General features: G+C 37.4%; 1 protein-coding gene across 1 annotated transcript; it reads right to left on the reverse strand.

The window, feature by feature from the left end:
- Positions 1 to 1,931: 1,931 nt before the first annotated feature.
- Positions 1,932 to 52,544, reverse strand: LOC145680684 (recQ-mediated genome instability protein 1-like). Its single transcript, XM_081751577.1, has 8 exons — positions 52,204 to 52,544; positions 33,957 to 34,094; positions 26,580 to 26,804; positions 24,762 to 24,895; positions 22,387 to 22,627; positions 14,133 to 15,221; positions 5,747 to 5,842; positions 1,932 to 2,249 (listed from the first exon to the last, which is right to left on the reverse strand). The coding sequence occupies exons 1-8, from the start codon at positions 52,315 to 52,317 to the stop codon at positions 2,088 to 2,090; spliced, it is 2,199 nt and encodes a 732-aa protein (XP_081607703.1). The 5' UTR covers positions 52,318 to 52,544; the 3' UTR covers positions 1,932 to 2,087.
- Positions 52,545 to 72,089: the final 19,545 nt, after the last annotated feature.

Here is a 72,089-nt window from a genome sequence, read left to right on the forward strand (position 1 = left end):
TTTCCCCCTTAAAACCACGGCGCAGTAAGTGATGATCGCGGAGAACGGTTTCATCAGGACATCGCCACATTTGAAAAGTGTTACAATGGAAAATGGACTGAAAGTATGCTTGCTGAGTATTCTGGTCTATTAGTCTATTACCAGAGAGATTCTAGATGATGTCGACCAAAGAAAGTATTTTAAAGGGTACATCAACAAAATTTAATATTAGTATAATCCTCCTTCCTAGCCTACATTAGATAGTAAATAGGTACATTTCGTATGATATGTTATGGTCTGCCCAACAGAAACGTGACGTGATGGTACATTTTGGTTTCCACCAATGATTTCAGCACCTGTCATTTAGTTAAAATCACATAATTTCATTTGGAGGACAGAAAAAAAAGTTTAAATTTGTTGCACAGTGTAATAATCCTATCTATTATAATAGTGAAACCAATTAGTTTTTATAGTGACTATATAGCACTAAGCATCATTGCTACCGCTGGAGGTGTAGACTGGTACAGTCTGTTTCGGTTTTAACTAATTATTATTAAATTCTTCATGATTTTTAGATTCTAAAATTTCGCGAAACACCTTAGCGGGACTCTGACACATCGGTTGAAAACCACTGGATCAGAGGGTAAGGTGCTGTAATTTACTCCACCACAAGAACTTAGTTGCAATTTAGACAAAAAGCAGGTATGGAAGCTAGTCATATAACTTTTAATAATAACTTTGGACATCAACCTTCACTTGATTCACGAAAGGTGAACTTTTTTTTAGTAGTCTGGTACATCACTTTATGTGATCGGAAGAATAAACACGTTACTAAACCTAGGGACTTATAAAGCGGCCATTTTATTTTAGATTATATTATGATTATAGAATATACAAATTTCTATCAATATTCCGACACTGGTATCGAGGATAGATAAACTGAATAATTCGGATATGATTATTTCTATTATATGGATATAGGCATTCCTGATCAACTCTTTGCGGTCACATGTCCAGTTCATTAGATATTCATTCCAGTGAAGAATTACATTTAGTATCATTCTGGAGATGGTAAACATTGAAATCACTAGCGACATTTCTTCAGTTCTCTTTAAACTGATTTTCAACTTTTGGTCAATAGGTAGAAATGGAAGGATTAAATATATCGGAGAGTTGTTGGATTGATGTTTAGCGTTCCTTCCAGCACCGAGGCGAGCCTACAGGTTCCGAACGTGGGATCTGAACGACGAAAGCTCCTACTGGAAATCGAACCCGGGTCTCCCAAGCCGAAGACGTGTACGCTAACCATATAGCTAGGAAAGAGCTCGGCAAAGAGTTATTGTAGCAATACAGAATGCTTGAAGACTTTCCTTTTTTCGTGATAGCAGCTTACTAATGTATGAAGAGAAAAATCGAGAAAAAAAAAAGTATCCATTTCACCCTACATTCTTAAGACTACAAAACCTAAAACCATAATAGCTAGAGCTAATGTAAACCACTTAAAACCCCCCTGTATGGGTAAATCCAAAAACTTCTTTCTTTGTTGTTCTCTACTGTATTACGAATTTATTAATCACTGGCAGCACTATTAAGATTTAAAACCCACAGTAACACACACACACACACACACACATCTTCTGACTTTCTGTGAATGCAAAGCACCCTTGTTTGATCCAATCATATGATCTGAATAACATGTTAGTTATTTTTCTGCTTTGTCCAGCTTTTTCCCCCCGCAATACACATTTCATTTTTTTTTTTCGTATAGTTCACTGGAATGTATAATCCATTGATCTAGAAGTTATGATATCAGTATGTCTAAGATTAAGCTGAGTACGTTTTTTGGCTTTTTAAATATGAAATCAATAATATTTCTCTTACTGACAACTCAGATTTGCTGTGCAAAAAAGAGCACAATAAGATCTCAAAGATAGGAAGACAAAAATATTAAGTTTACACTGCAGTAAGAATTATTTATTATGCATTTACACTAATATAAACAGGGCGCATACAAAAATATGATTATCAAAGGACGCTTCTCATACTTACGTAAAACATTTACAATAAAATCTATACAGCTGTACAAACTCATTCACACTAAAATGTGATTATGAACGATTTGCTTGCTGGATTCTTGTATCTAATTGTTCTTTATGTATTCGAGTTATTTCAGTCAAATGAACCACAACTGGTCTTTCCTGTCCAGGTGACAGCTTAATATGGAACAAACAATTCAAGTTAATGAGCTTCTTCTTTGCTTGATTAAAACCCTGAAAAGAAAAAGAATACTAGTTACTGTATGTCGACAAGTAATGCGCATCTAAAGTTATAGTATACTAATAATATACTTTAAATTTACTTAAGAAAATCAACTAACGAAAGGTTACTAATTTAATTTCCGGACGTGGATAACCTATGACACTTGCTACGCAATTTCTAGCGAAATTTTGCAAAAGCATGCTGCTTAGTAATGACACAAAAAGACAGTACTACCTCTGCATTTATATACAAGTAATTATGGTGCGAAAAGTGACATGACCATAACTGGCAACTAACATCAAATAATAGAGCTGGTACGAGAGTATTTTCATTTGATTTTAATAGTAGTTGATTACAGGAAATCTCTGGAGTGTTTCAGGGAACATTTCCAAACATTGCTCCATCATGAACAAAGAAGTACTGGTAGTTCGGAAAATTACGGCGCAGCAGGATATCTTTGAATAACAAAGCAAGATTCTGCCAGCCCGTCATGGCCATGGCTGATAACAATGTGCGGGACTGTTAACACCTTTAAATGGATTCTAGGCATCATATTACATCAGTGCACATCTTGTACCAATATATCCATACGAAAAGTTCGTTCTCTTCAAATACCAGTAGCAAGCTCGTGTTGAATGGCAAGGTTAATGATCCAAAGGTTTGAAAATGCCGTGTAGCAGAAATAGTAACGTATAACAAGAGTTGGACTTGACATTATGATTCCGCAAAGGAATCATTAGTCGGAATTTTGGATCATCTTAGACAAGATACTATGTAAAAAGCATGCACACAGCATCAGCAGACGAATGGTGATCACTTTCTTCCAGAAAAGCGGACGGTAGCCACCGTTTTAAGTGTTCTCCACTATCATGACAACGCTCCTGCATAACCTGCAATGCAAATAATCGAATTTTGAATACTCACGTGTCTAATTTCGCCTGTCCAGATCCAGATCTGGCGTAATATGACTTTTTTTTCTCGAAAATGAAAAAGAACATTCGGGAAGAATAGTTAAACAGAGCAGAACAGTAAGTTTAAGGTACTAACAAGAAGTGAATGGCGTGGGTGCTTCCAGGCATGGTTTTAAAAAGTACATAGCTGCATACATCATAAAGAGAGGTAATTTGAGAAGGTGTGTTATTTGGAAGTTTCCGTTCTTAGTTCTTCCATATCAGGAAATCAAATTTAGTAATACTCGTATCCCGAGAAATTCTTATAATTAGTTACACTAAAATTACAAATCGCTGGGCAAAGCAACCTTTATTTATAAAATAATAAATGTGTAACAGCTTCGCCAACTAACAGATCATATTGGCTTCATCATTATCATACAGGAAAAACGGTAACAAATATCAAGATTTTTTTTTTCATTGATTAAACGTCCCAAGAATAGGTTCCCTCTCCCCATTAACCCTCTTTCAAATCGGAAGTGGTTAAAATAAATTTTTCCCGGTTTCAACATTTATCGCCATACAACTTCTGTCCAGAAAGTTTGGTGAATGAAGACATACTGCTTATGGTTGCAAGACTGCACCACAGTCGCATCCCACGCCAGACAGAGCAAGACATGTCTCAACAAGTTTCCGAGCGGTGGCGCTGCAAGTGTTCTTATCGTGTGTAAACAGCACATTGTAGAGTGAAGGTGTAGTGCACGCGATCGAAACCAAAACTGGATACCAAAATGGAGCACCGAACGAATGTGCTGTTCTGTTTTAAACTTGAAAAATTAGCGAAAAAGACTCATGAAATGCCGACGACAGTTTACGAAGAACGTACTGTCACCTTGAAATATGAACCGTTTCCCAGAAGGGCGAGGCAGCATCAAGACGCCCTTGAAATGGCCGACATGCAACTGCACGCATCCCGTACAACGTACAGAAAGTAAGGAACTTTTGGCCCAAGACCGTCGTGTGACAGTGCGAACGATAGCGGATACATAAATTATTTAAAATAACATGAGCAATCGGAAGACAGGTTGGAGACCGGACAAGATAGATGGGAGGTATCTTCATTCAGCAGTTGATATTAATTGACTTTATATATCGAGAAAGACCAGAATATACATGAAGTTTCACAATTACTGTTAAGATTTTGTTCACAAAGACAATCCAAAAGGCATTTCGAAGGAAAGACGAAATCGTCCTCATTGCAAGTTACGAGCTTCGCAGTATGTAGAAAAAGGAACTTATGATCACATAGCACACAAAATCTATTCGCTTTAGAGCAGTGGTTCCCAAACTGGGAAGAGACGGTTCGCCCTTGAAGTGGCGTGGGAAGCGAACAAGGGAGACGCAAGGTACTGATAAACTACATTCTTAATTATAAATATTAAGGATGTTGTAACAAAAGACGTTAAATTAAATATCGCACAAACACGAACTAACTATTGAGTAAGAACTCTAGTTTTATGAAGAACAAAGCTGGTAGAAAATAGTACTCCACTACGATAGTATGCAAAAGTCTTGCTGGAAATAAAGAAAAATTGGTGAGAATATTATTATTATTATTATTATTATTATTATTGAAGATTTGGGGATCCAATACTGAATCTCAAATTGCAGAAGGGGTCAGACAAAATGCACGTATTACCAACAAGGAAGAAGGAGGGAGGCGTGAAGTATGCCCTGTTTACGAAGAGGGCTCCAGGTAAACAGGCTGGGAACTATTGCTTTACCAGAAAACGTCTAATGTCTTGCTGGACATCCTGGAGACATCTGAACGAATGAATAATATCGTAATTCAAAACGTTAAAAATCTTTGAAAGAAATGTGTCACATTGGTGTAACTTTGCTAGGGAGATAACTGAAGATTATCTGCTTGTGATGAAAAACTACTTCCGCGATATCCCTAAGCCCTAAATTAGGTGTTATTGTTTTCACGTATGAATTTGTCTAAAGTTTCTACACTGTCTCTTGGAAAGCAAATTATTTTTAGGCTACATAGTCTAAAATGTCATTTTTTCTACTTATTGCAAAACTTATAACTCAGAAACAAAGCAGATTCCGAGTTCCGTTCACACAGACCTTTTGGTTATCGGAAAGAGAAGAATTATTTCACAAACATTGTAACTGAAATTATGGACACGTGTATACGATATATTTTTTCGTTTGTTGGAGTTTATTCGAGTTTACCATCTCTTTTAAGTGCCGAGGCTATATGAAACATGGACCTGCACTTTAAGGTGGAATATGAACCATTGTACTTCCTTAAATGCTCTCCCAACGAGAATCGAACCCGGGACCCTACGCACCAAAAGCGCATGCGCTAGCCACTAAACCAGCAGGAAGACCTCATTGGTAGCTCTATTGTGTACTTTACGGTAGCAGTCCCATTATATTGATCTACTTCAACAACATACCAGTACGACGGCACTGCTTAAGACAAAAATTATAAATGTTAGATGTCTCTCTTCGTTCATCTGCAGTATTTGACAATGTTTATTCAACATAATGCTATTATCTTTAATTTTGACTAAATATCTCCTTCTTCTATAAAGTGAAATACGTACGTTCATTATCTTCTCTTTAAAAATTGGATTTCCTGACATCCTCTCTCGCATCATCTGCAGTTCTGGCACACTGAAACCTACGATGTCCTGCAACACCTGAAAAAAGAATACAATACTGTTCCATGTTATCTTTGCTTTACTTTTAGTAACATCACAAAAGAAAATAAAAATCTAAAAAAGCAAGTTCTGGTTAAATGTGTCTGATGAAGCCAAGGTGTTTAGTTAGTTGGCGAAACTATTACACAATTTTTAATTTTAATCAAAACTTGCTTTGTTCAGATATTTTTATTTCTTTTGTGAAGTTACAATCTTCTAGCAAACTGGAAATACCTATTATAGTTTCTTTACCAACACAGCTCCAGTTTCAACACAGATCGTAAGCATTCTTTACCAAAAGTTTCATTTCCTGCATATTTGTTGAATTTTAAGCTATATGAATCTATGAATATTTCCGTGTAGTTTAATACACGAAAATAGGCATATTATTAAAACAAATACTCAAAAATTTTAACTTATTTATATATATATTTCATAATTAGGGACATAAGTATCTAGGTCCCGATTTGGAATATTTGTTAGTTTGGGTACAGATAATTCAAATTTAAAAATTTCTTTAATACACACTAAGGAAGGAAAGAAAAGTATAGACAAATATGAGAACGTTGTACACCATCAGTAATAACAGGAAAGTATAGCTTCAGTCTGGCTGCAGATTCAGCATGAAAAAGAGTAATAATCAGGATGGAGAAAAATCATTTTTGTTGATATTTTTTTTTTTTTTTTTTAATTTAAATCGATTTAAACCAAATCTTTCTCTTCGTATAATACAAGTCGCGAACTGAAGAAGAAAATTAAGAATTAGTATTAAATGTTAATTTTGCCATTTAAGTGAAAGTATTGGGGTTGAATTTTGAATTAATCCCCAATCGTTAACCTATTTTAATCCCAAACAATGTTTCTTCAGCATTAAGGGAAATGTACAGCAACATTTATCAACATGACACTTTTCTTTTCCCGAAAGTTACTGATATATATATTTCGCAGGGGCATATTTAAAAAAATCGGAACTAGCTAGCGACACGAAATACATATAAAATACATAAATTTCGCCTAAAATTAAGTAACTAACTCTATGGCCTACGGAACCCGGAGCTTCAATGCCACGTTTACAAAAGCTCTCCATTGACTTCTATCCTTAGCCAATTGGATCCAGTTTTTACTTTGTATTCCTATTTCTGGGAGATGTATCTTAATATTGTCCTCCCATCTGCGCCTAGGTCTTCCTAATGATCTTTTTCCGATTGGTTTTCCAGTTAAGACTTTGAACGCGTTCCTACTTCCTTCCATCCTGGCTATATGACCTGCCCACCTGAATCTCCTAGGCTTGATGACCTTAACAATGTTTGGTAAACCGTATAAATTATGTAGTTCCTCGTTATGAAGTTTCCGCCATTCCCCATTCCCGTTCCTCTTGGGTCCGAATATTCGTCTCAGGATCTTGCTCTCAAATACTTTCAGTCTATGCTCTTCCCTCATAGTAAGCGACCATGTTTCGCAACCATACAGAGCAACAGGCATGATTATCATTTTATATATTTTAAGCTTCAAATTTCTCGACAAAATTCGCGACGACAAAAGATTTTGAACTGATTAATAACAAGTATTCCCTGCTTTTAGTCGACATTTAAGTTCTTCGTGAATATGGTTTAGGTTTGTTAATATTGGACCTAGATATCTGGAAGTATCCACTTTATCAAAAGTATTATTCGATATTTTAACGCATCCAAAATTTGCCGTATTATGATCCCGAGGAACTTCTATGTATTTAGTACATAAATTTCGCTTAGTTTTAATTTTTTTCGAGAGGGGATCGGACCCCTCTAATTGCGCTTCTATTATCTGGAAACAAACAAATAGACGTGGACACAAGAAAATTTTCGCCTTAAATGTCCATGGTGATTTCTCCGTTAGAATAGTTAACGATTTAAAAACCTTATGTTACGAAGAGAAGAAAGCAGAATTCACCCGTTATCCGTTCAAAATGGGATTTTCCCTAGTTATCCTTTGCATGATACTCGTTTTCTTACTGTGCTTGCATACATTTGCGTCTCATTGTATTATGATTATTAAGAGCTTGGAATTTTTTTTTCTTCTGAAAAGCTGTGGTTTTAACACAACGGTTCTTCGAGGTATATTGAGTTTGTTCGATCAAGTTTTCATAAAATCCCTACAATGATGCGCACCATGTTGGTATTGGTAGCGATGTTCCGATAAGCGGGATCAGTGCTGTATCAGCGCAAAAGCCACTGTAAACGAGTACAATCGAACTATGGACAATCAATATGTAGAAATAATACGAAAGTAGATTTTCCGATCATCGAGAAAAAGTCAGCGACGCATTGTTAAGAACTGAGTGCGTAGAAAAGTATGTGCAGACATTTGTCCATGAATTGGCAGAATTTTCATGCAGGTACATCAACAGTTGCGTGACACACACTTATTGTGCCCGCACATTGGTTATTGTATACAAAGACGAATACTTCCTTGCCAACACGCTGGCATGTGTTACACGGTCAGGTGAATACAAAAGAAGATTTTTGGGATTTCAGTGATTTATTGAGGTGATAACACGTCCTTTACGCCCGCGGAAAGGTTACTGTTCGGAACAAAAGTTCCCTACTTTATTGAGAATGATCATGGGACATGGATTGACTTACTGTTCATCAGCGAAGATACAGAGAACTGTCTAAAGTTTTGTCTGTGATCTTTTCGGGCTCGGAATCTGTGTTTCAATGAAAACGAAATGAAATCTTTAAGCTTTACGTCCCACGATTATGCCGGCTAGGCTAAAGGAGTCTGTGATGATGAGAAATGACTGAAATGGTGGAATGAAAGTGGAAGGAAGCGGGAGAACCTCGAGAAAATCCACGCACACGGTGTTTGTCTACCACAAAGCTCAAGTGTTTTAATAGAGAACGTTTTAGCAACACGGACCAATATCGCACACAAGCAGAAAAACCTTACACATTCTGCAAGATCACTTTGACAATACTCGCATCGCCCGATAGTTATTTACAGGGAATTCTAAAGAAGCGCGTCTTGTCTCTTGGTACTGATCAACTCAAAATAACGTATACGTGTATCGCTCTGAATTAAATGAAACACACCTGACTGACTATCAATTTACTGGGACGCTATGGAAAGTGGTTGGATAGAGATAATTTGGAACACGTGATGAAGACTTTATGTTTTATGTGATGATAGGTGATAGTTTTCATTATACCTCACTACAACTTATGTAAGTAAATAAAACAGTACATATTCTGTCTTTCGATACACTTTATTTCCGGCCACACTATATAATGGTATCTAACTACTAACTCTATGGCCTATGAAACCCGGGATTCAATACCGTGTTCATGAAAGATCTCCCTGTCTTTAGCCAACTGAATCCAGTTTCTATTCTGCATTCCTATTTCTGTGAGATCAATCTTAATATTGTTCTTCCATGTGAGCCTAGGTCTTCCTAATGGCCCTTTTCCGATTGGATTTCCAGTTAAAACTTTGAAAGCGTTACTATTTTCTTCCATTCTGGCTACATGACCTGACCTCTTAGACTTGATGTCACATCAAATTTTCAAAATTTGCATTCTGAACTTGGAATGTATTAAATTGAAACAGTACTATCTCGAGATCTACCTAGGATTTGGCTTAGTCGCAGGATGATCCTTTTTTTTTTTTTTTTTTTGTTTGTTTGTTTTTTTGTTTACGTCCCACAATTATGAAGCGAGGCTAAGGGAGACGGTGGTGATAAAAGTGAAAGGAGGAAACTGAAGAGCCCCGAGAAAACCCACGAACATTATGTTTTTCTATTACAAAGCATGAAGTATTAAGAAATTGTCAAAATAGCGAGTCTCACTGTGCAACAATCGTCGTATACCATGACTCTACACGTTGCATGAGAATCACTGTTAGTAGCAGATAATAGTTAACTGTATTTTTCTTATATTTATGATATAATAAATAATTTATTCCAGCGGAATAAAAACTATCAATTATTATTGCGAACAAGCGACACACTCTTCAGCGCCATAAAAGTTAGTTTTTCTCGACAACTACGCATGAGAGTTTACCCTCAAGCATGTCACTTTGTTCAGCTAAAAGCCATCCAGCGATCGATGTCTCATCTATGCACAATATTACAGCTATAGTCCGCGTCACCCGAATTGGTGTCACTGGAATCAGCCGATAAGCTCACAGTGCGCTGTTACGAAACCTTCGGTGATGAATTTAATCATTCATAACTGTCCACAAATGCGAACAAAATCAATTTCAAATCATTAGATTCCTCTCTGAAGATTTAGTAATAGTACACTGCGAGCTTATTGACTGATGCCAAACGCCAACTCGGGTGATGCGGACTATAACACAAAAAAAAAAAAAAAAAAAAAAAAAAAAGATGATTTTGAAAATGAAATCCTTAAGTTTTATGTCCCACAATTGTGCCGGCTAGGGTAAAGGGGACGGTGATGAAGGGTAATTAATAAAGTGGGAGGAAACGGCAGAACCGCGAGAAAACCCACGCACACGGTGTTTGAAATGAAATGAAAACTTTCAGTTTACGTCCCACATTTATGCCCGTTAAGCTAAAGGAGACGGCGATGATGAGAAGTGAATGAAATGGTGGAATGAAGAACAGTGGAAGGACGATGTTTGTCCACCACAAAGCTCACTTGGCGCGAACTGGGATCGAACCAAGGACCCCATGCACCAGAGGTGAACGCTCTACCACTGAGCCACCCGCGGCCCCAATCATAATTTTGGGCTCGCTCGTCTTACTAGTACAATAATGAAAAGCCTGATAAGGGCATGCTTTAGGATCAGTATCATTTTAATGGATGTCTTGGTTATCGTACAGGATTGATTAAAAAAATAATAATAATAATAATAATAATTATTATTATTATCATCTTATTCTTCTCGAAGATTTTAACTGAATTCCTACAATTAGTTAATAATTTTAAGGAACACATATTACATAACTTGAAGCTTATTTTACTCTCTCTATATTTTCTTCTGATATATTTCGAAATATAAACGTACCTCATTCTCAGACTGGTTCAGTTATATACTTTTAATGTTGTACATCCCTAAAATTTCTATCGTGTAAACTTCCAAAAACTAGTATATTTGAGAATATATGATTATTCTGCACAAAAGATAGTGAAATGTTTATAGTTGGTTGTATAGACATTCCACTATCTATTGTACATTATAATAATATATTCTCAGTTCTACGAGTATATACATATTTACATGATGGAAATTTCTCTGATCTACGATGTACGTAAAAAAAAACTATATATGTGAAGCAACCAGTATCGTCTGAGAATAGAGTCTACTTTTAATTCGAAATATCAGAAAAAAATAGAGAAAACATAAAATATAGGATAGGATGCATGCATTTTAGCTGACTTTACAATCGAATGGACAGAGGTTGATTCATTTATATTAAGCCGAAGTCAATGTGCTCCTGTACCGAGCAACAACAGTATCTCGTTAGCTACGCAGTAGAGCGATGTCGTCGAGCGTAGTGTGATGCCCCAAAACTGAACAGATTCTGGGAGGGTTTCATTGTGGCACTTTGCGTCGCTCAACATAGAAATGTGTCAAGTATGTAATTTTAGTGTAGGTCGTGCCACTGTGAATCGTATTATACGGAAATATGTGGCACAGAGTCTTGGCCCAACACACCGATGCGAGCAGCTAGAAACCAGCCTCTCCTCAAGAGGACTCCGGTGACCTCCGACAATCCTCCAACACAACGTGCGATGGCCAGCAAATGCCGCACATTACAGGCGACAATCAACCGCGCCATTCCCAGGGATTTGCGCCTTATGATCATTCGCAAGAGCAGTGTGCACGCCCTGAAATCATGTAATGTGGTAGAGCGAAAAAGGAACTGCAGTAAAGTGTACGAACATCATATCGTGGGTGATCGGTGCAAGGTTGTTGTTACCTTTCATGAGGCGTGGATTTATCTCACAGACTGTGATATAAAGTTCGTACCATTACATACAGACCTGTTGACATTAAAGGGCCGAAGCACGTTCTTCCCCTAGTGCGCAATTTCTCAAAAGGATTCACATGACTGTGGTCGGTTTATCGTACAGGGTCAAACGGCATCTCCGAAGAATGGAGTGAAACTTCAAACTGAATGCTGCGTACTACCAAACTAATGTCCTGTAAATTGAAATGTACCAGCATGAAATCCCAGCATTGTACGGACAAACGTGAACCAGGTTGAACTGAACAAAGACGAGGCATCTAGCCACATGGCAAAAACACAGCTGGAATTCTATCGCCGTATGGAACAGGAAACTGGAATTGCGGCAATTCCCTTCTTTGACATCACTGTCAAGAGTCCAGGTACAGCCCAATGAACTATTGTGTTTTAGGACTCCTGAAGTAGCTACCTTTTCCATTGTCAAGTCAGCACCGTCTCCGGCCTATGGAAAACCTATAAAGAGGGGTGGGATGCAATACCCATGGTCTAGCTGCAATGGAAACTCCGACACCAGGCCTAGTCAGTAGAAGTGGCCTTCAGATCGCGCACAACCGGTGGTGGAAACAAGTCATATTCGAGGTAAGTGGCACGAATTCCGTTCAATATAAATGAATCAACTTCTGTATAAAGGTTTGCAGTAGTTCGGTCACTTACTTTAAGCGTAAATTTACAACAAAATCTACTTAGTATTCGAACCTTAGTTCCTAGTTCTAGTACTTAGTATCTAAAATAAAATAAATATTTCAGTTTTACGTCCCTAGGTTATACCCTGTAGACTAAAGGAGACGCTGATGATGATAAGAATGAAATGGTGGAAGAAAGTGGGAAGAAACGAGAGAACCCAGAGAAAATCTACGCACAAGGCGATTTCCCCCCATAAAGTCCACTTGGCGCGAGCTGGATCGAACGAGGAACCCCACACACTAGAAGTGAGCATTCCACCACTGAGCCACCGCGCTCCTCAGAGTTAATCGTCTTGCACCGTATAAAGCTACTTTTCGGCCAGTCCTTCCGATGTCAGTTATTTTCTTGTGACAACTCTTGGTTGTCGATGCATAGTAAACGAAGGAAGTAAGTTATGGATCTGAACAGCAATAATTAAAGAGTGCGTGGTCCAGACTATATGATGGGTATGACATCAGTTCAACGCCTTCAACTTAATAGATTGGTCAACGTCATTTTTAGTACCCAGACTATAAGAAACGTGGATCTACAGTTTAATGTGGGATCCGAACTACCATAATCCATCAAATTTCAAGGCTCTTCCTCCCTCCCCCGGGAATCGAACCTGGAATTCCGTGCACCAAATACGTGCACGCTAGTCAGTAGACCAGCGAGGAGGACTCAAATTCCTGAAGTTTATATTCTCGGAGACATGCAATGTTGTTTTGCGTTGTCGTGCTGCAGAAAGATTCGGTTTCTGCTCACCAATGCAGAGTATTTTTGGTGTACAATGGTATTCATCCGCTCCAACTGTTCGGAGAATAGGCTGGCACTGAAAGTTCCACCGTTTGGAATGAACTCGTACTGAAATATCCCCTCAAAATTACAACAGATACAGAGCACCACCTTATGCTAGAAACGCCCGTATTTGGCGATAGGTTCTGGCACATGATTATTCATTCCACTGTTATGTATATCAGGATTTCGGAAAATATCAAGTTTTCGTCGATCATTTTTTCTTAGGAAACGCAGATAACGTAGGTTTTTCACGAAATTCTTGTACACATCTAGTCGCCTGTATTTGAGCAAGTGTTATTTCGTAAGCCACAATTAGGCAGCTTGTAAAAATAACGAACCATAATGTACTGTGAGATACCGAACTCACCTCAATCTGCGAGTAATAATAGTAATCGGATTTGCCTTTATGACCTGACGCACGACCTAGGAATCCACGATTTTCTCCCTACCTGACATTGGCTGATCGGCAAGATACTTGCAACCCGAGCGAAATGTCTTGAACCAAGGTTGTGCTGTGATGAACTACCTCTTCATTTTCCGTACGCTTCGGGTTGCTCTAGCGGCGCTATGACTCAGTTCGAACTCTTTAAAGTTTCCGAATTAGATTTTGCTACACCTTCATTTTCGCTTCTGTCAAATCACAGCACTACACAACCTTTCAGGGATCAAACTACCACTAACTATGCCCGGATAGCAAGCACCTCCGACTGCCTGCACTGCTTTGGCCATGTGACATGTAAGCCGTAAGCGATACATGTATGTCAACATTACACAACTTATCCTTAAATTATTTTCTTCAGCCCACACACTTTCGCTATACAGACTACCAATAATCAATGAAGTAACATACACACTTACATTTTCTGAGAAGCTGACCTCCATCAAACCAGAACCATCATTGATCTTGGCAACTAAGTCCCATTTATCATTTTTCACTTGTAGTTTAGATTTTAGCGTGAAAACAAACCCTTTAACAATATATTCACTCTCAGGAGTTGTAGGTGGTAAGCACAACAACTGAGATATATAAACAAAAGGACTTTGAGGAACTGTAACACACACTGACGTATCGTTAGATAATCTGCTAGTATTGTCCAAATCATTTCTTTGGTCCACAGAATTAGTTTCTTTTCTCATAAAAGATGTTATTTTGCTTTGTGTAGAAGGTACATTGGATGTAGTTTTAGCAGATAGTTTCTTCTGACCAGCACCAGACACTGTAGTTTGGGTTTCTGTTCTGAATATGTTTTGCTTAGGAGCTACACCTTTTACCGCGACAACTGGTTTAGAAGCAGTCCGATTAGTTATGGACAAATTCGTTTGACACAAGTTACCCGAATCTGTTTTTAGCTTCTTCGAGGCTGATAAACTTAAAACGTTTTTCTGTTTGAGATGATTTTTTATACTGTTTTGCTTTACATTATTTTCTGTTGTATTCTTCGACTGCTGTTGTACTTGTTCCATAAACGAGCTGTTACCGTCTCCTAATTCGTCAAAAGATAACTGCATTAAAAGACTATCTTCGTCATCTGAATCCACTGTAGCAGTATACCCAACACTAGTTGCTGATGAACTAGGAATGGATTTATTAACAGATGGAAACTGTTTCGCAAAACTTGGCACTTTATTATTTCTAACACTGTCACCACTAGTAGCTCGTGCATTAGTACTAGTACATTCTGTGACAGACGGAAGTTGTTTAGCAAAACTTGGCACTTTATTATTTCTAACACTGTCACCACTAGTAGTTCGTGTATTAGTAGTAGTAGATTCTGTGACAGACGGAAGTTGTTTAGCAAAACTTGGCGTTTTATTGTTTTTAATTAAGCTCGATAAAGTTTGATTCTCTAAAGCTGTCACATGTGCATCCAGTTCAAATTCCAACATCTCATCATCATCTGGAAAATCATTCCCTACGCTTCCCTGAGGCTGAGGTTGTTGTCTCCCCTGAAAAACAACGAACTATTTGGGTATATTGTAAATTCCAAAAACACATTTCTGTACGAAGCATAAGATGTTATCCATTATTGTTATTATTGAAATCAGAATGCAAGGGCACGTAAGTACTAAATAATGACAAGACATTTACCTCTTTAAGCCTTAATTGTACTTCTCAACAAAATTTGTACTACGTATTTCTTGTTTACATATAAGACCTGTACAATCGTAAGCAAAAGTGTGTACTCTTCTCATCATGTCAATAATTTTGCAATGAACAGCCGTATCTGAGTAGTGTTCCACTGTGCTCAAACTGAACCACTTCTTACTAAGTTATGATAAAGGATACGTGATGTGATTGGAAACTTTCAAGACAGTTGGCAACACTGCTCAGGAAGAGTAGATATAATCGCCCGTTAGCATGGAAGCGGTGGCTTGGTGTGTCCTTGAGACATGCTGAAACATAAACCGAGATATATATTTTCGGTTTATGTTTTATGTTTACGGTTTATGTTATGTTTATGTTCGGTTTATGTTATGTTTATGTTCTATCCGAGATTCAGCACGACGTAGCAACCAGTTGAGTGCGGGCGTGTGTGTGTGTGTGTTGGCGGATTTTTAAGTGCACAAAATGGATGAAAAATTGGAACAACGCGTTTGTGTGAAATTTTGTTTTAAAACTGGGAAATCTGCTTCGGAGACTTACGAACTCTTAAAAACAGCTTTTGGAGATAAACGTCTGAGCCGGTCAAACATGTTTATCTGATTTCACAGATTCAAAGATGGCCGCGAGTCAGTCTGGTCGGCCTTTAACATCAAAAACTAACGAAAACATTGCGAAAGTTGGCGATTTAGTGCGCTCAAACCGTAGATTTACAATTAGGGAGATGGCTGAAGACCTGAATTTAAATTTCTATGCGGTTCATTCAATTTTAACTGATGATTTGAACATGCGTCGAGTGCCCGCGAAATTAATTTCAAAAGTGTTGTCACACGAGCAGAAACAACACAAACTTGAAGTGTTCCAAGAACTGTTTAATCGAGCAGAAATGGACTCAGATTTCTTGAATTGGGTAATAACAGATGGTGAATCATGGGTTTATGGGTATGACCCACAAAGGCCCAATCTTCTCAGTGGAAGAGCCCAGATTCACCAAGACCAAAGAAAGCGCAATTCACGTCGGTCGAATGTGAAGACAATGTTGGTGTTTTTTTTCGATTCTAAGAGTACCGTGCATCATGAATTTGCCCCTAGGGGGCAGACAGTTAACCAGGAATACTGCAAAAGCGTCCTTTAGCGTCTGCGCGAAAATGTGCGGCGGAAAATGCCTGCCCTCTGGAAAGAAAAGAATTGGATTCTCACCACGACAATGCACCAGCACATTGTGCGTTCTCGATCTAGGGATTTTTGGGCAAATTCAACATTCTTGTACTTCCGCAACCCTCGTATTTCCCAGATTTGGCCCCGGCCGACTTCTACCTCTTTCCTAAATTAAAATTGTCATTGAAAGGGAAAAGATTTGAGGACATTCAAGCAAATACGGAGAGAGTGCTTCACACCATCACGGAAAATAATTTTCAGGAATGCTTCCAGAAGTGGAAACACCGTTGGAATCAGTGTGTTCATTCAGCAGGAGACTATTTTGAAGAAGATCCATCACAATAGCCTGTAAGTACTGCCATTTTTAAATTAGAAGCCCAGTCTTAAAATCCAATCGCATCTCGTATGTATGGAAAAAGAATGCATTTTTTGAGGGACTATACTATATTATCATCTACGGAGATGGGGAAGAACAAATAAATTTGGTTGCTGCAATCTCTAATTAGGATTAGTTAATGTAACCAGCTATCTTTTTCTTCCGTTTTTAATTAATATTTCACATATCTGTATTATAAATTAGTGGGAAATATACCGAATATCAGACTTCTGACGAATTTAAAACCGTCAAAAAACTCTTTACGTGATATGGGTTCTTTATTAGTCATTCTGTAAGATCAGTACACAGGGATAATATTTCAAATGGCATAAATAGATTTCAATAAATAAATCAATGATTTAACTAACCATGTTGTGCCTATGTGTTTATCCAAGTGAAAACATTTCAAAAGTTATTCCTGTTTTCTTCGTTAGTCATTTCATGTACGATGAACACCAAATTTCAAAATCTCACACACGTAGTTGTTCTACATTTCAACTCAACTCCTGACGCAACACCCTATAGGGAGGCAGAGGCTACCAGCTGGCTTGTGGCATTAATGCTTTTGGAGTGATGTGTGGTCAGCACATCGGTTCCCATCATCATTAATACTGGCTTTCTAGAGTTCGCTACTTCTTTCTTTCTAGAAGCTACTGAATTGTCCTCACAACGTTGGATGCATGCCGCAATGCCAACACCATCTACTTTGGGTACAAATTGCCAGCCATCTTTCCTCTGAACAGGGAGCTTATTTCCTGTGTCAGTCGTTACGTGAGCAGGCTATCGAAATGTGACGTCAGTCAGTCGAAAGCGCTATGTTTCGAATTCTCTGTACCTTTTTTTCATTTTTTACTTTTTAATTTGTTTATTTTTTGTTTAGGTAAGTGACGAAAAGCGACTTTGTTCAAGTCGACAGTAGAGAGGCAGGAGAGATCGCTAGTTGCAACCGACTAAACGATGAATATTCTATACTCTTGCTGCTTGCATTTTAATTAATTAGATTGAAAAGTCAATATAAAAATTAGTAGCCTTTTTCATTGTACAAAGCTCTGGGCCCTTGCGGAGAATTATCTGATAAAATAATTCACATTTCTAAAAATCTCTCGAATAAACCAACACATCAAGTTGAATGCAATGTACAATTTAAGAACTCGGGTGCCAATATTTTGAAAATCCATGGGTGAAAATCTATTAGTTTAGAAATAAAGAGTAAAATTTAAGGTTAGTGTCTAAGAACACGCGGATCAACATTTAAAAAGTTTGCAAAAGAAATGTGTTACATAAGAAGAAATTATTATTGCTAAATTAGGTAAATTACAAATACGATACACCTGTAACCTAACAAATAGCGAGGAATTTCAGAGGATAAAAATCATCACCTACAAAGTTCCAATTTTCCATACAAACGCATTATGTGCTCTCAACGATGAAGATGTGTTTCTTCCTTCTGTTTGGAAGTGTAATTTATCTTGAAATATTCACGCAAAATCCCCGTGAAATCTGATAGCTGTTGCGAAATGAGAGTTGATGCTTAGCGTTCTACTGTCGGAGGTCATGAAATAAACTACGTAAGGTGTATCAATAAAATGTGCAAAAGCAAGTACAGGCAAAACTCATGCAAACACAAAGTAAGTAAATACATATAGTATATCGAAGTAAAATAACTACTCTAGCGCTCGGTCCAGCTCCCAATCCTCTGTATTACTCGTCTGTCTTTGCTCACTCAGGCTCCTACAATCCTCATTTCGTAACCAAATTTGTAGAAGCAACCTAGTAGGAGATAACTGCTTTTTAATCACTTTGAGTCGAATTTGCTCCAGAAAATGCTGAATTCGTGGCCATAATGATTATACTCTCCCAAAGCAAGCCTATTCAACATTGTTTATGAATACTATTTTACAATACAAAACCACTTAGTATAAAGTACAAAGTGTTGATTTTATTCACAAAGTATAATACATGTATAGTAATTTTCTGTTGGTGCTTCTTAATCTGAACTATTTAAGAAACTTCTTCATATAGATCCTCAACCACGTGAGGTATTAACCTACAAGCAATATTAAGACTTTCCGTCATATGATTCACTTGTGATTGGGTTTCTATTTGTGAAGCGTTTTTAAATAGAATGATTGTAAATAGCGTCCACTTCTCCAACTTCGGCGTCCTGCTCTTCGGTGTTACTCGCTTGTATGCTATCTTCGGCTTACATTTCGTGGAGGGTTACAAAACAAATCCCCTTATGCCAGTACGCCTAGTGAACGGTAGTTATAGTAATCATTTTATTCAGATTTATTTTCTTTTCATATTTGCACCCATACTGTAAATTTGTAATACATGGTAGGCAGGAGAAAAAAATAAGTTTGCTTAATCGCTGATAAAAAACAAACCAACTATTATTATAAAACTGATATTTTGTGACAGTTTCACCAACTAATTACCTGGCTTCATCAGACACCTCTGATGAAGCGAAGTAGTTAGTTGGCGAAATTGTCACAAGATATTAGTTTATTTTTAATTATAGTATATAATGACAAATGTGTTTGCAAATTATTCTGACTAAGGAAAGTGACTTAATTGTTATTATATGAAAGCACCCGTATTTTTAATCTAGACGTCTTTCTTGTTTTTGAGCATTCTTCGTTTATCTTGAACTAATTTGTGCTCATATTTATTCGTAAAGGATCCTTAGATACTTTACCCTTATCTAATTCGGGTCTACCTTAAATGAAGTTGACAGTAGCATCCTTTTGTTTACTACTACTACTACTACTACTACTACTACTACTACTACTACTACTACTACTACTACTACTACTACTACTACTACTACTACTACTACTACTACTACTACTACTACTACTACTACTACTACTACTACTACTACTACTACTACTACTACTACTACTACTACTACTACTACTACTACTACTACTACTACTACTACTACTACTACTACTACTACTACTACTACTACTACTACTACTACTACTACTACTACTACTACTACTACTACTACTACTACTACTGACTGTAGTCTGACTTGTTTTCATATTGGTAAACGATTATCAAAGTCGAATGTCTTGCATTCAACATGATTGATCGAACGGCGACTACCCTCTACAGAAGCCGCCGATCTGAATGTTTAACGCGAACAAGAAACTTAGTCTCCTCGATAGCGGCACAGAATAAGGTTTTAACACCGCTCACGAAACGACCTGTAAGGAGGAAGTCAGTGTCCAGCAGGAGTTGGCTTTAGTTGTCCACATCTAACACTAGATTATAATACAAATCATGACAAGAAATATACTTAGCCAAGTAAATACTGTCCTACCACTCTTGTATTATAATGTAGTGTTAGATGTGGACAATTAGATACTATGTGAGTTATTGAACTTCGATGTTCATCAAGTGACTGACGAAGAGAGCAGGAGCGGCTATTGAAATGATGTCGCTCGGATAAACATAAAAACAATAAGGTAAGTTACGAAAAATGTAACAGAAGACAAAATAAATAATAAATTTCCGTACATTTAAACATGAGTCAGCACAATGTGTAAATAAGAATATCCACAGCACCACGAACAGGAAGCATGAAGTAAAGTGACAAATAGAAAAATGGAACAAGAAACTTTTTTTTTTTTTTAATCTTCACTATATCAAGTTAAAAGACCTTTTCACTACGTGTTGTTTTGGGTTTGAGATTATGTCAACATACGAGGGAGCATCGTAAAGTTCTGAAATTTTGTCAGTGTTATGTTTGGTTCTTATGTCCATGATGATAAGGAGCTAATTTCAGCTAATGATTTTTTTTTAAGTGTGTGCCAAAAGTGACAAAGTGCAAGATGGATAAGATTGAGGCTTGCAGTGTAATAAAGTTCCTGCATTTGAAGGGTAATAATGACGATTCATGACGAGATGACGGCTGTGTATGGCGATGATTGTCCATCTTATGACACCCTTGTAAAGTGAAAAAAGAAATTCCGAACTGGTCATATGTCCCTCACAGACGACCCACGACTTGGAAGACCATATCTGCGGACAATGCGGCCACTGTGAAGAAAGTGGAGTGTTTAATCCTCGAAGACAGACATACAACCATCCAAACGATTATGAATAAGACTTGGTCCCAGTTATGGTAGTGTCTGGAAAATTATCCATGACGAACTTCAGATGTCTAAGGTATCTGCGCGCTGGGTTCCTCGTTTGCTGACACCTTTTCAGAAGCAAACACGGCCTTTCCCAACAGATGTTGACGCTGTTAGAAAAGAAAAAAAGAGGATTTTTCGGACGTCTGGTAACCAAGGATGAAACGTAGATATATTAGTATGACCCAGAGACCAAAATTATGAGCATGCAGTGAAAGCATGTCAATCCCCCCCTCCCCCTCCTAACAAAAGACAAAGATGTAAAAGTCAGGGAGGAAGATCATGCTGTCCGTTTTTTGGGATTCTCGTGGGGTAATCGTCGCAGATTACCTTGCAAAAGAACAAACCGTCACTAGAAAATACTACAGCGCCTCCTGGACAAATTGCGCGATGCTCTGAAAACGAAATACCGCGACATGCTCTCGAAAGGCGTCCTTCTCCTAGCTGACAATGCACCAGCTCATTCATCTCAAGTTGCTGTCGACAAAGCAAGGGTGTATGACTTCCAGGTATTGTAACATTCGCCTTATTCTCCCGACCTTGCACTCAGTGATGTTTTCTTCTTCCCCAATGAAGAATCCGTTGCGTAGTCGCCATTTTGACAACAGATGACGTCATTCATGAAGTAGAAGAGTGGTTTAAAGCACAATGTGTAGACTTCTACAATGACGGTATTCGTAAAGTGAAGAAATGCTGGGAGAAAAGTGTAAATATGGGTGGTGACTACATAGAGAGGGGTTAACAACTACAAATTACAATAATCCCTGTATCCTGATTATTTTACTATGATAATTAAAACTTTACGATACCACCTCGTAGGTAATTTTAATATTTTTGTTATCACAAACAGGCTTTTAAAACCTAAATTTGCTATTTATTTACTTACATTAGTGGTTATTTTAAATGCTGTTTTAAACAAAATAAATTTGATTTAAATGACTAATTATTTTAAAACATAAAAATCATCCGATTTAAATCAATCAGCCCTGGTGGTTAAATCTATAACTTCCTGTTTTGGCATTGGATTTCCATACAACAAAAGTGACGATATATATATATATATATATATATATATATTTAAAATTATATGTATGGATTCTTTTTCCGTTTTCACAGATCGAAAATTCCAGATTAAGAACATTCGCTCAGTAGCAAAAGTTGCTGTTTACTATCAACAAATAATGCAGTCTTCACGATAATGAAACACACAACATTATCTACTCAGTACGACCCTAATAAAGTTTTTATTACGACCACCTTATCTCACGTCATGTTACCAAAATAAAACACAGCAGTTAATATGTCGACATTGGTGTCACAATTAATACATACCTTAGAACCAAGAGCAGATCCTTGATGCCCTCCTATGTGGTTAGAAACGGGTAAGCTGTTTCTACATTGCTGACGATTACTTGCTGGGAATTGATTTACATTTTGCTGATATCCTGGGTGCTGCACAATGTTACTGTTTGCACACTGGGTAGGTTTTTCTGCAGCCACCTGATCATCAGGTGCAGTTACGTCAACTCCAATGTTTGGATTTGGGTTTTCTTCCAAATGTTCTTCCAAATGGCTGAAATAATAATAAAATATAAAATAGTTGTACTGAGCCAAATCAATATATGCAAGTTCTTTCTGAAGCAGTCCTTTTTACACCTCAGAATTTATACACTCTTTTCTACCTAATTAAGCATCTAGCTAAATGAAATTATGCCAAATTAGTTTATTACTTTTAAATTAACCTGGTACTCAAATTTTACCCTCTGTAAGATAAATGAAGTAACATGTCAGAGCAAGCATATTCCAGAACTGATCTGGAAGAACGAAACCTCATCAAAGTTCTATTGAAAACAGAATTGTAGGATTTTGTGGCACAAACGAAAATCCAGCAAGAGATCTATTAAGATGCCTGAGTGACAAAGCTTGTTGTTCAGTTTTTCTATCGACAGTTCAAACATAATGCTGTATGAGCATTTTACTAATATCGAATAAATTGCTTGTTTTCTGCAATTAGATTAATTTTTCAGTACATTTAATAATAAGAGTCAAAGGTTACAAGCAAGTTTTTGTTCATTCGAATATATATGTGCGTGTTTCAAAAATCCCATTACAATGTTTTAAAAGTGTTTTTCTTCTCACGACAAAAAGCTAAATAATCTACGTGAATAAAATTCTACATTGTCTTTGGTTCTGAGCTATGAGTTTCGTACTAAGTGGCAAAATAAACTTCCAGGTCACACGGCACAAATGCTATTGGCATTATAGTTGTGGGCAATTTTACCGAAAGTCACATTTAAATTTGACAGTACCATCTAATTTAAAATGTTAAAAGTGATGCAACTAATCTTTACTGGGATCACTTCAAGATCCTCCACTTCTTTTTTAATGGAAACTTTCTTCCACGATGCCATGATTTTTTAAAGAAAGTTTAACGTCCCACGATTATGCTCGGAAGCTAAGGGAGACGGTGAATGAAGAAAGTGGGAAGAAACGGGAGAACCCTGAGTAGACTCACGCATATTGTGTCCTCTGTATCTTCAACTGGATACTATTAGTTAGTTCACACATGCCTATCTCTACAATTATGAATACAGTTTCCTATAAATCCAGTAGTGTTTGTACCATGTAATCTTAAAAGTTTATATTTCCCACAGTTGCGATCTTTGTAACTCAGAACCTAAATCGATTTGGACTTTTTCGACATAAATTTTTAACTTATTTTCTGCGAATAGAATTACTCCCAAACATTATAATAGAAATTCAGAAACATACTATGTAATAAACTTTGTCTTCGCGTTTTGAAAGAAATAGAATTAGAAAATTAACCAGTATAATAAAAGTCCAACACTTACTTAAAGCATCAGAATGAAAAACATTTGCAGTTTCAGCTGTTACCTTACGGCTGATGGCTATTACCTTATGATCAAGATAACTATAAACCACAAGTTTAAAAAAGCTACCACAGTTACAAATACGCCTTTCAGGAATAAGTAGTGTGGAACGGTTCAGTGTGTTTATCACTGGTAAACAGAGCGTTTTGACATTTTTACGTCAAATAATATATGGAAAAATTAAGACACTCAGCAGCTGACAGATAACGAAGCATCAACTAATTTTCCAAAATAACCAATCATTATTATGTTATTGTTTCACAAGTGGTGGTGTCAGTTTTCATTGAAGATTAAATGATGTGGAATTATTTATTGCTTCAGTGCACAGGTGAGTAATCTGTTAACGTTTATGTACTGTAAGCCTATGTACGGGAACAAGAAGGAAATTTTCATTATAAAGTAAGGAACCTTAAGGAAAACTCTATCAATTCACAATCATTATTCCTACAGGAAGATTTGTCAAGAAGTAGTTCTTTGAGCAACGTTAATAAGTAAATAAATAATAATTTAAAAAAAAGATGATGATGATTAGCAGAATTTATCGCTGAAACTGTTAGCGAATAGTTTTCAATCGGATGTTTTAGGTGAGTGTTACGAGTTTTACTATTACTATTATTATTATTATTATTATTATTATTATTATTATTATTATTATTATTATTATTATTATTATTTGATATGCATCCTATTATTTCATTAACTAACAACCTGAATAGTTTAGCAATAACTGAACTTCAAATGCTAAAATACTACGACTGAAATACAAGTATATAGTTGCATACTATACTATCAAAACAGAAACTTACTTTTACTTACAGTGTTCTTGCAAGAATATTTTCCAGTGCATTGGGAATTATTAGTGAATCAACTTCTCCACCTAACAGCTTAATATTTTGTTCCTTCAACAGAAACACACCTCTACGACACATCACTGGTCCAATAATAAGCATCTAAAACAAACGAATACAACTACATGAAGGAAAAGCTTGGAACTTCCATATTCGGAAAGCAGACTTTAAAGCAAGTTTTATTTTAATGTTTAAATCAAAATGTACGCAAAGACGAGTAGAGTCACGTGCTATCTTAAGCTAATCAGTCATTTTTCAAGCATACTTCGTTCAGAGCTAGAGAAATGCTATTGTGGGTGCTCTGTACGTGCATTATATTACTTTACTTTTAATATTTTACGTTTAACAAGCTATTTATTAGTACCAGCCTACACCAACAGACCAAGTTAACAGTAAACATTTGAAACTAATACGAACTTTTGGCTAGGAATTCTCCCCCAACCCACAGTAACATCCTCAACAAAAAGCCCTTATGTCTACCATATTGAATTGGTTTCCTTCTTTCCCACACTTTTTCGAGTTAATTTCCGAATTCGTGCAAATGAATGAGATCCTATTCTAAATTACTAAATTACCTCATCAAATGTGTATTTAATAATGAAACGCTAATCTTGAACTCCATTTCTCTCTTTACAATACTCCATGGTGCTGTCCACATGAGTCTAGTTCCGAACAACCAAACTAACCACTAAACCTTTTTAATGTTTTCATTAAATTTCCTTTTCCAAATTCATTGCAAAAGGCTAAAGACTATGGTCGGAAATACACAAAACAATAAACTTCCATAGAAATGTTAAAATAAATAAATACTGCTTAAATATTGCAAACTTCTTCATGCCCTTACGCACATAACTATATATGCTTGAATGGTTAGAGTCACGTTTATATTCTTACGTCTGTGATACGAATGATTATTATCTGTGGGTCATACCAGCTGGGCTAGTAGTTAGCGCGACCCTTAGTGTACGAAGCCCCGGGTTCAATTCTCGGTGGATGCACCTTGAAATATTAACGAATTATGGTGGATTGAATTCTACCTTAAAACTGTAGGTCTACGTCTCATACAGCCTCGGGGTCGAGAAACAACTAACCAGCTAACCATTTGTGGGTTATATTTTGGTAGTCACTAAAGATATCATCAATACACATAAGTAACAGTAATCATCGTTCTGTATTATGGAGGAAAAAATGATTTTTTGTTTGGAGTTTAATACCTCCTTTCAGTGTACAAAGACTTTATGAAACGGGACCAATTTATAGCTAAAGAAGAAATCTGAAAATGAGCTCTACCGGGAATTGAAGTTGGACTTCTCTCACCAAAATACGACACACCATTTAGCCATGAGAGAAGCTTTTATGAAAAGCACGATTAATAAGTTGGATAAAGATCTATTTGTATTACATCATCTTTTATTATTATTAATTGTGAACGGTTTCCCAACAATATCTGAAAGTTTAATGCTTTTACTAAAACGCTTAATTTATTCTAAAACGCTCGATTGTTAATTTTAACGTTATGTCTCAACAAATTTGAGTTTCAGTGGATTATAATGGTTACCTGTACATACTCAATAATTCTTCAAGTTATTAGGGTACGCTCAAAACTTAAATTTGCTTTCGAAGACGACATGTGTAGGATAGTACGAAGTTATAAAAATGGTTCCCAGTTTAAAAAAAAAAAAAAAAAAAAAAAGAACACCCTAATCTAGAGCATGAAAACAACTCAATTTGTGCCAAATGACTGCTAGTGTAATGCAGAATCCTTGTGATGACAATGACAGCTTACCTTTGATCCTGGTACGATCTGTTCCGTTATCGACTGTAGCGACTGATACTCAATCCCTAGAACTTCCTGAATTCCATCACATAAACCAAACTCTAGCATTCGCTTTGTTTTAGGCTCCCACGCCTGCTGCTGGGTTTCTGTGGCTTTCACATTTTCCGTAGCAACTTTACGGCATTTTAGTAACTGTGAATAGGCAGGTTGTCCAATATCCTTCACCCACTCAATCTGAAATCATAAATATAGACAATTGTAACTTAATGATGGTAAGAAAGCGATTTATGTTCTTACTGTCTTTGTTTAAGCAATGTTATCATGGTCCTCTTTTAACTGATTTTTCTATTCTTGGCTACAAAATGAGTTTCATAATTTAAAAAAATGCTTCCAATAAACCATACGAAGAAGGTAATTGGTTGATTGTATTTCTACGTTCCTGTTCAACACTAAGATTACATGAGACCGTAAAAAAAATAAGATGAGCAAGTATATTATATTCCATTTTGCTTGTATTCCACTCACACTCAGTCTCCACTAACATGATTAGTGACAATACGTCCTACATTTTGACATTTTATGATCATCATAACTTCAGAAGAAAACATCTACACGTTTTTATTTATTGTAGTCTTCCCTAACTTAACAGTAGTTAAACTGATTCATCATAAAATTTTATCTTAACCCTTAAAACTCTTTGCAACAGTTATTGCCCCCTGGTGACAACTCTGGTGAATTTTACGCGGGAAGTAGTCTGTGGATATGTTGTTTTGCAAGCAGTGCCGGTAGTAGACAGAAAAGGTAGTGAACCGTTAAGGGTTAAAACAAAGGAAGATCATAGAAAAGGGGAACAACTTTCTGTAATTGCATTATAGACTCTACTAAATGAAACACAAAATATGACAACGTATTATTATTATTTTATTAATTTCAATAAAGGAAATATAAACTTAGTGAAGTATAAATCTTTTGAATAACATTTGTTTCGGCAATTTATAATTTATTTTATCTACCAAGTATTTTTTTTTTTTTTTTTTTCATTTATTGTAACTTGTTTAATGTTAAAAGATGTTTTTTCAAAGACGTTCTAATTAATCCTTAAGGACACAGTTTTAAATATCTGAACATCTTCATTCATAGTATCATGCTTCGGTGCAGGATATAATTAGATGAAATATTATTCTCATCCAACAATTATCAAACATTTGCAATAATCAAGCTCATTTAAAACTTGCTTTAACAATGCAATGGTTTCCATATTACAAGAACAACAACTGCCAGCTGTAGAGGTTCTTTACTCAAAATTACTTCACGGCTAGGTAGTATATGCTGTAATAGAAAAATCACTTCTGCGTAGAAAATAATTTTTAAAATTTCATGAAATGGACGACAGCTCAATCACATCAACGCAATAACTTTTTCCACAAAGATCTTCGGTTGCTGATAAGTGATTCAAAAGAACCATTATCCGTGCCTTTATGATGCGTTCCAGTATCGTAAATAATACCTGGAAGTTTTGACTCGGGTATATCAGACAGAAATCCAGAGTGATCACCTCTTGTAGTGCAACTGGATGACAGTTTAGGTAACAGCATGTTCATGACTACATGGCCCAAATGAAACAATTTAGATGACAAAAATGAGTCCAAGGAATCCAAAAGGTTTTCCATGTTGCCACTCATCCGATGCAAATTGCGAAATGGTCTTAACTGTATACCTACTTCATACTCTAAATCTATTCCAAGAAGAGTCTCTTCGTACTATGGATTCCATACATAGATTCCATGGATGGTGAAAATAAAGCTAGTGCTTATTATTTCCTCGTCATCTGAAAATATCCAGAACGAATCGCCATTACAATCGAAAGCTGCTAGTTCTATGATTCTATGATCCTTCTCTCGCACATCACGGTGTCCTAGTCCATTTCTGGATTAAACATTTTGTACTCTTAAAAAAAAAAAAAAAAAAAAAAAAAAAAAAAAAAAAACTGTTATATACTTTCAATGTTCTTTTAGCTCTTGACAAATACTTCTGAACGAATCTATACTGACAGCGACATTAAATTTTCCTCTACATAGTTACGTCAACAATATGGAAAACAATGGATTTTTACCACTTCCACAATGATTGTTCGTTGAAGATGCGTAAAGAAACAATTAAAAATATGTACTCGTTTCAAAATTGTATTACAGCCAAATAAAACGAATAAATGGGCTTATTTGTAGTCAAGTTAAAATTGTATTACATCCAAATAAAACGAATAAATGGGCTTATTTGTAGTCAAGTTATCTTGAAGTAAGTGAAATAAGTCCATAAAACAAGTTAAAATGGATGATTCCAAATAGACTTCCACACTATGCTCCACATAAATGTACAAAATCTTATACAACGCCTATGCCTGTCCATCTGCAGATTGATATCAGAGCAAAAACGATAAACAGAAATTGTCTTCTGAAATGGGTTCATGGTCCAGCTTCAACATTCATCGCCATAGAGGAAAAATTGTAATATACAGAGAGCAGCATTTCTAAAATGGATTCAGCGTCTCAAGAGTGGGTTTCTTTATTAATCTGTATCTCTACTAAAACCGGATATGGTGAAAATATATCAAAACTTCCTGTTTCAATGTTGATTTACGTTCAGAAATAGCAAGATCGCTTATATACAGGGTGGTTACAATTAAAATGCCGTTATTCACGAAGGTCCAGCGCGGGCTGTAATCAACGTATTACATTGAAATTTGGTAAATATGCTAATGAAGCCATGCGGAAGAGAGCTACGCTGGAAAAATTAGTTCCACTTTCGGTCACCAGGGGAAAATATGGTGCTGTACAGGTAATACGCACGCAGAAATGGCCCGAAATGTATGGATAAGACAATTATCTAGGTCGAAGAGGTCAAAATGTGAGGTAAATTTAGTGTAAACAAGATGAAGGGCAGGTGATTGTAACAAATGGTGCAAAGGGAACAACTTTAGGAACAATGTGATGGTTAAAAAAAGGTGAAACTTTATGTCTATTTAGTGGTGACGAAAGATGCAATAATTTTATTAACATTTGCGGTTACAGTGACCAATTTACATAACATGCTCCATATGGCCACCAGACACATCGACATGTTGCATCCGCAAAATGGCGTGCACAACAGTTCCGGAGGAATTGTTGCCACATGTTGCCTTATGTTGTCCTTGAGATCCGCCAGCCACTGGACATTTTCCTGGCAGACTCGAGATTTCAATATTCCTACAGCCAGAAATCACGACTTAGATCGGGGGATCTTGCTGGCCATGCATGTGGAAAACCTCGGGAAACTATGCGATTAGCAGTGAAGATTTCACGAAGTAGACCTTTCAGTGGCGACTGATGTGCAGTGTAGCCCTGTCATGCATGAAAACAGTCGTCCCCAAACAGTTTAGTGCCAATAACGCAGAAATCATATATCGCACCAAAAGGTCTCTATAACGTGCCGATGTCACGGCGCAGGTGACAACTTCTTGCGGTGTCATCTCCTCAAAGAAAAACGAGCCAATGATGAACGTTCCTGTGAACCACATTACAGTCACGTACGCAGAGTATGATGCTTGTTGCTGCACAACATGCGGGTTATCCGAGCCCCATACCCGACAGTTTTGCGTGTTCACTGCCCCTTCTAATGTAAAATGCGCCTCATCAGTCTATAGGATACCCACGGCCACATGTCATCCACTTCCATCTGTGTCAAAATCCGAAAGGCAAACTAAAGGCATTGTGGCGAATCTTGGGGTTTCAGTTGCTGTATTGTTTGAAACCTGTAAGGGTACCAGTGTAAAACAGCCCTAAGAACTTTCCTCACTGTTGATTATGGGATAGCCAATTCCCATGACACCGTCCGAGCACTGATAGTGGAATATGCGTGGTCCACAACAAACACAGCAACCTCGTCAACAACCTCCGTTAGAATGGGTAGTCTTCCTCTTCCTGGAGCCACACGCAACTCACATGTCTCAAATTTCAGTACCATCTTCTTTAAGCTATTTCTTGATAGCGGTTCTCTTCTCATTCTTTTCAGACGCCAATATTCCCTCAGTGCTGCACTGTAATTGCTCCCGTTCTGATAAGATTAATTTTACAAACTATGAATGGTATCTCTTCTCAAGACCTACGTTTATCCTCAAGCGATCTTGTGTATGACATGTAAATTCGCGTGTGTCACACGGCCTGTATAGCGCCACATTTTCCTCTGGTGGCGGAAAGTGGAACTATTTTTTGTTTCAGCGTAACTTGCTTCCGCATGGTCTCATTAGCATATTTACCAAATTGCAATGTAATATGTTGATTACAACCTTCGTTGGACCGCCGTGAATAGCGGCACTAATTGTAATTACCTTATATATCTATATCTATCTATCTATATATATATATATATATATATATATATATGGGTGATTCCACGAAAAAGGGAAATTTTCACTTGGAAAATTTTTGTTCCGTTGATGGTCGCCTATTTCGATAAAAATATCACATGCACTTACTACTACTAAGTCCATGTTAATTAGGTGTTCAGCAGAGCTGAATCGTTATTGGTGTAGTAAATAAAAAATAATTAACTTTTCAGCACCCACGGAGTTGAGACCATAGGTCACGGAGTTGAGATTAGTTAACACGGAGTTGAAAATTGCTGTGGAGTTGAGAAACGTGATACATCTGGATGATAAGTTTTGGTTTATAAGTGATTAAGCTTATAATTTACATAAAAATTTAAATAATTTTCCAATAGTTTTTGTGTTAGAATTATTCTCCTTATGTTGAATAAAATTCTAACAAACTAGATGACACGTAATTTGTTATACAAAAATACTCCAGAAAATACTGCAAACATATGAAAATATATCTAATGAAGGTTCCAAAATTGAGTGTGTATATATATATATATGAATATGTGACGTAAATAAGAAAAAAAGAAATACATATACACTTACCGAATATTGAAAAATTATTGTGCTTTTAATATGTTGACTATCATATGGAGAGGACAAACTTTTCACATAAGCTTACGAAACAGATGAAGTAGTCATTAAACCTGTCTATTGTCTACTTCATTTGTTTTCTGAGCTTATGTAAACCGTCTGTCTTCTCTGTGTGATCAAGTCAACACGTCGAAAGTGCAATACCGTTGGTGTTAGGAATCACCGTGCAGTTGGTGTTAGGGTTACCTCCCAAACGTTGTCGGTATTGTTTTGAAACGCCCTGTATAATGCACACTAAATGACAGTGTAAGGCACTCATCATTTCTGTTTTCTTTGGATAATTCGATGTTCTTTGTTAAGTAGCCCTCATTTTCCACTCCAATGAAGGAAATGTCTTGAGGAAACAGGGAGGGGCTGTTCTAGTCTACACAGAATAACAACTGCCAACGCTTTTTAAACGCCAGGTTTAGTAGGCCAGGAGAAATTCCTCCCGATCCGCGTCATAAAATTGACTGTCCGTACATTACATTGCTCTCAGACTCTTCGACAATCCCTGAAAAGAAAACAATTAGCTGATCATAAGATTGAGACGTCAATAAGTTAAAAACAGATAGCATCCATCTTGACTTGACTGAAGTTTTACCTCCGGTTACCTTACAGCACCAAATCTGAACTTCCGCGAAACACTCCTTAAATGGGCTAGGACCCACCAGCTGGCCTTTGAGTGTGAATAAAACGTGGTCAGCGTGTCGGCTCCTATGACCGTTGCGATGGTCTGCGCGATCAGGTTTCAGTACATCTCTACTCAAATGAGTTTTTCAATTGCCTCACTGTGCGAAGTAAACACCATTAATTTTTCAGCTTCCACCGGGAAACAAACCCAGAACCACGCACGAAAGGCGAGCATACTAGTCACTAGACCATGAACGAGCTTTATTTCTATCAATATATTAAAAGAACAAATATTTGGAAGAGCATGAGCATAACAAACACTATAGGATTAACAACTCCGTGAACTTGTCTCAACACCGTGGATTCCTTAGTTTTCAGATGGACACGGAGTTGAGAACCATGGAGTTGAGAAAATCGAATATAATTTATCTTTACCGGCCCACTTTTTAACCAGTACATGTGAGTAATTGTGTACGAATTTCCTACCTTAAGGCGCAGGTTCCTCAAGAGAAAGAAGGTATATACCATACAAATACATTCAGTAATAAATACCATGGTGTTGAGTATCAATTAATGTACGCACCTGCTTTCCACACACAAAAATATTTTTCCTATAGCTTTTAACACATGCACACAACTTTTTCTGTTCTTCAGTTAAACATATCTGCCTTGTCTTCTTGTGGGTGTTGTCAATGTGGACGACCATGCTATCTGTTGAGAGCAATGACAATATTTTTTCATGCCATGGAGTTGAGACCAAATAGAGGTGACAGAAACGACGCATAGTCAAGCTTTCGAAAATAATCGTTATAAAGGTTTACTTTCCACAAAACCGAAACATTGAAGTGTTCTCTTCCATTTAATTACCATTAAATGATGTTTGATTTGCGACTTCAGTTGTAATTTATTGAGTAAAATCAGTCAACTGTAGTCTGTGACAGCCCACGGTGTTGAGAAATTGGGTAATAATTAATTTTTTACGTATGTTTCGTGTTATATTTGCAAACTGTTATACATGACATACCTACTTTGTGACGGTTACTACCAAACAAAATAAAAATGAGGTGATTCTTTTTAGTAGTAGTATGAAGAAATGCCCGTGACAGAAAATTTCCCTTTTTCGTGGAATTACCCATATATATATATATAACACCGGCAATATTTATGATTCCTGCCACCAAGATAATTTTCAAAGTTCATATGGACCTATGGGGAAAAGTAAAAAGTTTCACAGTTAGTGCTTACCTTGTGCTTACTTTGGATAAGTCAGAGCATATCTGATAATTTTATTGGAGCATATCTGGGAATTACACCTGTAGGGTGCACACACACTTCACATTGCTGAAATATACCTTTTTGGATGGTATATGTGTAACTTCGTTTACGCTTACTTTTGACAATGACTGTACATGTATGTATTTTTTCAACGTTCTTGCTTTCGGCCTAAGAAAAAGATACTGAACAAACTAACGATATGATAGATTCTGCCTGTTGATTCAGCAGTCTCGAAGTGAGACCTGCTATCCACCTCTCCTGGGAACAAGATCTGTCCTGTGGAAGAAAATTTTGCGTGATTGCTTATGCCCTTACCAATTAAATTTAAGTGCTGCTGTAGTTCGGAGTCCACACAAATAGAGGTTCGGTTACACATGGCATCAGTGCTGAATTAGGATGTAAAGTAAATCAATCAAAGGGTAGACTTTCGAACCATTTGACTTCCGGTGTTAAAGCAATGATTTATTCGCTACCTGAATTGAACGAAAACTCACCTGAACCGCATACGTTCCTGGTAATGTTACCACAAGATGATTACTAAGATTTGGGGGTAGACATCCGCACCCTACTTGACGCAGATCGGCCAAACTCCACTGATCAGCCACTGCTGCATACACATCTTCCACACGCCACTGAAATACATAAGCATTAACTTGAAAGTATAAGGCACTAACAACTTACGATAAACTGATAAATATTACGATTTTTACGTAAGATAATCTACATGCTCAATTGAAATTTTATAAAAAAAAAAAACAAAATGTGGTGGCGATGGTTACATGAAGAATTACACAATTTTCGCTAAATGAGTCCACAATTGGATCTTACTGGGGACTGAATCAGTTATTATGCATAAAATTTCAATGTTCTTAAGTCAGAACATGAATTCGTTATCTTATTTACACATAAAAAATAAATAAATAAAACACCAGAATAATAGCTTGGCAACACTGATACTAGAAATTATTGTATGGGATTAACACTATCCATTAACTAAAACATCAAATCCTCTAACTATGATGGTTCCATAAAGATGAACAAAACTCATAATAACAAATTGCAAATGTCTCAATTTTGCGAGAAAATGAAATATTTCAGTTTGACGTCCCACAGTTATACCAGCTAGTCTAAAGGAGACAGTGACATCTGGTGATGTTTGTAAAAACCCTTAGCAATAGTCGTTTATTTATTACCACGAACAGTTGTGTGTCTGCTATTCATTCGTGTCGTATATGGGTAAGTTGGATGCGAATGAGTATTATGTCATCGTGTTGATTTCATTCGCACGAATTAGTGTGAAGAACATGTAAATAATATAAAATGCGTGGGAAAAACTGTGAACTAAGTGCCTAATCTCGTACTCAAATGGTTATTCTCTGCGTAAAAACGCTTAGTGATTGCAGATATCAGTTGGGATAATGCATCTGACTCTTGAAAGAGTCCCGAACTGGTGTAAATACCACACAAAAACAATGGTGGAATGATTGAAGTCGCAGAATACGGGAGAACACCGAGAAAACCAACGAACACAGTGCTTGTCTACCACAAAGTCCACTTGGCGCGAGCTGGGATCGAACCAGGGACTCCAGCACCAGAGGTGATGACTACCACTGAGCCACCACGCCCCCAAACACTCTTGATAATACATATCGGTACCTGCACTTTTGGGTGTTAAATTGTGCAGGCAACTTTCGCTTTAAAACTACTGTGACAATCTAACCAACTTAAAACTATATTGTATCCCACTTCATACGAATAGGTTTGGTATTCATTTTATAACTAACTAGCAGTTCTTCCCACGTGAAGAATAACGTTTAATAAATACAGGGTGCGGCAGCGTTCATAGTAGGATATTAAAAACACACAATCAGGCAGTAACTGTACTTTATTTATTACCTCTTATGTCAATAGTTAAAGTTATGCCATTTACTAATGTGTAAGTCATTGTCCATTGAGTGGATTACTTTTTGAATATGACTCCTGTCAAATGATGTCCTCTCTGTACAACACATTCATCTAGGCGGCGTTGGAAGCTTTCCATAACTCGGAGTAACGTATTCCCTGGGTCATTGCCGACGGCAGTTCTGATGCGATTTTTCAACTCAGGAATGGTGGCATAACGTGTTCGGAACACTTCTTGCTTCAGGTAGCCCCGAAGGAAAAAGTCTGCACATGAAAGATCAGGTGAGCGAGGCGGTCAGGAAATGTCACCAAAACGGGAAATTACTCTACCTGGAAATGTCTGTCGCAAGAAATTCATGCAAATTCTGGCTGTATGCGAGGTCGCTCCGTCTTGTTGAAACCATAATTGTTCCACATCCATATCGACCATCGAGGGGAAGAACGAAGTCTTGCAGCATCTTTAGGTAGCGTTCTCTTGTGACAGACAGCTACAGCCACACCGCTTTCATCCTCAAAGAAGTAAGGGCCAATAATCCCAAAGGAAGCAACTCCACACCACACTGTGACACGAGAACTATGCAAGGGCTTGATGTGCAGTTCATGCGGGTTTACATCACTCCAATAACGCATATGCTGTTTATTCACTGAACCACATAACTCGAAATGAGCTTCATCTGACATCAGGATGGTGTGCAACATTTGTGGATTTTGGCGAAGGAGATCACGCATGGTTAAGCAGAATGTTTCTCGTGAAACCCAATCGCGAGGCCTAATTTCCTGAACAATCTGCAGCTTATAAGGATGAAAATGGAGATCTTCGTGCAATATTCTCCTGAATGAGCGATCGGACATATGCACAGTTTGCGAATGACGACGAGCAGATCTTTTTGGGCTAAGCAATATTGCAGCATGAACATTTCCACGGCTTCTGGTGTCCGCACAGTTCTTTCACTTCTTCCCGCTTTGCCATTGCAAACAGAACCTGTTGTTCGAAATGCACGTCCCCACCTCACAATGGTCTGTCCATCTGGAACTTTCCCATGACGTCCCAAGCTGAAATGTTGCCGAAATAGACGCTGGGTAGCAATAACAGAGTCGTTATTCTTGAAATAACTTCCAACAGCAAAGGCACGATGCTGTGCACTCCATTGCTCCATATCACTGTCACACTCGAAATGACAGCTCATTAGTACACGAATGCGGCACGAGTTGGCGCGCATTCATGCAGTACGTCAGTGTACTACGCAAGTCAAATTACGCTATGAACGCTGCTGCACCCTGTACAAAACTAGAAATCTGAATATTGTACAAATTGCTCCCCCCCCCCCCTAGAAGATGAATTTTTGAAAGGGTTGAAACGTGTTCGCTCATTTTAAGTTAGAAGTTTGTATACCGAATCGCCCACATTTAAAGGAGCAGTTCGAGTTGAAAACGAGTTTGGTGCAATAGAGAGAGAAACAAAAAGTAAGAGACCCGTATTTTTTTATATCTTGATAGGCCGTCTCGTTAAGCTTCTACAGGCACTTGTTTTTGATGAATCGTAAATGGTGACGTCATGGGTGGGATGCGCGAGAAACTCAATGTGAGTCAGCAACCACTCCCTTGTACGCAACTGATAAACCTTTAATAGTGCATTGGATTTAATAGATTGTGTTTTGGATTTGTCAGCAGACTTGCTCTGTTGAATTCTTGAGGGACGTTTTTGTTAGTTGTTTTTCCTACAGCATTAGTATAAAAAAAGAGTCGAGAGAGAGCAGTAATTACATTGGTTGTGCGAAACAGTGTTTCTTCCAGGCGTGTTTTTAGGGTGGCACTGTCTCCCGGGGCTCTGAGAGATTCCCCCGGAGGAGACCAAAATAATACGTCTATAATAAATATAATAGTACTGTGTAAAAATAATGTGCCTCTCCGAATACGAAGTGTCCCCCCCCCCCCGGATTTTTTTCTGAAAGAAACAGTAATGTGAAGTAGAAAACACGTGTTAGTACAGCGCGTGCTGTGTGTGTGAAATGAAGTAAAAATGCCGAACACCTGCTGTGTTTTCGGTTGTAATTCTTGTGCAATTAAAGCTGAGGACGTAAAGTATCTTTTCTTACGTTTCTAAGTCGTGAGAAATCACAAGATCGATATAAATTATGGCTCAAGAAAATCAATGGGAAAAAATGTACCAAATAAAATCACTCGTGTTCCAAACATCTTGAAGAGCCTGCCTTCGAGAAGTCAAGTTTACTGAAAGAAAAGCTAATGCCAGTGGCGGATCTAAGCTGGGGCTGGGGGCCTAGGCCCCCTAGTTTTTGAGTGACAAAATTGATTTAAGCTATTATTTAGATATCTTTGAAAGTTTTTAGTAAACATGATATACATATCATAGTCTGGGTTCTGACTCCCCCCCCCCCTTAGTTTTTACCGTCTAGATCCACTTCCGGCTAATGCCAGGAGAATTATTTACACGCAAACTGAGAAAGAATGCTGTTCCAAGTATATTGTTGAAAAGTTTAAAATCCGAGCCATTGAACAAGCACCGATCTATGTCGTTACCAACGTACAAATATCGTACAAGACGTGATTGATGGTTGTAGTCAAGACGAGGCATTAGAGGGTAATAGAGACGATGTCGCTCATGATTCTGAAGATACTGCTTTAGAAATAAGCTATACAATGTGAATTAGGGAGTGAAATATACCGGCTTGTAGAAGGAATCAGTGACGATGACTGTTCCTCAAGACATTGATCCATCGTTTAATTTCTCTGTATCATGTGACAATGATGATGAAACGGGTGATGAGAGTTGTTCCGCGGACAGATATGAGAATAAAAGAAATTTAACCGGTGAAGTGTTTTTCGTATTCTGGCAAACTTTACAGATGTTATTTCACTTTTGCCTCATATGTTGCGCTCCTGTACATACCTTGAAGCACAAAATTATAGGGTCAGCGTTAAAAATTGCAACAAAACGTGAAAATGAACATACTTATGTTTGGGAATCGGAAGAATGATTAAAGAAAAGGTACTTAGGTGTTGCAGCAATCTCGTCCGCCATCTATTTACTTTTTTTTTTTTTTTTTTTTTTTTAACGCTGAACTAATGCTTTATAGGATACGTTTTATAATATTATAAAAACGTTTGTACAGCCCACCATCAGATACCATTTTCTACATGCAGATGATATTTGTAAGTCTTTGAAATCAGTTCTGGAAAAGGAAACCGCACTTAGAACGTGCCACCGCATTTCTCACAAACGAAATGCTTGGCACTGTGTAGTATGTAAGCCTGCTCTCGCTCCTTGCCCACCTATGACGTCATCACAAAATCTTTCTTCCTCTGTTACTCGCTAACGACTGAACGTATCGCGATCAAACACCATTCCTTTTAGAATTTTCAACTCTACAAATGGAAATAAATTGTAAAAAATGCATTTCTAAGTCGAACTGCTCCTTTAAGTTAAACAAATCCTCATATTCGGCATTTTCTGAATAATCAAAAACTTAATTACAGAAACTGCATTCTTTTTCCCCTTTAGAGGTGAAACCTAGGGCTGGTATTCCTTGAATTTTATTATTTAAAATAGCAACTCTCTTTATTGTCTTGTAGAAATTCGAAGTTCATTAGAGTAGAGCATACGTACATCTCAGTTGGTAACTAAAGCAACAAATATTTTCCTTAACTATCATTAGATGATTAACCATGTTTATTTTTCTAAAATGTTCTGTGTTATAATTAGAAGATATTCATATGACTGATTCTTGTTCTATCAGAAAAGAAGTCTCATATATGAATACTTTTGTACTTTTCTAGACACAGTTTCTATGCTTATGTGCATTTACACCCCACCTAGTAAACAACGTAATTATTTTAATTTGCTAAACGAAGGGTTAACTGTGTTTCACTATCTAAAACTGTGAACCACACACCAAAGTCATATGATTACTTTCGTAACGTACCGTCAAAATTACGTCCACTAGAGAAGTAGGCCCTCTTCATTATTAAGTACGGTGGTGAAACAGGAAGATTTTGATAAATAAATGTGTACTCTTTTTGTTCCTGTATAACAGCACCTTCACATAAGAAACTAAAACCACAGTATTCACTCACTGAATCTATACGACACGCTACACATTACATTATTTATTTATTTATATATATATATATATATATCAGTAGACCAACCTTTAACCATGAAGTATATACTACGTAGTATCCGCGTATTATTTCGATCAGCGCATAAAGTTTTTATAAAAGCAAGTGTTACTGACCAAGGCTACAGCGCTAATCGAAATACGCGAATAATAGGGTACACCCTGTGGTACACTTCTAGTCTTAAAAACCTAGACTGTCTTCCAGAGACTGACACAGGGTAACATCCGTAGTTTTACGAGAGCAATAGGCAATCTTCACGTTACAGCCAAGTAAATATGTAATTAACATACAGAATACAATTGCAATAGCTTACAAACAGGAACATATAAATGATATATAGATAGATAAAGAGTCAAAACCTTGCGATATGTGATGATTCAAACTTGTAAGGGATTAGATCACCAAGAAAGCAAGATATACACAGACGGAGCACTTCCGCAGTCACGCTTTCGTAGTTTGGTGGTTAGCGTCACGGAACTCTGTAGAGCTGCTTATTTTAGAATGGGTTCGAATTCTGCCTGCTACAAGTTGTTTTTTAAATTAAAGAATATGCATTTTATTGCAACGAGCGTTCATGTTTCATGTACCATGTATGGATGAAAAACTAATATAAATATGACAGCTACATAATATAAGAAATTAAATCATACGTTTTAAACCAACTCACATTCTTCTCCCCTTGTCTCTAATGAACGCGTGGGCTCGGGTTCGATTCTCGGTGGGAGCTCCCTTGTGGTTAAGCGGTTAGCGAACACGCTTTTGGCGTGGGAGAACCGGGTTCGATTCCTGGCAGGAGCTCATGTAGATTGGATTCCACGTTACGCTTTAGGTCCACGTATCATAGTCTCACTGCTGAAAGGGACGATCAACTAAAAATCAAATCAAACCGCTTCTCGGTAGGAGAGCAGATGAAAATTATTTTAAACTCAGTTACTTTCATTAGTTATCCATATCCTTTAGTTTAAAGGGTATAACCGTAAGGCGTTAAATCAGTGTCCACACAATTTGGCGGAAAAAAAATCCCTGACTTTCCATGACGAAAGTTCCAGATTTCCCTGACCACTGAATAATTTTAAAATATAGAAAAAAGAAAGAAACCCCAGTCCTTACCCTCCCCATAGTGGACTTGTTCTCTCACCGTTTCTGTTTCTTTCTTTTTTCAATTTTCTTTAATCAAAAAAGAATGTAAATTTACAATGCATTAAGCCGATATTGATTACATATTGCGCAAACGAAAGTGCGCAGTATACAGAGTACTTAAGATATAAAAGAAATACACATTATAATACCAATTGCATAGCATTATAATATTGCATATAATAATAAACAGTTCATACACGATTTTACTGATCACAAAAGAAAACATTATGTAACATACCTTTGCCGGTGCAGTTTAAATGCAACCCGTTTAACAACTTGTTTTTATCCTTTTTCGCATAGTTTTCTTCTCATTGATCTGAAAATCCTTCTTGTTGTCTCCGCAATTTAATTTTCTTCTCTTCTTCCTCCAGCTACTTTAGTTGTTGCTGAATTTTCCATTCCTCTCTCCTCTTCTCCTCTCCAGTATTCGTTTTCTCTTTTCTTTTCCACATACACCTGATATTGTCTCATTGAACTCACTGAATTTATCATACCTCTTGTAATTGTTAATCCTGACGCTCCACCAATTCTCATCACAGAATCATATATGATCCGTTGAGTCACCAGAGATGATTCTTGTAAGTTCTCAACAATGATATTTTTGTTTATTGAAAAATCCACTTTCAACAAATGCGTTTCCGTGAGAGAAGATAAAGTACAGCTTCACAACAGACCATAAGTCAACGAAGTTCTCATTTCCTAAGAGTAAGTAAAAAAAAAAAAATCATTGAGTCCAATACCATCTCCGTCCTTGGCTATGAAATCAATGAAGTGTTCCTTAAATGCTTCAATCTGAACTTTCACTGTGAGCTGGAGATATTGTTTCTTCGCGTTCTCAGCCATTTGTCCAGATATCCTCATGGCACCATGCAATTCTTCTAGAACAGAGTCTACTCTTTTGAGCAAATATGCCAGGATGCAGTTAGATCAATGTGTTTCTCGAAGAGCGTTCACCTCTGGTGCTTGGGGTCCCGGGTTCGATCCCAGCCCCCGCCAAGTGAACTTTGTGGTGGACAAACACCGTGTGCGTGGGTTTTCTCGGGGTTCTCCCGTTTCCTCCCACTTTCTTCATTCTACCATTTCATTCATTTCTCATAATCACCGTCTCCTTTAGCCCAACCGGCATAACCGTGGGATGTAAAACTCAAAAATTTCATTTCATTTCATTTCATTTTCTCGAAGAAAATCAGTTTCAACAACTATTTCAAAGAACAATGTCTCCCTCAATATCATCATTGGGAACACATTTTGCATCCAGTAATCCAGTAAAAGTAAAGAAATTACCACTATTTCATAAATTTAATAATTTAATAATGGACCTAAATCGATTTTCCCCTGACTTTCTCTGATCAATATGCCCTTTCCCTGACTTTCACTGATTTTCCAGAATGTGGACATCCTGTTAAATGAAAAAAAGTTAATTTCTTCCTTCCTTTTTTTTTCTTTAATATATATTATTGAACAGAAAGCAATATGGAAAAAATTTAATCAAAAAAATACTCATTTAGTATTTCCAACAGCTGTTTAGTATTTCAATTGTAAGAAAATAAATGGTCACTAATATTATACGCTATTTCAAAACTACAAAACTTGGCAGTTACATTTGCTAATGAAACTTGATTTGATTTCAGTTTGAGTTTAACGTTCCGTTCAGCAGCGAGGCTATATGAGACGTGGACCTACTGCTTTACGTGGAATCTGAACATGAGCTCTCGCCGCGAATCGAACCCGGATCTCTCACGCCAAAGGCGCGTACGCTAACCGCTCAGCTACGAAGTTGGCATTACTTGCCATCTCTTAAATATCTGTCAATAAAAAATTCTACCTAAAATTCGACATGGAGTAGTAATATGCTGGTGATTTACTAATAATGGGAAAGAAGGTTCAGTACTCATCATTTGATTTATCAATGCGTATTATATTATTATTATTATTATTATTTGGAGATGGAACCAATATTATGGAATATTTAATGTGCCAGAAAACTTTAAAGCCGAGGAAGATCAAAATCTAGTGACATTATTCAACTTTTAATAGCAACGAATAAGATAAATCTGAAAACCCTTTTCGTTGATCTAGTCGCCCGTATCCATAGATGAGTAGTCTGTAGTGTTCGGCTGCAAATTACAAAGCGCAGTTTATCCTGGGTTCGAGTTCGACTGAAAAGGATGTGCATTTTTTATTGCCCTTGGTATCTGTGAGATCTCTCTGTAATTTGTATAACATAGAAAAGTAGAACTAAAGTGAGTTAAGTCAATGTGTTAAGAGAAACCATGATTTAAGAAAAAATCAAAATAAAGCGAGAAAAAAAGGTAGGTATATGTAGTGGTTCAGTTTTTACTTAAGAATAATAATAAAAGTTGCCAATACCTTCCGTGAACAAGGTTCTGAGTTCAATTCCCGCTAGTTGAATTGAAATTTAGTGCCCCTTTTAGAACCAATGCTATAGGTGACATGGATTTACAGCTTACGCTAACTATATAGTCACGAGAAAAGCTCAGTTCGCAGTGGAAGAGCGACAAACACAGTACACTGCTTTAGATCCCTACTTAAACTGTAGGCCACGTTCTATATAGCATCTCTGTGACGGACAAACACCATGGAGTGTTTTTTTCTCGGGGTTCTCCCGTTTCCTCCAACTTTCTTCATTCCACTATTTCCTTCATTTCTCATCATCACCGTCTCCTTTAGCCTAGCCGCCATAACCGTGGGACGTAGAACTTACTTAAAGATTTCATTTCAGATAGCATCTCTGCTCACTGCTAAAGTTAAATACAAATCAAATAATAATAAGCTTGAAGGAGGAATACGGGTAAAAAGTATCTACTCATGTTATATACCTCTAGTAAGTACTTTCGTGGCTATATGGTTAGCGTACACGTTTTTGGCACGGAAGGCCAGAATTCGATCCCCAGTGGGAGTACAAGTGGTTCCAATTCCAGTTAGTCTGCAGGACAACGTTTCACATAGCCTCGCTGCTGCAAGGGGCGCTAAACTCTCATCAACACCCCAACCATTGTCTACTTCTAAATTTCTTAATCCAAGCATCGAAAACTTGGTATTAAACCAAACGAGTTACGGGCATAGGAGATTGAGTACATATAAATTAAGACCCAAGGACTGATATAGATTACCTGTGATTTGTCATTTTTATTATTATTGCGGCAAGAACTTGAAGGATGCTATTTTGAAGACTAGATAGATTATACTTTAGCAAGAGATTGCATCTCGAATTGCATTTTTTACCAACAACCCACTGGTAGCATACCTTCTTATTTAAACTGTTAGATAAACTAAACATTAATAGAGTTGCTATATAATACTTGCAGTTAATGTCATTAAGCAAAGTGTTGCGTGTAATGGTGTATCTGTTAAGTAAATGTGACAGCACATAAATCTGTCTCGGTAACCTTTCTATTGATAAACTGGTGCCTTCCTTCTACTGGAACCTGAACATAGTTCCTCCATGGATTTGGATTAATTTGAAGTATAGTGGCCTAACTACTGTCTGTAAGACTTAGATGCCAAACTCAGTTTATGTAGACTTTGACCCAACCTCTTACCGAAATATACATTTAATTTTAAATTCTTAACGATTCTGAATGTTTATACTTTTAAGAAACATCACGGAAACTGCGTCAAACGTGAACCTATTGATTACTGGAAATAGCGTTGAACTTTTCCTTTCGGCGCTGTGGGTGTATGAAACTGAAAAAAGGACCTACTGAACAAATACCAACCAATAATTGTAATGAAGCGAATAAAGTATAAAATAATAAATAAATTGTTGTTTAATGTGAAACCCAATTTACTACTCGGGTTTGTACCCGCGATAAATATTCCTACCAGGAATCAAACGCGCAGAAAGTTCACGCGTTAGCCCTGAATAATTAAGGTGTTCATAACTTACGGTTTGATGTAGAATCTAAACAACATGTATTATCACAGAGAATCAAACCCATTTCCATGCCATAGGAGATGAAAGCTACCGGTAAACTAACCATTGAAGTTCTTTTCCAAGATATTGTTTTCCTATTAAATAACCTCCTTCATTCAGTTTGGAATTTTATTAGTAAGTAAATAATGTGGTAACCAACTTCAAATCAATGATTTATAATATATTAATTGTAAACCAAAATTTCAATGAGTATTCACATGCGATTGATTTCAAGTTGTTTTGGTTCATTCAACACGAAGAATAACAGGTGCCTTCCATTTCAAATTCAGGCAAAGCATGTACCATCACCATCTGAGATATTGTTGAAACTTTTTATAGAAACTATACGTGATTTTAAGGGACCCGTATTTTTTTTGTTTTGTCGAAAAACAAATTTCCCGCCAAGTAATGGGCCATAAAAGACGGGAGTAGTTTGTGAATTGTAGAGAACATTGAAGATGGTCAACTTCGGAGGGCCACCATTTAGCAATGGAGACAGATAGAGTATAATTTTTGTTGTGGTATGTACATAGGGTTTGCGCATGCATATCTTTTTGTACATAAATTAACAAATGAACGTCAGTTTATCTGAAAAGTCGAAGTTCGCGAATTTTTTGGGAGCACTTCCGGTTCGAATTTTAAAATTCTGTTCTCCCAGTTGATAAGATCTAGTTACCTGCTTTCCGAAAAAAAAAAAAAAAAAACAATCAAAAATAGTCATTTTTGAGCGCCATTTTCTCGAAAACACCATCTTTTTAAAATTCTAAAATTTTGTTAGATGGTTCAACTTTACATGAATAATATACACACCAAATAGCATTCTCGACTCGACCAATGCTTTATGAATTACCTACAGCTTTTTAAAGATTCGTTAATTTTAATGTCGCAGTTGGCAACACTTGAAACAATAAATGCAACAATTTGATGATGTTTGTGGTTCACATTCATTAAATAAAGATATGAAATGTTTCTCTAAGTACCTTTCAGTTTTTCTTTTATTGAAGAGGCGGTCTTAATTTCCGAAATGTGCCCTTCCCCATTCTTTGTTTGAAGCAGAGAGCCTTCGTTGCATTTTTACTGCAGGCAACGAATAAACTCGATACGTCAATGAAGTGAATTGGTCGTACAAGGGCCACTACCACGTCCAAGCAGACCAACGGCAAATCGGAATTGCACTTTTCGAAGCAAACCATGGCAAAATTTTCCAGTATATACGACGTAAATATTCCAGTGCAAGAAACTTCAAGTTATGAAAAACAGGAATATGAAAGTTATGATTCACATATGCGTGATTTAAACTCTGTTCTTCAATCGAAGTTGCCATATAAGACCAAGTTCGTCTTGTCACTCTTATATTCAATTCAACAACAAAATCAAAAATATTGGAACTCTTACCGCCAATCACAAAACACATGATTGACAAAGCCCGAACAATCGCACGTGAGAAAGGTGTATACGGATGCGCAGATCTGTACAACGGCCATCCAATAATTTCTGATGATCTACAAACAGCCCTGAATTATTATCTTAGTGATGATTTGAAATGCTCCAGAGTCCAGACAGTCCCAAAGTGCGATGTCATTACAGTGATCGAAAATGGACAAAAGTTAAAATCTCGATACCAAAGAAATTTACGGACCGTTTAAACAGAACAATCCCAACATAAAAAGGGTCACTCGAAATTTTATAGTATTCGACCGAAGTGGGTCAGTCCGCAACCTGTGAGGGAAGTGTGTATTGTGCGAATTTTAAGTTAGCTGCTACTGCAATGCAACAAATTAAAAGTGAATCCTGGATTGAAGCTGTCATGAGTGACCTTTTTTCATTAGTATTACGCTCCGTAGAAAATGACAGCTGTCTTTAAGAATGTGGTGAATGTCATGGAATGGAAGGAATAAGTATGGAATCTTTAATTATTGATCCTGATGAAAATGAAAGTGTTACGTATGCCATATGGAAAAATAATGATCTCATTATAAAAACTGTGCCACTTCCTGTTTTCGTATCGTACATTGCTGGTTTAACTACAAGAATTGAACTCATGACTACATCAAGAAAATCCAAATAGAGTTAATTGCTACCGAAAAATATTGTGTAAAATTTCAAGATACAAATTCTATTTTACTGCACGTGGAGTTCGCAGAAAACTGGAGTGTTATTCTGCAAAGTGAAATTCAGAGTTATTACTGAAAAAACGAGCAAATCTCTATCTTTATGGCAGTGGTATATTATTACGAAACAACGGACAGTTTTGCTGTAATAAGCGATGGCAAAATACACGATTCGGCTCATATACTGATAGCCATTGATAAGATTCTAAAAATCGAAGAAAAATGACATGTGTCTACAATTTCCCAAACCGTGTCAGTGATTTCTGATGGTGCTGCATCCCACTTTAAAAATCGCTTTCAGGCGTCCTAGATGCAGACAGGACTGATAAAGCATTGGATTTTCAGTGAAATCGGCCTTGGCAAGGGTCCTTGCAACGGTATTGGGGGGATTGTAAGGAATGTGGCAACGCGGTATAACCTTAGACAAAAACAGACACAGTATTAAGACCTCAGAAGAATTCGTGAGTATGGTGCAAGTTCAAACTCCGGGCATCACTTTCGTTTTGTTGCCAGGAGCTGAAATCGACAATTTTCGACAGAAAAAAAGGGAAGTGTGCGACCGATAACAGGTATTCAATGAAGTCTCCTTTGGTTTTCGGAAAATAGCGAAAAGTTTATGGCAGTAACGGATCACCATGAATTAACATCATGGAAGTTTCGTTACATGCAAATATGATAACCAGTGGTGGGTAGCAGAAATATTATCAACAGATCATAAATTACGTGAAGTGCAAGACAGGTTTCCAGAAGGGCATAAGAGAAATGAAAACAAGTGTTTTGTGACTATCGACAATGTGCTACTACTTGTGAGTGCACCAACATCTATCGGTGCATCTGCACGGTTACATGCTATTAGCAAAGCAGACACTAAGCAAACAAATGATTGCTTCAGTGTAATAAAAAAAATCAGTGAAACCTTGTTTCAGAAGAACATTTTAAGTAAATAAACTTAAAACTTGTGTATTTCGAACGGCATGGCGCGTCCTCAGGTTGCACATCGAGGAGAAGGCAACCTCTAGATATAGAGGTTAGCTGCAGACAGACGACTAGGAGTGGTCCTCCAGCTTGGGAGTTTGGGTAAGGCCAACAACCTCGTCCTGTAAAAAAAAAAAAAAAAAAAAAAAAAAAAAAAAAAAAAACACTTGTTCAAAAACATTCACAAAAGCCACGGACAAGGACTGATCACTTGGCACGACCTCAGGAAAAAAAATGGACATGAGATTTGGAACATGGAATATTAGAAGTCTTTACAGGGCAGGCGCGTTAAAATCCGTAACGAGTGAGTTAGAGAAATGCAGGATGGACCTAGTAGGAGTTCAGGAAGTTAGGTGAAAAGGAAATGGATCTGTGAAATCCGGAAATTTTACGTTCTTTTATGGGGAAGGAAATAAAAATCACCAGTTAGGAACAGTGTTTTTCGTTCACAAACGAATATTACCAGCAATTAAACGGGTTGAATTTGTCACTGACGGACGTTGTTTTATTACTCTCAAGGGTCCGTGGTGTGATAGTATTGTTTTAAATGTATATGCCCTAACAGAAGATAAGGATGACGATATAAAAGACAGTTTTTAGAAGAAGTGGAACGGATATTTGACCAACTCCCGCGATACTATATGAAAGTTCTATTAGGGAATTTCAATGCGAAGGTAAGACGAGAGGATATTTTTAAACGGATTATAGGAAACGAAAGTCTGCAAAGGGAAAGTAATGACAACGGTGTTAGACTCGTGAATTTTGCAACATCCAAAAACCTAATCGTGAAGAGTACAGAATTCCAACATCTCGACGTTCACAAATACACTTGAACCTCACCAGACGGAAAAACAAATAAACAAATTGATCACGTTTTAGCAGACAGAAGAAGGCAATCTAGCATATTTGATGTTCGGTCGTTTAGAGGGGCTGATTGTGACACTGATCACTACCTGGTAGCAGCGATAATAAGAGAGAGAGTATCGTCGAATAAAGGAAATATTCAATGTCCGAAAACGGAGAGCTTTAAATCAATTAGAAGAGAGTCAGGTAAGAGAGGAATACCAGACTGAAGTTTCGAATAGATTGTCGGTTTTAGAAGATTCGGAGTGCACTAGTGTTGAGGACACTTGGATTGAAATTAGAGATAGCATTAAAATTTCAGCAAAATAAAAATTGGGACAGGCGGACATACGTAGGAACAAACCACGGTTCGAACAAGAATACATTAAACTAACAAAGGAGAGAAAATAGGCAAAATTACGTTGGCTACAAAATCGAATCAAATAACTACACAAAATTTCGCAAACATCAGGCGGGAAACTTCCAAAACTTTTAGAACAAAGAAACGCGATTTTCTGAAAGCTAAAATTAAGGAACTTGAAGATAATGGTAAAAATAAAAACATACGGGACATGTGTAAGGGGATCAACGAATTTAAGAAAGGCTATCAACCTCGTGCTTACAGCTTCTGTACACTGTGCAGAAATATACCGCGAGCAGAAAATAACATCTAATAGAGTCATCTTTCATAAGCACTCACTTATTTTATCCACCGTAAAGCACTTGTAATGATTTTATACTAGTAACCCTACACTTGTAAATCTAAAATACAGCTGTATTACTTTGTATAAAATTATGTCACCAGCAGAAATATGTTCCTTATGAATATATCTTTCCATACAAAGTATTCAACTTCACATGTAAATCTTCCAAAATGTGGTGCTCCAAAACTACACCAGCACCCAGATGGGGACAAGTATTTATTACCAAAATTTGTTACTTTTTGGTAAATTCTGAGTACTTTTTTAAAACAAAGGTTAATTCTGGTTACATTACCTTACGATACGTCAGGTTAGGTTAGGTTTGCTTCCCCGCCATATCTCAAAACGGTCAAACTTTAATTTGTGTATTCCTGCATCCTTACGTATTATTCAGCGAAGAGCAAACGTTCTATCACATATTTTACGGCCTATATTTAATAGAAGAGATCCAGCTCTTTTCTAAAAAATATTACGATTTTGGTCATTTCTGTTCACAGTAGGTTAGTTTAGGGGTTAAATTTAGAGCTAGCACCCCGCTTTTTATAAAAATTAGGAAAATTTACAGCAGAAATGAGATAAGAAATGATGATTTGAAGCTTTCACTTGATGTTTAGGAATGTAAGTTTGGCAGGAGAGTTCTGTTTAATACGAGAAATGATATGTGGAAGTTAGTACTATTTGCAAGATGCGGAAGCTTTCGCGGAAGGTTTCAGGAGCATGGTGGTCGTAAAATATGGCGAGCAGGTGTAACAGATGCGATATTTCTGCACTCAGTTTTGTAGAATGTACAAAAATAATGAAGAAAATCTTTTAAATTTTTGTTGAGCCCACGGAGTACTGAAGTTAAGAACACAATATCCAAAGTGTGGGAAAGAAGTGAAAATTAACAAACGTGGGGGAACGTATCGTTTTCGCTGTAATGCAAGAGTACGGGCTGAGAAATGTATGTGGGAAAGGGCAGCAACGAAGGGAACATTTTTCGAAAGATCAATGTTACCTTCGGACGAAGTGTTGTTGTTCGTAGTTCTGTGGTGTTTTTAAAAAGACACAAGCATTTATAATACATGAATTGAATTTGTCCTCAGCGACAGTGGTGAATTGGAGTAATTATTGTAGGAAAGTGTGTGTTGACTGGGCGATAAGAAATTCAACGAACATCGGTGGTCCTGGTAAAGTAGTTGAAATAGATGAGGCAAAATTTGGAGAGAGGAAATTCAATAAAGAGCGACAAATGAACGGTCAGTAGGTATTTGGTAACGTGGAACGTGGTCCTGAAGGAAAATCCTTTGTATTGCCAGTACCAAGAAGAGACAAGGAAACTTTACTAAACATAATAAGAAATCTAATATTCCTGGAAACAACCATAATCTCTGTTTTAAGTCGTACAACTGTCTGAATGACGAAGGTTTCAGGCATCTTCGAGTTAATCATAGTGTGAAATTTGTATGCACGGAAGCTGGTGGAGAAGTACATAAGAAAAATAACGAGATTTTAGATGGGGAACATCTGTCTGTTCATACCCAGGGGATCGAGAGCCGTTGGCAAAATATACGCTATTGCATACCTGTAATGAAAAAAAATCAGAAAAGTTTGAAGGTTATTTAGCGGAATATTTGTTTAAAAAGAGAAGAGGATATCACCACCTCGTGCATGATTTTATGATAGAAGTAGCGCACCTACAAGCGGAAGTTCTGAAGGTAAGTGAAAGGGAGGGTTCTAGAACACTAGTTCCCCTCCCCAGTCAGTTGTAATAAAGGTAAAAAATGACGTACCCTGCAGGGCTACTAACCCGCCTTCGGTCGCTATCGCTCGCTCGGCAATACTGTGTGTTCTGAAGGGGACTTACGTTCTAGAAACTTCTCAAGTGAAATGTAATATTTTAAGCATTGTTTTTTGTATGCTGCAATTTGGAGGAGCACCTTCCAACTGGACTGAACCTAACCTTAAAAAACCGAATCGAACCTAAGTTAATCTAAGCTAACAAGTGTAATCTAAGTAGTGTTTTTGTAGGTTTGAAACTGGAGGAGCAACTCTAAACTTAAGCCTAGTTTAGGTTAGTGTTGGGGTCCAGCATAATTTTCCAAAAAATGATAGGACTTCACTTATTTCTACTAATATTAGGATATTTTAGGTTAAGAATTGTGTATAGCCCGCTCCCCCCAGTTCTTTGTCACCGGAACTGAAAGAGTCGTCAATACTACTACTACTTATATCGAGAACAGAACTCAACAAACCCCTGCGGGGCTTCTAACCCGTTCCTACTACTACTACTACCACTACTACTACAGCTACTACTACTACTACTTATACTGAAGCCTCCTCACCACAAGATTTACATCTTAAATCGTTATAACATGCGATTCCGATTCATTATGAACTAATATGAATCGTTAGAATCACTACGATTCGTTAAAAATCACTGGGAGGAGCGGGCTATACTCAATCCTAGGTTAGACTTGGGTACACTATATTAAGTCTAGTTACTTGCATAATCCATTTCTCCTCTAAATTGCGTGTTTCCTACGTGCTTCTAGGTCCCTTCTGCTAAACATACTCCTATTTTCAATTTACCCAATTGCACATACTGATTTTCGACATCAGTACGATTACAGATTACTAACACTTCAAATACATTTTCGTAACATCGAATGATTTCTCCTGTACACATTCTTTTTTATACCTAATTTTGGCCTCCATCTGTCCGACATAACCCCAAGAGGAAAACACCGAAAAAATCCACCTCACACACAAGAGGTGAGGACTTAATTACTGAACTATCATGCCAGCCACTGCTCATTAATAACTAGTTTTAATTTTACTTTTTGGAACATAATTCAATACTATGAGAGTACTAATTACAAATAAATAACAAAACAATTACGGTCACTGCTCAAAAAAAAAAAAAAAAAAAAAAGTGGGAGTTCAATTAAGCAGAGCCACTCATGGTTTGTGATACATGCATTCAAGTACACCTGTAAATTATATTCTCACTAACCTGATTATTATTTTCTGATAAATACCACTCAACAAATCCTTCGATCCATGTATCAGCGGCATGCATATAGCGTCTAAGCATATAATTTTTGACAGTTTGTATTTTTGCATCCATTGATGAACTGACATACTACAAATACAAGAAAATGAGTTGTCACTCTCCGTTTGACATATTCTGAGCGCACATTATATCGATTAATATTCAGCTTGTAACTAAGGTCTTGAAATATAAATGTTCATTTAGGTATGAAGTGCAAACTCCAATAATTACTTTGATTCCATGCTTCTTTAGTAATCCATATTGTTTACATTTTCCCGCTGTTTTCCCAAGGAGAGAAAACAGTAACCTTAATTTTTCAGATTTCTTCTCGGAAAATACATTTGTATTTCTTCATTGCATGGAAGGTTTGGTGTATTATAATTGCTATCTTATGATCTTTCTAGACGATCCAGAAAAACTTGAACAATACTCTTGTTCAAGACCATTCAAGAGTATTTGATGAAAAACACGTCAGCACTGATGTCATTTTTATCTTGAATTCAATAGTTTCGTTCAAGAGATTTCGTTCCTGTCTTGTTCTAAACAATCCAATTCAAGGGCATTCAATAACCAATCAGCGCCGGAGTTGAGTGAAGGGAAATACAAACCGCCTTATGAAAAGTCGTATTGAAGTATAATTAGCGTCATACTAAAAGCCTGACTACTGCAGGAAACATACGTTAGTCGAACTCTTTAATATGACACTAATCACACGTCAGAACGACTTTGCATAAGGCCCAAATCAACTATGTTGACGTCGTGACAGAGAGCGTTAGTTTTTGAATAAAAACACATAGGTTAACCTTCAGACGAAGGCCAGGGATTTTAAAAAATCGAAGATCTTCAAGTTGACAACCCTAGTAGCTCTGCTAATTGTTACAAGGGCATGAATGAATCCTCGTTCCAAAATTTATGGAACACAGATTCATTGTTCGTAGGTTTCCATAAGAAAATTTCCCTCGACTGACACATTTTCCCCCCTTTTCTTAGCAATTTTTCCCTAGTTTGTTGAGTGTCCAATTCCTATGAAAGAAGTTATGTGATAAGATTTTTTTTTTAAACTATGTTAAAGGAAGTGTCAAGCACATTTGTTTTATTCATTTGCTTTTCGCGTTTATTTTCTGGTTTTTTCTTCACTCATTTTAAACAAGGGAGCACAGTAGTTCAGTGGCGGAAAGTTCACCTCTGGTGCGTGTAGTTCCTGGCTCGATCCCAGGTCGCACCAAGTGGTTTTCTGGTGAACAAACATAGTGTTGATGGGTTTTCATGGGGTTCTCCCATTTTCTACCACTATTCATTCCACTGTTGCATTCATTTCTCATCATCACAGTTTCGTTTAGCCTAGCCAGCATAACTGTGGGACGTAAAACTTTTTTTTTAACAAAAAACATACAACCAAACACAGCCAAAAATGGGTGCAAATTATACTATTTTGAACACACACATACGCAACACAAACTATTGCTATTGGGTTGGTTTATTTCTGAAGAACTAAGAAAAGTTAAGCATTTATGTTGATCAATCTCTCAACACGAGAATTTCCCTGGATTTTTTAAATTTAATCGAAAAATTCCCTTTCTACCTTTTTTGCTATATTTACCTACATAATTTCCCTAGAGTAGGAAAATTTCCCTCAAACTACGAACACTGCTCAGATTCAACGGAAGTAGATAACTTTTGTAGCTTCCTCCCCGTTTCAAACTCTACTAGAAGATTTTTTTGTTTTTTTGTTTTTTTGTGAGTAGCAACCCTGTTCGCCGCCGTACACCGGAAAAAAATCTGACATGCAGCCCAGATATTGGGTGCAACCATATAAAAAAATGGCGTATGACCAATATCAAGGGCAAAAAATTTTGCAACCTCGTACCTCTGAAAGTCACCCTGTATAATTTTTGCTATTAGGCTGTGTTCTAACTTCATGTTGGTAACCCTACCGACCCAGGGATATGAACTATACCTTGTTGGAAAGTGTATGGAACACAGATTCCAACTAGGTAGCTTTTGTGCTCCTTCATGGCAAACCTATAAAAGAAGATGAAGAAAAATCAATAAATGAAGAAAAACATGCTTTTTGACTTTCTTGGGACCCTTGCGACACTGTTATGAGTCGCACCCAGAAAAAAAATTCTGTCACGTAGGCCAGACATTGGGTACAGACATATAGAGAAATGAACCAAGGGGAAACCAAGTTTAATACCAAGGGAGAAGAAATTGGGAACCTCGTACCTAAAAGTCACCCTGTATAAATTTTTCGATGGTTTGTGGTCATCACCCAGTTTGGCGACTCTAGCAACGCCTCTACTAATTCCAGGGACATGATCCATCCCTGTTGGAAAGTTTACAGAACACAACTTTCAATGAGGTAACTTTGGGCTCCCCTGCTGAAAATTCGTAGAAAACGATGAAGAAAATCAAAACTAAAAAAAAAAATCTTGTTTGATTTTCTTGGAAACCTGGAAACACTGTTATGGGTCGTATCCAAGAAAAAATTCTGACACGTAGGTCAGACAGTGGGTGCAAACATATATAAAAAATGAACGCCCTAGCTTACACACATTCATCTTCCGATAAATATTCATGAGCAATCATAAACTTGCAGTTTCAACCTCCCCCCCCCCCTCAAGAAAAAAACACAATGCCTTCGGTGGTGGGAAACGTGGTACTCCATTGAACAATTATTCCATGAACAACTCTGTACTCACGTGTAAGTAGACTATAAAATTCCAATATCCTTCTTTCGTTGTCATTACTATCTTCAACATACAGTAAATTTAGTGCACTGAACACAAAAATCTTATACTCAAGACGTCCAGATCAGAAGCAACAATTATTTTCAAGAGACGGATACTTTGGTCATGCAGATCGAAGAAAAACAGTCGTCTATCTCGCTTTATTAACAAGTTATTTTTAGAACGAAACATTCTCTGATAATATAGAGTAGTAATCGCGGGACTTGAGGCCATTTTTACCGCCCCCTAGAGCGTGGCGCCCGCCGCCGCCGCCAAAAATTTGCGCCCCGGGCGCCCGGCGCCCATTTTTTGGGTTACGTGGCCCGGGGTCAATGACCACCCCAATAGGACCACCCCTTTTAGATTTTGGTAGGGGTACCATGGCCCACCCCCCTAAATTTTGGCAGGGGTACCTAGGACCATCCCCCTTAAATTTTGGAAATTGCCAAATCTAAAAATTTGGTGTGGTAGCCTAGGACCATAGTATGTACCTCTATCAGTATTGGGTGTCTATGTCGTTCCCTTTCATGGGTAAAAAATTGCCAAAAATTCAAATTTCGGGGTTTTTTGACCTAATTTATCCTCTTGCATGAGGTGTTATTATCCCCCCTTTGATGAGGTGTTATTACCCTATATGGATATATGTGCATATACAGGGTCAATTACCTTTCATAAGACATGGGTATATTTGTGCACCCCTTTAAAAATTTGGGAGGAGTACATTGGCCCACCCCTTAAATTTTGGAAAACGCCCAATTTAAACATTTGGTATCATAGTACTGGACCCTAATATAGATTACTATAAATTTGGGTGGTCTTTTAGGGGTATAAAATTGCCAAAATATAAACGTAAGCAATACGTTGTATCACGTGTTTGGTTTTTTGACCTAATTTATTCCAATGGATAAGGTCCTATTACCTTATATGGTTATATGGTCATGTATAGGGGTCCATCCCCTATTATAAGACATAGATACATTTGTGCACCCCTTGAAAATTTTTTTTGGGAATGATACCTTGGCCCACCCCTTAAGTTTTAGAAATTGCCAAATTTAAACATTTGGTATCATAGTACTGGACCCTAATATATATTACTATAAATTTGGGTGGTCCACCTCGTTCCCTTTTAGGGGCCATTTTGTTCCACTTTAGGGGTGAACATGGATACAGTGGTCCACCTCGTTCCCTTTTAGGGGGCATTTTTGTTCCGCTTTAGGGGTGAACAGGACGAAACATGAACTTACTTGACTGAGGATTGAAGCAGGGACCTCATACAGTAGAGACAAGCGCTAAGCGACCGTACACGTGTGTTGATTACTATGCAATGGTCCCGAGTTTGATTCTTGGTGCTAGTGTTAGAAAAATTTAACGTCCCACTTGAAACGATGATGAGAAATGAGAAAACATCATAAACTTACTTGCTTGCGGATTGAAGCAGAGACCTCACACATCAGATATAAGAGCTGAGTCACCATACTCGATTGAGAAGTTGAGTTTGTTGATTACTATGTAATGGTCCCGAGTTCGATTTTTGTGTTAGTTTCAGGAAATGTTGAGTTTAACGTCCCCTTGAAACGATGATGAAAAAATGATAGGAGGAAACATGAACTTACTTCGTTGTGCATTGAAGCAGGAACCTCACACGTTAGAGAGAAGCGCTGAGTCACCGTACTCCATTCAGTGCGAACAGTTTCGCGTATGAAAAGAAGACGAGCAGATTATGTTACATTACACATTTCAGTGCGAGCAGTTTACACTAGGTTTATGTTTCATATAGAAAGATAGAAGATCTGTGTTGTCATCTTTTTACTTCGTGTGCGACTTTGACCTTGAAGAAAAACCTTGCTGACTCAGTGCTAAGCATTGACGTATACACATAATCTTATTGTTTAGTTGGCTATATTTAGAGATGAATCAGACATTTAAGGTTGTTGGTTCGAATCTAGTTGTGTTCGCTGTAACTCAGTGCCTGAGCGATACTTACCGAAATTTTTCCAGTGTTGCCAACACTATCAGGATGAATCGATTCATTTAGTCGGAGCAGTTTCGTGACGAAAACTGATTTTTGTTTTGTACACAAAAATTTTTCTGAAGCAGAATTTTGTTTGTACATAAAAAATTTTTCTGAAACAGCTTTTGTTTTGTACACAAAAAATTTCTGAAACAGAATTTTGTTTTCGTACACAAAAAATTTTTCTGTAAACATTTTTTTCGTACACAAAAAAATTTTCTGAATCAGTTTTTGTTTCGTACACTAAAAATTTTCTGAAACAGAATTTTATTTTGTACACAAAAATTTTATTTCGTACACGAAAAAAAAAGTTCTGAAACAAAAAATTTAGTTTGATTTTTTTTTCATAAAACATTAATTTATTTTACCGGTAAACTGATTCAGAAAAAGAAATTGAAATCGCAGTACAGGAAAAAGAATTTGATTTTAGGATGTGAAATAAAAACACAGAATCATGTTTCTGTACATTTATTTTAGCATGTGAAAGAGAATACAGAATTTCTTTTTCTTCAAACGAAGACGTGTCCGTGACGGGTACAAATTCGGTAAAGAGAAAATAAAACATATGAATATACATGGTAATATTTATTTTTTTCCTGTGAAAGAAGAAAAACAGATTATTAACATCGAACTAACTGATCAAGAGAGAGTGAGGTGAGAAAAAGAAAAGCAAATGTGACGTACCTGAATTCCTTTTTTTTCTCCACTGTTTTCTGCAAGGTGATGTCATCTGAGTTTTGTTTCCGCTGTGGCCTCGTTGAAGCATGTCCCGTGTTGCGGTTGATTCTATGCACCGTCTTTGGGAAGTGATGTTGGTGGAATTAGGGAAAAATATGGCTGTTATTCTCTTCTGGCTTTTTTATACCCATAGGGCAATGTCTCGTATGTGTCTGGTATTAATCGGCGTTTTTTATAGTTGAAGCTGTACTTCTTTTCTTCAGGTTTTGTGACAAGATGGTGATGGTGGGTTCTGTAAATTTTGTGCGGCGTGCTAATGGAGATTTTTTCACTCGATTGATTTATGATCATTTGCTCCAGACTATTGAAATTTAACTTTTGACTTGCAGTATAATTGAGTGTGAATCCACGAATTTTGCATACATAACTGGTTGATTTCGTGTCGGGGTCGTAGATTTCGAAGGCGTATTGTTTTGGGCCACCAGACACGAATTTTTAAATGTATGCTTTTGGTCCAATTGATTCCAGTTCATTTGACATTGAACCAAGAAATACTTCTGGTTCTATTGTGGGCTGTGATGGTCGCTGCGTGAATATCACAGAATCTGTATCGAAATATAGTACTCTTTCTTGCAGCAATTCTAAATATTTGTAGAGTTCCAGACGAGCTTGACACGTTGTAAATGCTCCAAGGACAACATTAGCATTGTTATTTTGTACTGGAACATCATCTTCATACTGCCAATAAAGGTATAACAACGAATCATTAACAGGTAAAATTTGGTTGACTTTTATATCTGGAGCAGTTAATTTCTGATACAGTTCTTTGGGGTCGTTAATGATGGTCGTTTGGCTGAAATTGTCTCTTATAGCGAGTCGTCCCCAGAAGGCATTCAAACAGAGTTTTGCAAGACTACGACGTGCTGAATTTGAAATTATATTTGCTGCATCCAAAGTTATGCCTTCACGTTGTTGTACCACTTGAATATACTGCTGCTTTTCTTCTTCGGTGATGCAATTGGCAGGCCAACCAGAAGCTTCCAGCTTAGATTTCAAAAATGTGTTAATGTATTCGCTGAATAATCCGCCAGTCTTGGTTTCTGGATCATATACGGTGATGTCGTAATCCCAAATTTCGTAAATTTCAATGACTTGATACCCAAGTTCAATGGCTTTTTGAATTTCATAGGACACCCACGTTCCTGTTAGACTTCGTTCACTGTCCGAATGTGTACATTCAGAATCTTGATTTAATGCTGTGGCACAGGCAGCACAAAGTGGAAACAACAACTTCTTATTTGAGCGAAATGGAAGTACTGGATGAAACACATTTCTGCTAGGCAAAATCTTCAACTTGACTAATCCGTTGACATCTTGAATGTCGGGCATTTCTGGATCTCCCTGTAGATATATTCGTGGATGCCCTATTGGATACCGTCCACATTTATTCACATAAGGATACAGGGAAACGATATCCAAGAATTTTATTTCTTCGCCTTCATTTTCATTTGCGACGTGGTACAATTTAATGGCATTAACACGACCACCATAGAAGCTGTCTCTTGGATTTAATGGTGTCTTATTAGTATAAGGATGTGTGCTTAAAGAAGAGGCCAATGCTGGATTGGATTTTAACACTTGACGAAATTCACATTCCCACATTTCATGTACTTTATATCCCATGGATCGTAATAACTTCATTTTACGTTGTGTTCTCTCGTAGCGATAGTTCATCGTTTCTTCGGAGTTCTCATAAATGGGCTGATCACGGCCTGTAGGGACACATAGAGGACAGCCATGATAAAAACAGCCGGCATGCTCATACACGTGTTCCTCTTTAGTGTCGGGATCTTTGTAGTAACCGTCCAGATGAAAACCAGCAACATAAACTTCTTTTCCTCTCGCAGCATGTAGAATTGGATGGCCCTCTATTTCCTCCATGTAGGCAAGCCACTGCAAGCAATCCGTGACTGATTGTTTCTGTGACGGTATCCTCGTGCAGGAAGAATGCTAATAGTATTGGGCTTTAAGAAATTTCGTCGAAATACTAAATTGCACGCACTCGCCAAAGTGATAGCCTCCAGGAAAGGATTGACGTGAGTTTCTTGTTCAAAAGTGGTCATGAAAGATATACAAGCCATTCGAAGTACGTTGACGTCCTGGACACAATAGTTCACCAATTCTTCTTGGAAAATAAACGTATCGTTCTGGTGTTCGTTATACCATGTCATGAATTTTTCTCGTTCATCCACTTTCATTTCATCTACACCATAATAATGGATGTCCGGTAATTTTCCCACATACGCTTGATTTGCAGCAGTATTAAAAAAGTGTGGAAAATATCCTTTGGTCGCTGGTAAATGAAATGCCTTGGATAATTTACTTAAAGCCATTGGCATGAAATTTAAGGAGTCAATAAACGATAAGTGATTCACTTTCATGCTTAAAATTTTTGCTCCGTTCAAGATCAAGGTAGGTTTCAATTCATGTTCTTCCACTAAAGATTTAAGAATAAAATGACCATCATATCCCTTAAAGTTATGTGCCAAAGATACAATAAGTTTGATGTGGGGTCGTGGTTGACGTAAATACGCAAGAAAGGCATTGATCGGATCATCTTGAAAAATATGTTCCCGCTGTCCACAAACTTCACACGGATGATGTATATCTTCATCTTGAACACAGTTGTAACATACTTGTTGGGCCACCAGTAAATTGGGCTTATGAATGAACGTGTCTTCATCGAAGAAAGTATCCTGTGTGGCTTCGATATCATAGAAGACAATCATAGCCTTCTTGGCATGTAACACTGATGGAACTCCAGGTTTTAATTGAGTCGTATCAGGCTTCATGTAGCATTGGTGGGTAGACGTAACGTGTTTATGGCACACATTACAAAAATAATCTGTACAATGATGTTCTCTTTCCCCTGTATGGACAAACGAATAAATGCGTAGACATTTGGCACACTGTTTTACCATCTTGCATATTGGTTGGCCCTTATGATATGGTACAGTCAGATGATTTATATAGCATGTTTCACCATAAAATTCACGATTGCATTCTGGGCACTGCTTCTCCGTATTGGTCTTACTGCATGGCGGTTTCTGCAAACATTTCTCACACATGGCCGAACAGTTCTTAACGTGTGCAATACGATGATCATATTTTTTGTGGCATGCAGCACAGTAATAGCTGGTAGGAAAAACAGACGTTAATGACGTGATGATGTCATAATGAGAACTGATGCACATTAAATTGATTGGAATCTTGTCTTCGCCACCCGGTCCTTCATACAGAATATCTTCTCCGGAGAAGCTGGTGTATACGGTAAGTTTATAATTTGTCAAGTAGCGTTGCAATTGTCGCAATTCTTCCACGGATCCTCCATGATCTAAATTCACTGAGGATCGAGACAAAAGTTCAAGTACGTCTGGAATAACAACAAACTTGCGCTGTTTGCGATATTGATTGTACAGTTTCTGATTTGTATCTTTATATTTCTTTAGGCCAATAGCAATCACAATTGCATAAGCCAAACATTTCTTGTCGGTGTTTTTCACTCGTAAAATGCCTTTCTTGCACTTTAATAATTCGTCGTTTGATAGAAGACCTCGACGCACCAATCCAAATCCACGGGGCACATCCACATGATGAAAATGTACAATGAACGGTCCGTTCATGAGAAAACTATCGTTACTTTGAAGGATGCGATCAAAGGAAGCCCATAAAGTCTCCAGTGTCAAATTACTTGCACGCCGAAAAGATAAATAAAACGGTTTGTTCTTCTCATCATGAGATAAAATCGACAATCCAACCATCGATGATTCGTCAACATTTTCCAATAAGTAATCTAACATCTGTTGAAAGGAGGCCTGAACCCATTCAACAATATCGGTGCCACTGGTCGGAGCATTAATTTGAATTTCCAGCATTCGTCCTTCAAGATTAAAACGCCGATAATGTCTATTGATTTCTCGCAAGACAGTAAAGCCAGAAGTAACCATATTCAAATAGGAAAAAGGTAAGGTAAGCAAAAAGGAATAGGCAAAGAAAACAAATATCTAAAACGAGAAGAGAAAAAAAGCACGAATTAAAATTGAATTCAGAGATCACTAACACGTTTAACGTTATCAAAATGACTACACGATCAATCCTAAAAGAATTATCATATCTCAAATAGTTCTACTACTGAAACGTTTTATTGTCGTCATACTGGAAATCAAACCCGGGACCAACATCAACATGTAAATGACCTAAGTTTCAGTAGTGATAAAAAGAATGAATGAAATTGTTTTTCTAACTGTGCTGAGAGAATCATTGTAGTAAGCATTTTTCCTCTGACACTGAACTTTAAAACGTATGACGAACATGAAACGAAAAACAAAATCTCATGTGCTTGCTTTTTTCGAGCTAAGACAAGAAAGACTCGAATTCGATTCTCGGCGGGAGATCAGATCCCACATTAAACTGTAGGTCCACCTCTCACTTTCGGGGAACAAATTCGTGCGTAGTTTCTTTGTTTACGTTAATGGTAACTTTCAGAAACTGAGCTAAGTGGTTAGCGTTACGCACCTCTGGCCCGGGTTCAACACCCAGTATGCACTCAGATTCAACATTAAGCTGTATTCCTAGACCCACTACTGAAGGGACGCTAAAACCAAAATCAACAAATTTCTCGTGCTTACTTCTAATGTGTGGGATGTGGCCCGGTTCAACACCCAGTATGCGCTCAAATTCAACATTAAGCTGTACTCCTAGCCTCACTACTGAAGGCACGCTAAACCAAAATCAATAAATTTCTTGTGCTTACTTCTAATGTGTGGGATTCCCGGTCAAGTAAGTGAGGGTTATTCTTCCATTTGCTAAATATTTCATGCTAAAATAAAAACAGTGATAACAATGTTAACCTCATGCAAAAGCACTCCATTGATATTAAGAAAACGCGGTTGATACTTACCTCAAATTCAAGGAACGGAGTAAAGTCACGCTGTCACTAGAGGTACACCTTCGTTCATTCACGATCTTCGTGGAAGTAGGACTTCAAACTGAAATTAAGAATTTTATTTAGATCTAAAACGTGTTCAACTATAAAGTGACAACACTATCAGCCAATCAGAAACGAGGAAATGAATCAATGACATCACGGAGACCCAATGAAAACACAGCTTTCATCATGTATCATGAGCCGAAACGTGATGTAAGAAACAATCTGATTGGTTGTGACATTATTCACGTTTTTCTCCTTACACATCAATCGTTACGACATCTAGTATCGCAATTTTGATCATGACATCATACCGTTGACTCGTTAGTTTCTTACGACATTCAAATTATACATCTAAAATGTGATTCAGTTTTCTTAAACTTGAAAAAATGTAACACTCATCGATATGTTACGAAACTGTCTTTGACATAAATGTAAAGTTGAGCTTTAAAAGTCCGTCAGCTGAGAAAAAATGCTGATCTAGTATAAGCAGATTCTGCAATTTCACAATAACAAACTTCTATGCTTAACAACGAGCAGAAATGTGTAGTAATGTAACATAATCTGTCCATGTTCTTTTCATACGTGAAATTGCTCGCACTGAAGTTGGCATGGTGGCTCAGCGTTTTTTTTTTTCTGATGTGTGAGGTCTCTGCTTCAATCCGCAAGCAAGTAAGTTTATGATGTTTTCTCATTTCTCATCATCGTTTCAAGTGGGACGTTAAATTTTTCTAACACTAGCACCAAGAATCAAACTCGGGACCATTGCATAGTAATCAACACACGTGTACGGTCGCTTAGCGCTTGTCTCTACTGTATGAGGTCCCTGCTTCAATCCTCAGTCAAGTAAGTTCATGTTTCGTCCTATCATTTCTCACCGTTTTCGCAGGGACGTTAAATTCAACATTTCCAAGAATCAAACTCGGGACGATTCCAAGGTATCCATGTTCACCCCTAAAGCGGAACAAAAATGCCCCCTAAAAGGGAACGAGGTGGACCACTGTATCCATGTTCACCCCTAAAGCGGAACAAAATGGCCCCTAAAAGGGAACGAGGTGGACCACCCAAATTTATAGTAATATATATTAGGGTCCAGTACTATGATACCAAATGTTTAAATTTGGCAATTTCTAAAACTTAAGGGGTGGGCCAAGGTATCATTCCCAAAAAAATTTTCAAGGGGTACACAAATGTATCTATGTCTTATAATAGGGGATGGACCCCTATACATGACCATATAACCATATAAGGTAATAGGACCTCATCCATTGGAATAAATTAGGTCAAAAAACCAAACACGTGATACAACGTATTGCTTACGTTTATATTTTGGCAATTTTATACCCCTAAAAGGGAACGAGGTAGACCACCCAAATTTATAGTAATCTATATTAGGGTTTTATACTATTATACCAAATGTTTAAATTGGGCGATTTCCAAAATTTAAGGGGTGGGCCAATGTACTCCTCCCAAATTTTTAAAGGGGTGCACAAATATACCCATGTCTTATGAAAGGTAATTGACCCTGTATATGCACATATATCCATATAGGGTAATAACACCTCATCAAAGGGGGGATAATAACACCTCATGCAAGAGGATAAATTAGGTCAAAAAACCCCGAAATTTGAATTTTTGGCAATTTTTTACCCATGAAAGGGAACGACATAGACACCCAATACTGATAGAGGTACATACTATGGTCCTAGGCTACCACACCAAATTTTTAGATTTGGCAATTTCCAAAATTTAAGGGGGATGGTCCTAGGTACCCCTGCCAAAATTTAGGGTTGTGGGCCATGGTACCCCTACCAAAATCTAAAAGGGGTGGTCCTATTGGGGTGGTCATTGACCCCGGGCCACGTAACCCAAAAAATGGGCGCCGGGCGCCCGGGGCGCAAATTTTTGGCGGCGGCGGCGGGCGCCACGCTCTAGGGGCGGTAAAAATGGCCTCAAGTCCCGCGATTACTACTTATAGGGATGTAATGGAGGGTATGCGCGGGTATAATGGAAATCCACATCTAATTTTGAAACCTATCGTATAGTCACCTAAAATTTCGGAAGTACGCGGGTATACGCTACATTCGATCCATAGTATATTCACTTCATTAGAACAAACAACAACTGTTTTATGTACTGTATTTAAAAAAAAAAAAAAAAAACACTAAACAGCTTGTCTTCAGGCTGTTACCGCGAATCATGTCTAAATTCTTTTAAAATGTTCGCGTTTTGGGGGCGTAAGAATCGACCGAGAATTTCCTTCTATAATGGAAAACAGCACTCAATTTGGAGTGTTTTCTTCCTCAAGATGTAACATGCGCTGTTCCTACCTTCTGAAAACTGACCTCTGCTCGTATAATAAAATGAAGCCAAACGGTTTCCAAATGCTTTTCTTGAAAACTATTTTGTTTCTAAAGATCAGTGGGAGATAGAGTTGGCTGGTAAGGAGTAGGGTCTACATTCATGTGGTGACATTGAAGTTGTTCTGTTTTGACATAGCAATGACCACAGTTTTCATACCCTCTTTGATCCAAATTCAAAATCTGCTGATTAGATACAATTTGAGCGAGGCAATATGGGATCGAACCAGTTCCTTTCTAATTGCGGAAGGTGGTTCCGAAAAAATGTGGTCTTTGTTTTAATTCAAGGGTTAAGAGGAAATTATTGAATGTTTTTGTGCCAAGGAATCGTTGACCCCCACAAAAATAACAAAATACGTGACCTTTCGTCGGTCAAGTTTGAAACATTCACCGTTATTCCCAATACAAACTACAACAGCGAACTTCGGAGTGGTACTGCTCATTTGTGGCCGCAATTGACATGAAAAAAAGCGATGATTGATTTCGATAAACACTCATCAGCTAGTACTAGTTATAGTTTTTCCGCAAAGTACTGGGCAAAAAAATGGAGAGGGTCGAAATGAACACTTTCCTTCTTGTTTCGTTTTCGTTCAGATAAAGAATATTGAAGAAAATGTCTTAACAGGAGGGAATAGAAAACAAAAGCCAGGAAAGACTTGTAGAGCGTGAGCATGTCACAGTAATTTTTGATCATTTCAGTACAGTTATCACTTCGAAAATATTTGCTTAGTAGTGTTTAAATTTCTTTGTCAGTCGACGAATTAAGAGTTGCTTCGCAATTTGCATGATATCCATTATGTTAGAAAATTGGTTAGAAAGCACAAAAAATAATAGTTGTGTAAATTCCGTTGAAGAAAACGTAGAAGCAAAGACAAAGAGAACTAGCGAATAAAAAACCCTAAGATGTTAATTTGCCGGCTGCTACGTCAGAGAAAGACAAAAGTATATTTATTTATTTATTTCACATTATAAAGGTTGTTATAGCATCTCACGATGGACGACGAAGATGACAAGGATAACGTCCTTCGTTTAAAGCATTGGAAAGGAGATTTCTTGGGGCGTATAAGTTAGGTACCATTCCGACATTTTCTTGGTGCGAATGAAGAAAACCCTCTCTTAGGATAACTAATCTGCAAAAGCTTATTTATCCCTTCTTGACCGATTTCTTCTTCTTCTTCTTCTTCTTCTTCTTCTTCTTATTATTATTATTATTATTAATATTAATATTATTATTGGAATTTATATCTGTGTGAACAGCCCCAGGCTGGAAGCAACTGTTCGAGTAATTCTACTTTTAAGAAATCAAAAACCAACCATCCTCATTGGTCTTTGTAAGCTTTTCTTTGAAAGATTAAGTTAATGCTGGAATAGTGCACCAGCTTATAAGTAGTTTGGGACATGGGTGTCCGGATTTATCAGGATTACTTCCAGTGAATTATCAGTGTATTTCCAGTGTTGCTAAACACTAGCTTATGGGGAATACCTCCTCCACTTTTGAAAAGAGTGTTTTCCGGATGATGTTGATAAATAGGCAACGATAAGTGTTAACTGGATGTAGCGGAAGGGGGTGAGTCGTATATATAGATAAAAATAAATTACGCACTAGTTTGACGCCGAGATAGTTGTATATATGAAGGGGTGAGAAACACGTATGGTGGAAGTGCGAAGACGGATGATATCCGCATGTAGTGGAAAGGGGTAAGTCGCATATAGATAATAATAAATTATATACAAAAGGAAAGAATGTTTGGTTACGAAGCACAGGATGGTGACATTAGTCCTGGAGGCAGGTGCCGGAAATGCGGCATGGCGTGGGGTGCGGGAACGTAAAACACCCGCTGGCTCGGACGCTTACGCGAATGTTGACCTTGCTTGATTGCACGTACACAAGTTTACTATTCTAGTAATTTTTGTTGACAAGAAGTGGTTGTTTGTGAACCTTGAGTGAAGAATAATCTTAAATGTGGTGGAAGAATCGTATGAACTTGGTATTGTTTGGACTCCATTTTCTTTTGATGTAAACGCTTAAATACGTGGTTTCAGAACTATGTTGTATGCATTTCGTTATTGCAGCAGTACGAAAGCTAGTGTTTGACGACGATGAAGAAAATTTGCTTTCTCCCCATCGCCGAGGCAAAAATCTCCGAAGAAAGAATCTCCGAAATTACCGAGATAGTCCAGCAGTTTGGACATTGTAGAAGTTGTATACTTATCATCTTCTGATGATGAGAGCCCAAAATCATTGGGAAAGAAATAAAAGTGTGTAGAAGTTGTATACATTTCATTATCATCATCATCTTCGGATGATGAAAAGATATGTTATGCATCATTAGATGAAACAGATATTGAGGAATCATTTTCACTACCGACTAACGAGTAATAAAACCAGATTGTGAAATTCTAACTAGTCGGAGTTTGAATTTTGTATGGTCAATCGCTCAAGCACCGCTATGTTACAATAACGGTGGATTTGATCTTTACGATATAAAATGGTAAGGGCAAGATTACGATGAATTTCAATTATCATTATATAATTATTTCCTTGTTGAATTATCGATATTTTCAGTGCAAAGACAGATGAAATTTGAAAGTCCTAAATCAGGGTAAGTAGACCAACGTACAGAAGCTTACATGACAAATTTTGTCTGTTTTTCTCACAACTTTATGGGTTGATTGCCCTGCATAGGTGTCCAAACTTGCGAGCCCGACACTCACGCTCAACCGGGCTCGGGCTCAATAATTGCGAGCGAGCCCGAGTGAGCCCAAGCCCCAATGAAATAAGTGAGCGCGAGCCCGAGTGAGCCCGAGCCCACTTGATATTAGTGATCGCGAGCCCGAGTGAGCGCGAGCCCAGTCGAGAGACATGAGCGCGAGCGCGAGTGAGTGCGAACTCAGTTGGGAGAAGTGATCGCGAGCGCGAATGAGTGCGAGCCCAGTCGAGAGACATGAGCGCGAGCCCAGTCGAGAGAGATGAGCGCGAGCCCAGTTGGGAGAAGTGATCGCGAGCGCTAGTGATCGCGAGTCCAGTTGAGACTGGTAAGCGCGAGCGCGAGTGAGTGCGAGCCCATTCCAGAGAGATGAGCGCGAGCCCGAGTGAGTGCGAGATCAGTTGAGTGCGAGCCCGCGCTCACTTCACACTCACGTGGACTAATTTGCTTTAGTCAAAAAAATAGGAAATTCATTCCATGTGCAGAATTGTAAAGGAAGAATTAAACAAATTTACAAAATGAAAAATCACGTTCTTGAGTCTGAGCTGTCATTTTATTGTCCAGAGGACTTCAAACACCTTTCGATAGAGAACCGACTTTTTCATGGCCATTATGAGAGGATGGTATTTGAGGCAGGTATTTGTTTTTGTTCTTTTAGTAACAACTTCCATGACCCAAGCTTGTGTGTGTGTGTGTGTGTGTGTGTGTGTGTGTGTGTGTGTGTGTGTGTGTGTGTGTGTGTGTGTGTGTGTGTGTGTGTGTGTGTTCATAACAACTAATGAAGCTGTGCGTTCATAGAAAAGTCGAGCGAAATAATTATGTATCATTTAATTATAGCTTCTTTAAATCCCAACAAACAAGAGTAGCTCTTAGGAATGTTGATAACTTGCATCATAATGGTTATTCAGCCCATTATATGAGGAAACAAAGAATTTTAGCCAGTTAATTTTACTGACTACTTCTTCTTGAGATCTTTAAATGTATTCTATGCGAAATTTAACCACTGTATTATGTAATTTTAATATATATAAATAAAAACTAAAACAATATTACATTGAATATTTTTAAAGCGAGGAACCCTTAAATAGGCCAGAAGAAGAAATTAGTAAAATTGAATGAGTAAAATCTCGTCTATTTAAAAGAAAAATACTTTCTCATATAAGTCAATGGGCTATTAAAAAAAGAAAGATAACAATTCAACATCCAAATAATAATAATAATAATAACACACACACACACACACACACACACACCTCCTTTCATTAAAGTCTTTTTTCGAAAGCTAACCTGAAACGATGGCGTGTCGTTTGTTGCAACCAGAGTTAAAAGTGAAGGAAAACATGGGGGACGTCATCTCCCACTTCCAAAAATATCTATGGCGTCCCTCCACTTCCTAAAAAAATATAGTGGACAAAGATAGGCACAAGGGATGACATGACGACGTCATGGGATCCCCAACCTTTTCAGATCAATTTTTACCCCTGGTTACAACTCGATTTTGATGTTGTTTGACAATATTTTCATTGCGGATTTATCAAATCTTATTACCGTGCAGATTAGCACATACCTGACGAAATATCTAAGGGTTGCCAGGAACTTATTCATACTGATTCACTGTGAATAAGTGGTAAGTATTCAGAGCGAGATCCCATATAACCTCACTGATGAAAAAGAATATTAAGCCCCAGACAAACAAACACAAAACATTCTAAATTTCACGATAGCTTCGTAAATTGACATAATTACATTTCCTCTTTTAACGCAGTTCTTATTATTACCTTATTTTATATAAGTTCTATTTTTCCGTTATGTTACGCCATTAAAGAACCGGCTTTTAATATACATAAGGAAATGTACAGATGAATTGAAAACTAGAACCACAATATGCTTACCATTTTCGAAAGTATTACACATAACTTCTTGACTCAAACTGATGTTATGACGTAAATTTCATTCATAAACATCTTTATTGAGCTTTCATTAACTTTTAATTTTCTTTGGTGTTGTTTTAACAAAATACAGGCTATAATCAACGCATACTTTCAAATTTTCAGTTTTAATACTCTTAAACTTGGCCTAAATTAAGAAATATTCATATTTAATGTATTTTAGCAGAACAATATGCTTTCAAATACATAATTAAAAGTAGTGGTTTCTCCTGAGGGAAGTCACAAAGTTAAAAAATTAAAGTTTTCTTGCTTCAAAGTAAGGGGTAAAAGTAATCTAATGGCCTTAGAAGATGCAGGCCCGAATAGGAACACTATTGCGGGACTCCCGGTTCCAGAAAAACAAGTAAAGAAATCGCATTAAGACTATATCATCCTGGTATTCATTGAGGTGTCATATCACTTAATAGGCCTACTTTTTCATCGGAAGTTGGAAACGTAAAGAAATAAAGAAACTACTGCAGAATTCACTTTAGAAAATATTGCTTTTAATACAAACTATTTACTCCCTCAAATTCTAGATAGAGGCCAACAGGCTATACGCTCCCTTGTTTATGTTCATGGATGTACACAGGGGTGTAGCCAAGGGGGGGCCCATCGGGGCCGGGCCCCCCCAAATGGTTTCCTGGCCCCCCCAAATGACCAGCTTTTAAAACATCATAGTAAAATTATCTCTCTTCATTCATTTTATTGACAATTAATAATTTATGGTAAAATAGTAAGGAGAAATATTGTTTTTTTTCCATACCGATCGAAAAATAGTATAGTATCTCTTCCTTATACCGATCGAAAAATAGGATACTTTTTTTTTGTGACAGCAGATTACACAATTTACTGCGATTTATATGCTTTAACAAATATATTTTTATATGCTTTAACAAGTGTTTTAAAAGACATAGAGGATGGAAAATTTGGTGAGAAACAATGTTTTTATTCAATTTGGATTTCATTCGCTCTCTCTTTTATTTCTACTCAGTGTAATATATATATATATATATATATATATATATATATATATATATATATATATATATATATATATATATATATATATATATATATATATATATATATATATATATATATATATATATATATATATATATATATATATATAGTCACCAATAGTAAATATTTTTGTCAGGAAACCGTAAAGAAATTAAGTGAAATTTCAAAGAAAATTAATCTTGTGTAGATAGGTTCTGTATACAAGATCTTAAATTTAAAGGTAACCAAGAAAAGTTTTGTTGCTTATTCACCCAGCACCTTCGAACATTGATATGTCCGTAACCTGGAAGATAAAAAAAATAGTCCCCATCAGCATCGACGATCTTCTGAAAACGTTCTGGAAGGCCATGGAATCCATCGCGGTAGAACTTGGTGGGCCGTGAAACGAAGAAAGTATCAGGTGCATTTTGGACTTTTACTAGGGATTTGAACTGGTGTCCTCTAAGGTGATTGTTCAAAGAATGGAACAGGTGATAATCGGACGCTGCAATACCCGGGGAATATAGTGGTTGCAATATTGTTTCCCATCCAAGGCGGAAAATGGTGTCCTGAGTCATCTTAACCACTTGGGACTTAGCGTTGTCCCGTAAACGAGGACCCATTTGCAATTCAGAAGCGATGACTCCAGAGTTTTGAGTTTTTGCTGAGCACAGCTCAACCTCTGAAACTACACAGTTGCATTGATACTCTGACCAGCTGGTAGCAGTTCCCAATGCATGATGCACCAAACACACAGAAGGACCTTATTCTGGTACAGTGCTGGTTTCGGCTGTTTTGAAATCGGTTCATGGGATGCTAACCAATGATGACGGCGCCGTGGAGCTTCGTATAGGACACACTTTTTATCACATGACAACGCCCTGTCCAGAAATGGCTCCGAAACAGTAAATAAACACAGGCGACTGCCGCGTTTCCTTCTGGCCCGGAGTCAAAATATGTGAGACCCATTGACCCAACTTGTAGTGCTTCACAAGTTGATGGATGTGCTGCCGAATGGTTTCTCCACACACTGAATTATAGTCCCAGTTTCTCTTTGTACATGTGTTGGTCTTCCGGCACGTGATGTTTTCGGGTGTTTCGTCATCGTCCTTAAACTTGTTAAACCATCGCTGCAATGTCCGCGTTGTCACGACACCCTCACCAAAGGCCTGGCATATCTGCTGTCCCGCTACAGCGGCGTTTGATCTCCATTTGAACTCGTTCAGCATACATGCTCTTATGACGCTCTGTGGATGTCCCATGTTCCCTCTGTCTTTACGCAAGTTCACGGTGTGTCTGAATTGTCACAACCAGGTAGTATGTTGGATATACCCACACCAACAACTGACGTTCGCCTTATCTGCACTCGCATTCAACTCACGGTGTGAGGTCCAATTGAACACCGACTTCCACGAAAAGGGACAGAACTTTCTTGGTTACC

The sequence above is a fragment of the Thermobia domestica genome, chromosome 1, assembly GCF_964235325.1.
Source record: "Thermobia domestica chromosome 1, izTheDome1.hap1.1, whole genome shotgun sequence".
NCBI lineage: Eukaryota > Metazoa > Arthropoda > Insecta > Zygentoma > Lepismatidae > Thermobia > Thermobia domestica.

Coding starts and splice junctions, on each gene's coding strand:
- LOC145680684 (XM_081751577.1), bottom strand. CDS start 52,317: ATGGATGCAAAAATACAAACTGTCAAAAATTATATGCTTAGACGCTAT. Junction 5,843..14,132: donor AGGTCAGCTTCTCAGAAAAT/GTAAGTGTGTAT, acceptor TTCTTTTTTCAG/GTGTTGCAGGACATCGTAGG. Junction 2,250..5,746: donor TTAAAGAGAAGATAATGAAC/GTACGTATTTCA, acceptor TTTTCTTTTCAG/GGTTTTAATCAAGCAAAGAA.